Source organism: Melitaea cinxia, chromosome 29, assembly GCF_905220565.1.
Source record: "Melitaea cinxia chromosome 29, ilMelCinx1.1, whole genome shotgun sequence".
Taxonomy (NCBI): Eukaryota; Metazoa; Arthropoda; class Insecta; order Lepidoptera; family Nymphalidae; genus Melitaea; species Melitaea cinxia.
In genome coordinates, this window is record NC_059422.1 from 4,297,113 (window position 1) to 4,355,449 (window position 58,337).

The window sequence follows — 58,337 nt, forward strand, 5'->3', positions numbered from 1 at the left end:
TAATATATAATAACTGGCTATAGCAATCATAGCTACGGCAAGTTGACCAAGTAAGCATGAACCGCTATAAATTATAATACCATATAATTAACAAGGTCGTTGAGTTGTACGATGGGTCACTTTAATATGGAACTTTCGTTTATTTTTTAAAATTTGTGTTAAGGTTTTTCTATCACTTTTAAGATTCTATATGGATAGGGTATGACGAGGTTTCTAATAAGATTGATTTTTTTGATAATAAAGTATCAATTTTTTTTTAATATATAAAATATGCATTGGGCGTAGCACACTAACATCGGGGTTGCCAGCCTGGGTTGCTTACCTCAACTTTACAGAAAATTACAGTTAAATAATACTGGTTTCAAGTAGTAGGTATTGTATTCTTGTAAGATGGATAGAAATATACCTACACACATGCACACACACACGAGCACACACACACACACACACACACACACACGCAGGTGATACCAATTATGTATGTAGGTATCAGCAGGGATATTGAGAGCTCGTCGATAGGGTTGTGATCGTTTTGCGCATCGTGCAAGGTCGCAAACAGAAAATAGTTTTGTTCCTTACAAAAATAAAAACACAAAATGCAAAAAAAATCTATATATATAATAAAATGGTAGGAAAGTCAAAAACTGTACATTGAATATTTTTTTAAAAGAATATTTGGGGTGTGATCTACAATCGACACCGAAGCCAAAAATATAGTTTTTAGAATTTTTGTTTGTTTGTCTGTTTGTTTGTATGTATGTCCGGGATAAACTCAAAAAGTACTGCATGGATTTACTTCAAATTTGGCACGAATATTATTAAGAAGTCGGGTCAATATAGGCTACATATTATCATGCTATCACCTACCGGGAACGAGCAGTGAACCTTTATTTCCTCAACGCATTCTGTAACAACGTGTAATCTAACGACGCATATTTGAATGTTGTTGTTATTATGTTAACAACCATGCAATATAGGCTGGCTTCACACTGTAAAAATCACGCAATATAAGTAACTAAGCCGATTAACATAATTAAATGAATATAAGTAGAAAAGACAATTTTAAAGCAGCGCCATCTATGAGATTTTTCTGTAGATATGAAATGTAAAGAAGAAACGGGTAAATAAATGTTATTTTAAAAGGTATAATCTTAGGTTTTTTTTGGTGCTGTATAGTGTTCACGCAGACGACGTCGCGGGCAGCAGCTAGTGGTATTATAAAATGTTAAAGTTAATTTAAAGTCAGCGATCAATATCCGTGCCGATAACCATATACGGCTTCACGGTTTTCTATTTTGAATCATTTTTACACTGATTATATTCATAACTAGTTGACAAGAAAGACGTTGCCTGTGCTAAAATTTTACAATTTTCTGCGAGATTTTCTTAATTTTTTATTCCGAAAGAATCATCCACAAAATGTCAGAAGTATTTTGGAGAAAGAATTAGTCAAATAGGTCCAGTTCTTAAGTATTGCGGTTAGTAACATATACTACAACTATTCATTTTTATATAAAGACTAGTTGTACCCCGCGGTTCCACCCGCGTCAATTTGACGAAAACTGTATTAAAACTTTTTAAACCATTACTGTGTAACTCGAGCGACTTATACAGGCACGCGGCGCGACGCGGCGGAGTTGCATTTGATCTTCCATATTTCCTAAATTATGCGATTTAATTAATTTCTAAAAACGACAAAGTTTATTCTCATAAAATTGTCTTGTTGTTGAAGTATTTTTCATTTGTAAGGATTGATACGACGATGACGACGCGTTGACGCAAAGGTCACAGAACATGACAAACATTTGTAATTGCCATACAGATGTTTGCCGTGGTCTGGGTGTTTGTGCAGTCCTTGTGGGTCTCCCCACCGTGCCTTGGAGAGCACGTCTAGCCGTCGCTCCCGGCTGTTATCATGTACACCTGATAGCGATCGTTACTCATAGTAGGTAATATATCCGCCAACCCGCATTGGAGCACCGTGGTGGATTAAGCTACGATCCTTCTCCATGGGGAAAGAGGCCTATTGCCCAGCTGTGGGATAATACTGACTGAAGCGATATTTAATTATTAGGTATAACATCTTTATTTCTAATTACAAGTGCAATTGAAATGCAATGAGGTACAAACAATATTAAAAATATAATTATTTTATTACAGTACCATCAAAAACATAACCGAATTTGATTAATTTATAATAACATATTTATTTATATAAAAATAAAAATATTTTTTTTAATTAACTAAATTAGCTATCATCTTATTTTTATACTCTTCTGTCTTCTGCCCCACATCAACTCCGTCAACAGCCACTGTACATAGTAAGATGTGATCGCAACTACCCCTATCAATAAAATCGATACGGGAAAGTAAATGGTCCCATAAAGTATTTTGAATATAGGGTAGAGCCATACTCCCCGCTCTATATAGGTGTACATTAATCTGTAAAAAAATATACATATTGTATATATAGGTTATATTGTATTATTTTATTATATTATTAATATTATGTTATGATATGTAATGTTATATTATATTATTTTTATTACTTTTTATAGTACACCTACACACTATACTTTCTTGCACATACTAATGTTGGTTGGTAGAAAATGCATTAGCCTTTGTACACACTTGTATTAGTGTATTTATTGTATAATAAAGAATTTAAAATAAATAAAAGGAAAAAAAGTATATAGCGGTAAATGAACAAACACAATGTCACATGTTTCTAAGGTAGAATCCCCTCGTTAAAATAAAAAGTGTGATAGACCACACGACTGAAGTAAAACTTCTGCACAATAGGCCTGCACTGTATCTTAGATATACGAAACGTAACTGGCTATGAGAGGAATAGAGAAAGAATATGTGTGCTTGCACATCTCTCTCTTGCTCCGTTCGACTCGTCCACACTTTTCGTAACGCTCTCGTCACGTATTTACCAGCTTACTCTCTAAGGCAAGTGAGCGTTAAGAAATTTCACTTCACAAACTATCTATCTAATTAATTATATTCAAGTGATACTTACATACAAAAATAAAGAAGCAAGTGAAAAATAATGTGTAATATGTTCCGTTTGTGTGATGATGGCACTTCCCTAGGCTGGAAGCAGACTTCCCACACAATAGAACCTATGATGGCCGTGTGCATGATATGGTTTGACAGTGGAGTGATGATCTTGTCTGCAAACTTGGGAAAAATCAGCTGCCTATCATATAGATATAACGGCCAAAACACAGCGACAACAACCTGAAAGCAAATACACATAATATTAATTTATACATACTCAGTAGAGGAATGCACACAAACATGCACAAAATCGCACACACATAGATGTAACTGCTGTCAGATTAATACTCTTACAAAAAAAGGACTAAAATGAATAAAAATTGTTTATTTTCGGAAACTTGGATCCATGAAAAAAATTACATCATGTGTAACATAGATATGTGGTATTTTTATACAATAATTGTTGGCGCAACGGTCACAGCACTGGTTTGTGGCTGTTGCGCTGGCGTTTGCGGGTCCGATCCCCGCACATGACAAACATTTGTAGTGGTCATACCGATGTTCACCGTGGTCTGGGTGTTTGTGCAGTCCTTGTGGGTCTCCCCACCGTGCCTCGGAGAGTACGTTAAGCCATCGGTCCTGGTTGTTATCATGTATACCCGATAGCGATCGTTACTCATAGTAGGGAATATTTCTGCCAACCCACATAAGAGCAGAATGGTGGATTAAAAAATCTGATCCTTCTCCGACGTGGTGAAAGAGGCTTATGAGCAGTGGGATATTACAGGCTGAAGCGTAGAGCTAAAAAGTTTGTTTTTTTAAACACGCTAATCTCAGGAATTACTAACATGAATTAAAAAATATATTTTTGTGTTGGATAGCCTACATATCGAGGAAGGATATAGGCTATTTTGTCTCAAATTAACGAATGCGGGACACAGCTAGAGAATAAATAAAATGAAATGGATGTTGGATGTACTCACCCACGTCGACGGCCATATTATCGTACTGAATAGAGTTTTCTTGAACCATTCGAAATGCTTCGAAGGTATATACGATGGGTTATCAGAATTAAGTAGTAACTTGCTATCACTTATCAGTCCAACAACTGAAAACAATACGTGAAGAAACTGTAACAAAATATACATATATCTATAAAAATAAATAAAATGTCTGTTTGTAATATTGAAATAATCGCTTTTTACTAAATGTCTGCCTGTCTGTTTGTTTCGTTTAATCTCTGAAACGGTTCGACCGATTTTGACGGGACTTCCACTGGCAGATAACTGATGTAATAATGAGTAACTTAGGCTACTTTTATTTTAGAAGTTTATTTATTTTATAACTCTGCGAACTGAACAATAACTTTTTAGTTATATTCCACGCGGACGAAGTCGCTTTACTTACTATTAGAATTAAAAACTATTATTGTTATTATTATTTATAATAATATTCTTAAATTATGAATCTGAAGAGTTTGTTTGTTCGTTTGTTTAAGCGCGCTAATGTCAGGATCTACTGGTTTGTGTCGAAAGAATTTTGTGTTGGAATGTTCAATTAACAAAGAAAACTATGTACTCGTAATATTCTAGTTAGGACTCCTTAAATTAACGCAGGTGAAAACGCGTGCACAGCTAGTATATTATATATTCCTTATTGTACTCCAGAAAAATATTTAAAAATAATAGAAATACAAAAGTCGGCCTTATCGCAAAGAACGATTTCTTTTAGGCAACCTTGGATGGAAAGTTTGAGATACCATGTAGTATATGTACTGAATTAAAACTATGCTTATAACCCAGAAAAAATGAAAGCATTGCTCTTAAATTATAAGGTCTAAAATACCAATTAATTTTATTTCAAAAATTAATAAATTAAAATGATTTTCTTAAAAATAAGATATAATGAATTATATATAAAGATAATTTACTCTAAATTTATTAATTTTACAGATTTTTATAAATTGCTTAAAAAAAGAACAAGAACAAATTTATAGGCTATAAAAAGACAAACCTGACAAAGAACCATTTAGTCATTTATTTATTTATTTATTTTATTTATTTATTATTATTTATTTATTATTATTTATTCATTATTGTATCAATAATAGCTTTCAATAGAGAAAAAAATATCATCTGTATTATAAATAATTCTCGTGTCAAGGTGTATGTGGCCACAGTCATCTGATACAGCTCGACCGGTTTCTACGATGAAATTTAGAAGGGTCAGGTAGGTCAGGTCAGGTAGTTGACTGTGATAGGCTGAAGTGATGATGGCGATGATGGTATTTAATAGATGGAACTTTATGATATATTGTTTTTTAATATCAAATTGAAATACATCTATTCACAGATGTAAATCTAAAATCAGTATGTAAATCAAAATTACAGCCTATACAGTCTACTGCTGGACAAAGGCCTCCGCAAGTTCAAGCTCCTCATGTGTGTTTGCCATAGTCACCACGGTGGGCAGGCGGATTGGTGACCGCAGGGCTGGCTTTGTCGCACCGAAGACGCTGCTGCCCGTCTTCGGCCAGTGTGTTTCAAAGCCAGCAGTTGGATGGTTATCCCGCCTCCGGTCGGCTTTTTAAGTTCCAAGGTTGTAGCGGAACTGTGTCATCCCTTTATCGCCTCTTACGGGAAGAGAGGGGGTGGCTATATTCTTTAGTACCGTAGCCACACAGTACAATCTAAAATCTGTTGTTCATTAATTTAGGAGAAACAGACCCTTATAGACTATTCTTAGCTCTGCTTTTAAAGTCTATTCCTAGCTTATGTGTAAGATAAACTTCCGCTACCTGTGGCCTAAAGTTTTCCCTCATCAGCTAGTTATTTAAGACCGTGTGAGCTATCTAGTCCTAACCTTCGTCACTTGTAGTATAAAATTACGAGTCACCATAAAACCTGCAATTATGTTGCATTCAATCGATAATTGCTTAAGTAGTTAACATGAGGGAACTTGAAGTCGAGCTATTAAATATTTTACTACTTCCTATTATAATATTTTTATTTTTATTTTTTATAGAAGAGGGGGCAAACGGACAGTTGGCTCACCTGGTGGTAAGTGAAAACAACATCCACAGACACCCGCTACATCAGAGGATTAGCAGGCGCGTTGCCGGCCTTTCAAATAGGAATATGCTCTTCTTATATTTATAAATAAATTCTTATATTTATAAATTAATTCTTCTAATTATAAATAAATCATTTTAAAACATTTGAAAAAAAAACTTATACTTGATATTGAAACTATAAAAAGATGATGGCAGACCGACGTTCTCCTACCTTGCGAACAAATAATTGCGTAACGTTAAAATAATTGTTAGATTTTCTTACATTTTTCAATTTTCTGCACAATTTTCTTAATTTTTATTTGCGTAAGAACTTTTCTCAAAGTATTATAAAAAACAGTCGAATTACTCCGCATACAAAAACCGCATCAAAATCCGTTGCGTAGTTTTTAAGATTTAAGCATACATAGGGACAGAGAAAGCGATTTTGTTTTATACAATGTAGTGAAGTGTGCAAAATTTTATACCCTTCTGTTCGCGCAATTTTCGTAAAAAAGGGTAAAAGTACAAATGTCGGCAACGCGCTCACGATGCTTATCATGTTGCAGGCGTCTATAGGCTACGGTAATCGCTTACCATCAGGTGAGCCGTCCCGTGTTAGTAAAATTTATTGATAGTGACCGTGAAAGCTAAAAAACAACATGTACATATGCATGCGTGTACTCACAAAGTTCCAACATGTGAAATACCGGGGCTGTAGTTCGCTGAAAACTTTCAAGTCCACATCATTAGGCACTTTCATATCCATACAAGACAGCAGGAACAAAATGTTGCCAACGTGCATCAATATTGTCATCGTGTAGCCGAACATGCGCAGATATATTGCTGTCGTTATGTGCATCTGTAAAATAAATTATAATAATATTTATGTTGGTTATCAGAACACGAGATACATGAATGGCCAATACAAATGTTTGTTATGGTTGGTGGAAACCGTGATCGTATGCGCAACGGTCTTCGCCAACGAGTCGTCAGAATACACAGAATTATTTCTGTAATGTCACGTAGAATGGAGAAGATACGATGGAATTTATTAGTGAGTAATTTGCATAAATTATATTTCATTTGAAATTAAATTATACTTTATAAAAAAGTATAATTACATATTATAACTACTAGCTGTGCCCTGCGGTTTCACTCGCGTTAATCTGAGAAAAAAATACATACTAAAATTTTATATAGCTAGCCTTCCTGGATAAGCGGAATATCGAGCACAAAAAATTATTTTTACTTTGAACCATCAGTTCCTGAGATTAGCGCATTCAAACAAACACACTTTTCAGCTTTATAATATTAGTATAAATAAATTAGAATACTTTTAGTACACATAAACGTGATAATTATTAATTTTTTGTAATTTCAATTCTTGTATGTATAACGCGTATCCCAAGAGATTGTCGCCATGATCTTTCCATTCGCACTTTATACTCCATAAGAGGTCGTGTGCTTTTTTATGCCACTACATCGACTCTCATATTGACTGAGGTTCATAATGATGAACCCAAGTTTCATCGCCAGTTACGATTCAGGCTATAACGGTCCAAAAACTCGCGACAACTTTCGACGCGCTCGCGTTTTTGATGCGCAGAAACCTCCTCGGAACCCTAGTTGCTTTAGTCATGCCAAGGTATTATGATGTAGGATGTTTAAGATGGTTGCTTTTGATACTCCAACAAATACAACGTGATCAATATACATACAACTTAAATCACGTATAATATGTGATCTACGTGATATCCATACAATGCAATTTTAAGCATTTTTCAAATGCTTTAAAAATGTAACCGACTAATGAAAATATCAATATGCACTTATCTGCAAGGCTTATAGTTATTCTACCTCAATCTTACAGACAAACACAATCAAATATTTCTACTCAAGTAATGTAGTGTTCCTGTGGTGAAAAAATGAGGTACTGGGGACAGTCGGGGATAGAAAGAAAGGAGGATACAACTCAGAAAACTTATCAGAAACTCGGTGCTGCGTGCGTCACATGCAGGCGTCTATAAGCTACTGCAATAACTTACCACCACGTAGGCTTTAAGCTTGTTTGCCACCCTAGAAGTTTTGAGAAAGTGGGAGGGTATAGGTAGGGTATAGGTAGGGTATAGGTAGGGTATAGGTAAGGTATAGGTAGGGTATAGGTGGGGTATAGGTGGGGTATAGATAGGGTATAGGTACGGTATAGGTAGGGTATAGGTAGGGTATAAGTATAGGGTAGACAACGAGTTTGCGTGTAACGTGTGCAGGTGTTGCTGGGGTCTAAATGCTACGGTAACTATGTACTTATCATCTAGTATGCTGCACCTTTGTTTGCCACCCTAGTCATATGTATGACGTTAAATTGTAAAACCGCGAAGGGAATTGACTGACGTGACAATGAAGTGTCTCTAGATGGTGGTCATAAGTGTCAACCATTTAAAAATTTATAATTAAACTAGCTGACCCCACAAACGTTGTTTTGCCATATATGTTATTAACCCCCTTAATCTCCCCCTTATAACTTAGGGGCATGAAAAATAGATGTTGGCCGATTCTCAGATCTACCCGATATGTACACAAAATTTCATAAAAATTGGTCCAGTCGTTTCGGAGGAGTATTTAGTTAGTCATTGTGACACGAGAATTTTATATATAAGAACTCTTTTCAAGTGATTTTTCACATAAGAAGGTAAATAAAATAATCAACTCTTATATACGACCACAAAAAATATTTTCCCTCATAAAGTAACCGTGTGAATTATAATAATAAAAAAATACTATAAAAAGAATAAGAATTGTTAAACATATATGAATAATCACTATCCCATCGTTTATTGTTTGTATGTAATTTTAATTATTGTTTCAATTAAATATGTATTATTTACAAACAATATTTTTCTTACGATTGACGTATTACTACAACAATGTTTTTTTTTTTTTTGAGATTCTAATTATGAAGGTACCTAGAGAAAAAATAACTAACATTGGAATACGAAATATGTCAGTACTCGCACAACATCGTGTGACCACACGAAGATTTAGTAATAAGTTATGGCGATAAAATACACATAAAAATACAGTTTAATTGAGTACCTCCCCCTTTCTGAGGTTGGTTAAGAAATAATTGGAAGTAAGGAACAGTAAACACAAAAACAGGAAGGTATTAAAAATTGAATAACTAGACTTTCTTGTATTCATTAGACAGGTGTAATTCATTTGCATTAAAAACACATACAAACAGAATTGGCCCGCTTTCTTTAGATTTTTTATGCTTACGATTTTTTTAAATAGTAACGGTGGATTTTGATTGCATTTTGCAGATTCTTCTCTGCATAATGCTTCAATTAGATAGACAAGTAATACAATGCAGGTACACGACAAAATAGTCAATTAAGTACGCGTTATCAAAGATTACTCAAAAAATAGTCAACATATCTCGATTGGATTTATATAAAACCACATGATAAGCATCAGCTTTCGACTAAAAGAAGAATCATCAAAATCGGTACACCCAGGGAAAAGTTATGCGGTATAACACAACTAAGGTTGAACAATAGTCAAGTAAATACGCATTATTAGATATAACTCGAAAAGTACAGGTTAGATTTCAATTAAATTTAAATGGAACCACATGACACGCACTCCCTTTCGAATTAAAAAAAATATCGAAATCGGTCCACCCAGTCAAAAGTTTTGAGGTCACATACATAAAAAAAGTAATCGAATTGAGAACTTCTCCCCCTTTTTGGAAGTCGGTTAGTAACGATTTAGGACTCATGAAGCATACTTGAATAAATATTATTTTTATATTGTTTACTTTGGCATTACTTTCGTTTTACATTTTGATTGATTGATATTTACCACTAGTATAATATACGCGGGCGATTCTTAATCAAATACAAAAATTGTTGATATTATTTATCATTTTATTAAAAAAATCATCTAGTTGTCTTTTTATATTCGAAATCACAGTCTTTTTTGAATAAAAGCTTTTAAATGAATATAGTACAATTATCTACGACACATTTGATTCTTTAGACGAACGGCTTCAACCTTTGAACTGCTTATTAAGATATTACGAATTACAGACCCGGATAATAGCGATAAAAGAACTACAACAATTTAAATAAACTATTTCAAAATATTACACACATACCTTTACATCCAATCTTACTATTATCACTATTTAAAACCTGTCTCACTGACTGCCGCATATCACAACTAGCGGTACACGACTGTTCAGTGTTGAGTACAAAAACACAGTAATCCAAATTATAGCGGCTAGTTAAATCCAACATAACAATTAAATTTCAACCTTAGCTCCTGAAAAATATGGTTCATTATTGACACAGTTCATTGAATTCAATTGAATTCAATTTGTCTAACATAGTTTACCAGTCATACTACATGTTGATTTTCAAAAATCAAACTTATTCTTTAAGTGATAGGGCTTAAACATACGTTTATAAGAAATGTTCAATTAACAAGGATGACCACAACACAATAATTCATGAAATATGCAAAAGCAAACTTATCTCTTATGGAATATGGTTGGAATTTGAAGTCTAATATTGATAACGTTTTGTCATTCGAATTTATATCGTCAGTACAGGAGATAAGATTCATAATGTATTTGATTAAGTTTAACAATACAGTAGCCATTGCTCTGATTCAATTACTTGATAGTATGATAGTATAATGATTATAAGTTATCAATTTATTCGTGAGCTTATGAATAAAAAATTATGTACATTAAAAATCGATGACGCATCTTCCATATTAATTTTATCGGTAAACAAATGTATCGAAATAAACCGCAATGTATATTCTTGATTTAATCTGCAAAAAATCTTAGAAAATTTTGCTGACTGGAAACAGTTTGTACGACTTTTTATTCTTCGAATATTCGTGATATTTCCGCAAACTGTTTTTTTTAAGACTAGATCAGCATAAAGAGTAACAGCCCACGTGATACTCGAAGTTGACGATCCAAGCATCGAGGTACATAGGCACGTTTCTGCTAATGCCTTGCAGACGTAGTCTTCTTTTTCTTCTTTTTTTTTCTTTTTTTTCCCGAATGTAGTGTGTAGGTACTATACTGAATCGACTTATTATTTTTTTATATATAACTAGGTCGGCAAACAAGCGTACGGCTCACCTGATGGTAAGCGATTATCTTAGCTTATATTAAACGTCTGCAACACCAGAAGCATCGCAAGCGCGATGCTGACCCTATATCCAATTCCGCCCAGGAGGTCACCTTACTCACCAACAGGAACACAAAATTGCTTGAAAACAGCATTATTTAGCTGTGATCTTCTGTAAGATCGAGGTACTACCCCAGTCGGGTTGCTCCATAATTTGAGCAGGAAATTTTTTGCTGTGCCCTACCTCAGTTATATATTATTTATTTAATTAGAACCACTAACAGAATTACAAGTTTAGAAAAATTCCATTGAGTTGCTTAGGTATTCAATATACATATAATTAATAAATCTCTTGAAGGTAGTTACAGCACGCGTTTTAGACACTCAAGCTGTCTGCCTATTTTAAAAATTTTGACGATTTTGATTTGATTGTATGTTCGGGGATAACTCCTTCGGTTATGAACCGATTTTGATAATTTTTTTGTTGGAAAGGAGATATCCCTAGTTTGGTACCAAAATAAGGAAATCAGGATCTGATAGGATCCCAGAGAAATCGAGGGAAACTCTTGAAAATCCGCATAACGTTTTGTACCGATTCTGATGATTTTTACTTTAATCGAAAGCCGATGTTTATCATGTGGTCACATTTAAATTTCATCGAGATCTGATTACAACTTTTGGAGTATGATAGTAGATAATGCCTATTTACTTGACTATTTTTTCGTCTACCTACGTTGTATTACTTGTCGATATAATTGAAGTCGGTTTTTCTTCGTTTGCCTGTAAACACAATTATTAAAAAATCAATACAGTATTGACCTAATCTCCATTGCTTCTATGGTTAAGTTTTACCCTTATTTCAATCAGTGGAATATTACTAGACTAAGGGCCCGTCTCACCAGTTGTAGATAACGCTATTTGACCGATGACGGTACAAATAGGCTTTGACAGCGAGAGGTAGAATAGGCCGGGTAGATAGCATAATAAACTGCAACTTTAAGATGAATACATGCGAATGGACAATCGATGATAAAAAAGAATAATGAATCAAAAACTTTTTACTTTTTTACTTTAAACTTTTTTACTGTCAGATACTGTCATCTGTCACAATTTTTTTTTACATACACACGGTCGTCAGTTCCTATGGTAAGAAAAGGTCAGGCAGGTTGATAACAATCTAAGGTAGCACAAGATATTTATTAGTTAACGGGGTGGAGATTAACTTTTTAGCATTCAAATTTTAATGGATTTACAGTGGGGGTCCATTGTGTGGCAGAGGGAGAAACTCAGCGCAATTCCTAGGACTTGCGACCTAGGTGTAGGTTTAAGGAGGCCCTCTTTGAGATGTACATCAACGCTCACCTTCACTGCTCGAGTTGTCCACTCTGTCTATCCAAATTATAGATCGTAATATAATATGTAACAAATTACATACAGGAATCACTTAACAGAAGGGTAACGCAGCACGGAACGCGGGATAGTTATTAGTTAACAGGGGGAAGTCGAACTTCTCAGCATTCGATGGTTTCATCATGCGTGTGCCGAGTCCATCTTGTCGCAGAGGAAGTAACTCAGAGCAGTGCCTAGGACTGGCGACCTACGTGTAGGTTTAAGGAGGACCCTTTGAGATGCGCATCAACGCTAACCTTCACTGCTCGAGTTGACCGCCCTGCCAATAAATTCGTCTGCACAAATTAGTTATTGAAAGAGTCTAGGTTAAGCTACTAGCAGGATACAACAAGTGTACCTTGCTAAGCCAGAGCCAAGACTGCCCCCCAACTTCAAATCAATCACTACTGACGTCTGCCACGATCTGTATCAATCTGTATCGAACATACCTAAGCACACTGCTTGACGTTTCCGACAATCAACGTTAGATGGCGTTATTGAATGTAAACAATCTAGTTTTTAATAACTATCTGCATTGATTCTGCGACATATAAATGAATAAATCGACGCACACTGCACCGTATCAAGATTAAAAGTCTTAATATCTGTAACATTCTTTTGTTTATAGTCAAATTGCTAGTTTTAGACTTAGCAGTAGTTTGACAAGACATATTCTACTTAAATATGTACAATATTTTATTGCCTTTCCTTAATAAGTTCCAATTCAATTCTTATTAATAATCCTGCGAAACCAGACGCAGACTGCCTTATTTGTTACAAAATAAAACAATTTTAACCTCCTTAAATATTTATTAAATGCATAACAGTCATTTATTTTATTATAATTAACTACATTGAGCATTTGACGTATTTTTATTAATATATAAGTTTGTAAATAAATTTTTATATACCTAAAATATTATTTCAAAATTACAGTATTATTATTTAGAACATACTACAAAAAATATTTATTTATAACTGGCATTTAAAATATAAAAAGAAATTAAGAAAATTTCCGTTATTAAAATTAATTCTGTACAATTTATTCAGACCTTACAAAAAAATAAATAAATAAATAAAAAATAACAATAATTTAACTTATTTTAAAATGAAATACTTATTACTATATCCAAATAAAATAAATGCATTATAATACACGTTATTTATAAATTATTAAAAATATTTTACAATATTCATAAATTATTGAGATTTATGAATTTTTCGAGCTTAGAGAGCTAGAATGAATATTGCCATTTAAATTAAAATTAATTTTATTTTTAATAAATATATTAATTCAGCAATTATTTTATAAAAAAAATTACAATTTAATTTTCAAAATGTTCTAGCATGACAGTGCAATATCATGACATTTTTTGTCGAAGTGTAACTTTAATGTCAAATGATGATGAATTTATTGATTATTCAATCAAAAACAATTTTTATGCAAATAAAAATAAATGCGGAAAACACATAATATACGGGGTGGGATGTCGTATATAAATTAATTTATTTATAAAACTGGATTAAATCATTCCTTAAAAAAATAAAATCAAAATTGTGCAAAGTAATTTTCTTTGGAATGATTCCGATAAATATTTTATTAATTGAACATAGTCTAAATAAATATTGAAAATAAATAATTAATTAAACTAATTTCATCTAATTTAAATAACATTTCAAATGTCCATCTACAACATTACAATGTATGAGTAATATTAATTTTTCTATATATACAACAGCAATTTGAAACAATAATAACAATACCTAATCTATGTTGATAAAAATGAGTTTCTATTTCTCTTGGTCACGCCATAACTTAAGAATAACTTTACATATAGTTTTCTAATGTTTACGTAAACCTCACTCGTTACCATGAAACAAGTTTTTCGGATTCAGGAGGACTTTTTTGACCATAGTTGCTGTAAATGAGGTAGGGCACAACAGGAATTTCCTGCTCAAAAAATGGAGCAGCCCGACTGGGGTAGTACCTCGACCTTACAGAAGATCACAGCAAAATAATACTGTTTTCAAGCAGTATTGTGTTCCTGTTGGTGAGTAAGGTGACCAGGGCTCCTGGGGGGGGGGGGATTGGGTCGGCAACGCGCTTGCGATGCTTCTGGTGTTGCAGGCGTCTATAAGCTACGGTAATCGCTAACCATCAGGTGAGCCGTGCGCTTGTTTGCCGACCTCCGAAACGTCGGGCATCTAAAAAAATTAATAAACCGCGATAAAATCCGAAAAAATTGTTTCATAGTAATAACTTTACAGATTGGATTAATGCAGTTTTTAGGTTTTTTATGCATTGCAGAAAGATCGTAATTAATGGAAAATTTGGAAAATTGAACAGTTAATATGTAAACTTCACGCGTTTAATAGTTCATAAAGTAGGACAAGGTAAGTTGAGTCAGATAATTTAATTATAGAGGAGAGACTGATGTTTTGATAGTATCTGTCTATATGTCTGTTGACTAAGTTAATGTTGCACATGACACTGCGTATATTACCTAAGTCTGTAATGTACCCAGTGTTAAGATATATACATTTTTATTTTATTGTCTTATTTTTTTGCTGCTTTAAATTTCTTATATTACTGTCGAGTTTTTTTTTTAAATTTATTTGTATTATTATGTGCATAACTTCCGAACGACACCAATTGGGTAAATTTTTTTGAAGTAAAACTTCTTCACGCACGCTTGAATTGGGGAGTAAGCTGGTGAATGCATGACGAGAGCGTTACGAAAAGTGTGATCGGGCGAGACGAACGGAAGTTGAGAGGGAGATATAAGTTAGATTGAGCTAAAAAAGTTTCACTTCAGTCGTGTGGTCTAAAGCACGCTCGTTTTTTTGTGGTCGTCATCGTCAGGACAAGGTTTTCATAAAAATATTATGCACATCGATATATTCACAAAAATGGAGGTACGAAGTTCGCCGGGTCGGGTAGTTTTTTTTTAAATAAAATTATAGAACAGTTCAAGAGTCAAAAGCGAAACCGTACGAAATTCAACGGAAAGTATGAAAATTTAATTTTAAACACTTTCATAATAAAAGTAAGCGGAACTGATTAAAAATATTACGGAATGTTATTGCATTGATTCATTTGACTAAATGAAAGTCGAGTGAAAGGGCAATTTGCATTTAGTACGAAGGGATAAAAATGTAACAACACTTTTTTTAATTATATAATTGATTTTTTCTATTAAATTGAAAGTTTACGAGTCGAATTTTAATGATTGTTTTACAGATATAAATATTTTTGTGGACGGGCATTTTAGTTTTTTTATTTCAGTTTGTGAGCATTATGCAGTTATTATTTTATGTTAGAAATTCAGTTTTAGGTCTTATTAAAGACGAATTCCTTATAATCTTCTAACTAATAACATTCGTGTTTATATATTACGAGTTTCCATACGAGTAGATTGATACAAAGATTTTGAAATATTTTTTTGTGATTACAAAAGGGAAGATCAGCATCGTCCGCGTTCTTTTTAGGCATTTTTAACGGAGATACATTTTCTTGCCCATAAAATTACACTTAAATTGTATTGTATTAATTTGAAGATTCCATCAAGATCTTGACAATCAGCTTATAATGTAAGGAAGAATGCTTCTACGATTTTTGTTCCAATCAATTCCAAATTTCTTATTAAATTTTAAAAATTTTCCTAAACGTATTTTCTAAACTGATTTTTAAAATAAACAACAATTCTGACCATTCATTCCAATATACACGTTTATCTATCAGGAATATGTTGACATATTCCATAAATTAGAATAATTTTGGATCACAAATAAAAATTTAAGTCTTTTGATGATCTTATCGTACTCCGGTTATAGATCTTAACCAGGGTTTGTAGTAGGTGGTCCTCATGTAGACCCCAGGTAGGTAGGGAGCCGCACACTTAATACCATGGGATACAGTCCCCACTAACTGCCACCTACCATCATCACGCTGCAACACCAATGGACCACCGCTGTCACCCTGGAAGATTTAGATCTTGTTTTAGAGTTTAGAAGTAAAAATATTTAACACACATGGTTGTCTGTTCAAACGGAACTTATTCGTCCTCTTGCGTCTGCTCGTCCGTTCATTTACTTACTAAATTTTTAATATTAATGGTATATAAAAATTCGTGCAAGACACGTACTCTCATATGTACTCCTTTTATTAAGAATCGAAAACCTAGAATAGATATTCTAGAAATTAGGAAAAGTAAGGAAAACAATCGCTTCAGCCTGTAATATCACACTGTTGGGCATTGGCCTCTTTCCCCATGTAGGAAAAGGGTCAGAGCTTAATCCACCACGCTGCTCCAATGCGGGTTGGCGAATATATTCCCTACTATGAGTAACGATCGCTATCAGGTGTACATGATAACAACCGGGACCGACGGCTTAACGTGCTCTCCGAGGCACGGTGGGGAGACCCACAAGGACTGCACAAACACCCAGACCACGGAAAACATCTGTATGGCCAATACAAATGTTCGTCATGTGCGGGGATCGAACCCGCAACCGCCAGCGCAACCGGTACAATCCATAGCTGTGACCGTTGCGCCAACGCGGCGTCGAAAACAAATCTAATAAGAAATATTTTTGGGCTTCTTCTGGAAATTTCTTTCTTTTTTTTACTGATCGATCAAAAATAGTATTGTGGTTAATTTTTCTAAGAAACATTATAAAGGTATCGAGTATAAAAAAGTTATTCCTAATCTGAAATACGTGAAACATTCTTGTTATAGCTTTTTTAGCTTTAGAAGCTAAATGGCTAAGTTAGCTTGTTAGCTATAGCGAGGTGTTCCTCGAATGGTAAATATATATAATGGTTTAGTAGTTAGAATACTCACTTCACAAGAATCCCTCTGACCATTAGCGTAGCCAGCGCAAATGAAAGAGTTAAGAATCTTCTTGGCGTGACCAGCTGTGTGGAACATCTCCTGGCAAGCGCTATTGTCAATCACTGGAACCTGGTAAAGAATACAATGTACATCATCTGTATTCTGTTAGTTTTTAGTTGTTCGAACTTATTAATCTTTATTATTATTGGTTAAAACAAATATATTCTCGCTCTGATAAAGCTATGTAAACTTTTATGTATGGATGGATGGGATAATATATAACTAACAATAAATTACAAATTACTACTTGACGAATTGACTATGGGCAAAACACATGAGTTCACGCCATTTTTGACGCGAGCGGAGGCCTATATCCAGTAGTGGATTGCAATAGGCTGAAGTGATGATGAAGTGAAATTACAAATAATATTTCGTATGAATTAAAATTAACTGAAGCTATCTAAAAGTGTCCTCCAACAGTAGGCAAAGGTTTTTCCTCTTTGGAAGAGAGAGAGGGAGAAAGATAGAGAGGGATTTTAAGCTTATTAAACCATAGTAAATGACAGTACAAGATCAGGTATCAGTAAACATTAAATTAAGCATATCTTAATATATTATAAGAAGCATAATAGCTATGTCAAGCATACCTGAACTTCCTGAAGAATGGAAGGCACCACTCCGTTGTACGTGAGTCGACCCCAACCAGTGACAGTCGCCACTCGACCGGTGAAGTCGGTTTCGTCTTGTGGCATGCAGATTGGCACTGGAATTATATAAAAGAAATTAAGTTTACTTAAAAATAATACTTGTATATTCTATTTTATTATAGCAGAGCAAGATATTTCCTGATGTAGCCTACCTCGACGAAGATTTAAAAAATTATTACCTATGTGAGCATCAAACTGCACAGGCGAGTCTAACTCCAGAAGAGCGAGGTCATTTTCAAAGGTAGCGGCGTCGTATTGCCGATGTACGATAACCCGGCGAACATTCTTGGTTATTGGTCTGCGAGGTTCCACGTCTTTTGATATGTCATTTTCACCGAAAACTGCTATGAGAGACGCTAGGAAACTGCAATGAAATTCGGAAATAAATTGTTAATTGCTAAAATGATTTTTTTAATTAGTTTTGTAATAAGTTACTAAGTAATAGAATATATGTTAGCTGTAAAGATTATAAACAGTTGAAGTCTATCTCTGTTAACATTTTCTGCGCTTATTATACTATACGATCAATTTTTAAACAAGTATCAAAGATTACATTTTTTTTTGTGTGTTACGAATTTGTGCATTTTAATATAACTCTATTCTTTATAATGTATTTAAATATATCATAATTTTTTCTAAGGCTTACGTTCTACGATAACGGCTTATTTGTATATAGCTGACAAGGTGCGATTACCGTGGCTGTACGGCAATCCTAACTTCGCTGTGAACACAGTACAACCCTAGAAAATCTGGCTACCTTACTCACCACATGATCACAACACTACTTGAAGCATTAGTCGATTGTAATCTTCTGTAAAATGTCAATATTTCCCAGTCAGCCTTCTCCAGCTTAAGTAAGATTTTTTACCACTGACCCCTAATTTAATAAATTAATATAATATATGTATACGAACCCAGGCTGACAATGAGCGGCGGTTGTCACAAATCTATTGGTGATCAGGACTCCGCCACATTTGTTTTTTGTGATGAGACCTAGCCAGGTCGATTCTCTAACTAGAACTTGCCAAGGCCACTCTCCAAACTTGGCGTCTTTTCCTCCGACGATACGTCCCGATTTCATTAGAGGACGAACACCACATACTGGAATATAACGTACCAAAAAAATTGAGTAAAACATAAATATAAAATAACCTGTAAAATATACCAAATTTCAATATTTTTGAATCAGACACTTTTGATCTCGTAGAGCGATGTCAAGAAATTTTTTACATGGCATTATTAACATTAACATAATTATAGTTGAGACATAGCTATCAAATTTTTTTTCTTCCTTTCCTTAACCGTTGTATATATCATATAACTGTTACATTTTATAGGCTTTTTGCAATAGATGCTAAATATCGTTTATGTTGGGACGTTTTGCAGCTAACTTTATGAATATAATGATCATTATACTGTCAAAATGATGTCTTAGTGTAAACGCTATAAGAAACTGAATGAAGTTTTTGTAACAAGTAACTTAAAATATCGAGTTTAAAAATAAAAATCTCGGTAATTCCCGTAAAAAATAAACTATATTTATGAAATCAAAAATGACTAAATTAAAAGCAACCACAATAAAAAAATTATATCAAATAAAAAATATATCTCTTTATAAACTTACAATTCTTGTCGTTATAATCAATAGGTTCAAGAGTTTGTTCTGTTGTTACGTAATCTTGTTCAGTGACTGTAGATGAAACGGTTGTTGTTGTCACTTTCTTTGTCGGCTTCGTTTTTTTTGTAGTTGTCACCTGAAAACAAAATAATCACAGGCAAAGGACCAAGTCGTTGTCATACAATGACATCAAAGTAATCCTTATTAATTCTTACTCTTCTGAGACATTTTTTTTGAGCATTTTCACCTTTATAACCAGGGGCTTTTCACTATTCTAGCAATAATAAGTCAGGTTGCAGATTTATAGATAAAGTATTGTCAGAATTAGTAAATAGGTTTATACCAGTAACTTCAGAACTAGAATAATTTTCCTATATACTAGCCCGTTGGCGCAGTTTGTAGTGACCCTGCTTTCTGCTCCGAGGGTTGTGGGTTCGATTCCCACCCCGAGTCTGGGTGTAATATAAATATTTATTTATATATTTATATATGTATTATTTATAAGTATGTTTATCGAAAAAAAAATATGTAGCTATATACCAGTCGGCTGTTACCTATAACACAAGCATTAAGTTGCTTACTTTAGGAACAGACGACCGTGTGTGTATTGTGTAGATATTTATTTATTTATTATTATTATTATTATATATACGCGTCTTTGAGATCATTATGCTCTGCGTTCGATGCCTTTGCATTTTCGATGTTCTATATGACATAGTGGCTGTACCCCCAAAGACTAGGTGTGTTAAGTAAATAACAAATATTTTTGTTGATAGAAACATTCGACACGGAAATTAGACCACTCTATCTAATCGTTGATGAAATTGCAAAATCATTATAATTGTTGTTTTTTACTTACAGGTTTTTTTGTTGTTGTAATAGTAGTAGGTAGGGGTGTCGTGGTAGTTGGTCTCCTGGCAGCTGTGGTAAGTTTAGTTGGTTTTTTAGTCGTCTTTACGGGGGGTTTCTTAGTTGTTGTGATTGTAGTAGCTCTTACAGGTTTTCTAGTAGTCGTCACTGGTTTCCGAGGCGGAAGGGTTTTCTTTGGAGGCTTGGCAGTTGTCGTTTTGTCTCGTACAATAGTCGCATTTGGCTTCTTATCAAGAATAACAATATCGTGTAATTCTTGAAAAGTGCCTTGAAGGCTGCCTACAATTTTATTGACGAATAGATTCATTTTATCATTTAATTTATCATCGTCTTGCCAGGTTGGTGTTGAAAAATCTAGATCATCTATGATGTCTAATTCATTGTCTGCAACCGATATGCTTGTATTAAAGATGTTTGGATTAGTTCCGTTACCGCTTAGCATCGGATTCCTAACTGGTGGGAAGTTAATGACGTCATCTGGAGATGTTTGCATTTCAGTTTTAATAGTTGTCGAAGTATGATATTCTGTGTATGAATCATAGTTTGTTGTGGTTGATATTGACACTGAAGGTCGACTTGAAACTTTAATAGGATATGGTGTAGTTGACGGCGATGGCTTAGGGGTTATAACGACTGTGGGTGACGAAGGTCTTTCATAGGATGGTGGTTTTGTTTTATCAATAGGTTTTCCTACGTAAATATTATTCGTGGATTCAATGTGGTTGTTAACTGTTATTTGGCTTACAGGTTTTTTGAAAGGTTCTTGTGATATTTCAACGAATTGTGTCTCTTCGGAAGATGTTTCTGGTTTAGTATCAAAACTATTTAATACGATAACAGTTGGCGTTACACTCGAGAAGGTATCAACAGCATCATAACTTGATTCAAAGCTTGGAGAGGGAGTGGCAGGTCTTTTCAGTGGCTTCTGAGAGGCGGGTCTTTTCAGGGGCTTTGAAGCAGTTACATAACTTGTTGATGGTGGTCTTTTAGTGGTCGTTGAAGGTTTAGATGTTGTAGTTGAGCTCACATAGCTGAACGTTGTAACTGAATTATCAAAAGCTTCTGGGTTAGTAGGATAACGATTAAATGCTTCAATGTCTTGACTAGTTGATTGACTAGGTTTAGGTGATGAAAAGTATGGTTTAATAGGTCTTTCATCTTGAGATATGCTGTTTGGTGTGGTATAAACATATGGTGGTTTTTTCGTTGTTACAGATTTTTTAGTTGAGTACGTATAGTAAGGTGTACTACTTGGGTATGAAGATGGTTTTAATGTAACATAATGTCCTGTAGATATGTAATAGTTGGGGAAACTACTACTGTAAGATACAGGAGAAATAGTTGATGGAGGACTGGGGGAAGATTTGGTTTCCATAACTTCTAAAGAGGAAGGAGAACTTAATTCATCTTTCATACTTGGAGTACTTTCATTAAGCATTTGTATAATACTGTTTATAGATGATAGTTCTGGCATTTTCTGTGTATCTTTTGTAATTGTTGAAACCATCACATAACTTTCCGTTGTTGGTTGTTTTGTTGATGTTTTAGTGGGTTTCGGCTTAAATATAGGTTTGTAAACCGGTCTGTGTGTTGATACAATTATCGAAGGAGAATGTACTGACGTGGATGTTGGCGAGCTCGTTGGTTTTGTTTGCATTGACGATATTTGTATATTAAAATCAGAAGGTCTTACTATATCGATTACCTCTGAACCGTTTTTATGTATAAGTATTGTTTCAGCTACAACATGATTAATTGAACTATGGGTGTATACATCTTCTGGTTTAGTATAAACGTAACTATCATCTTTAGGAGGAGTACTTAATAGTGTATTAGTGATCTGACTCATCCCTTCAGATATGATTTCTTGCTGACTTTCAGTGCTAAGATCCTGTTCAGTCCTCATTGTAGATGTTGAAACTTGATTTACATTAGGTCTGTAACCTGGAGTGACGACTGGCTTGAAACTGTTATGCCAAGCGCTTAATTGCTCACCATCATAGTCCTCAGTCTCTGATTCAGTGTCAGGATAATCTAAATAGCTTGTCATGACAACGCCAGGACCTTTAGGTAAATGAGACTGGCTGTCAGAGGGAAGCTGGCAGCATGCTCCAAATAGAAATCCATCCATGCATGCACCGACAACTTCTCCACCTCTTTGCACGCATTCGTGATTGAACATGCATATTTTATTGCCTCTGTTGTATTTTGCCGCTCTGATTGCTTTACAATATGATGGCGTTATTTTATATCCTCCAAATAGTTTTCGACCATCTGTAACCAAAGGAAAAGTAATGTTAAGTAATATGTTCTTTGGTAAAACATGCAATGAAATATGAATTCAGTTATTAGTCACTTTATTGTTATTGTAATTTTTCATATTTCTATATCCTTGTAACGTTAGCTTATAGTATTTGTTTATATGAGAGGAGCGTGCTCTTCATTCAACTACCTAGAACTTTCCTAAATATATACTGGTACACAAGAAAGAAAAAAAAAACAACAAAAACCTCAGAAATTATATATTATATTATTTATAATATTTCTGAATGTCATAATTTTGTAATGGTCAAATTTACACCAATTTGAAGTCATTTATACATAAGATTTATACATGAGATTTGAAAGTTAACATTTTAGAAAATCGTTAGAACAGATTACTCAAACGGTTTATATGCATTTAACCATATTATATAGTAATTGGTGAAACTATATTGACGGCATTAGAAAGTATCGTACGTGATAAAAATAAAAGAAATTCAAAAATGAATGTCTTATAGACTATTTTCTAATTGTGAACTTACTGTAATGTTTAAACAGGATTATATTCTATTTTTTTTTATCTATAAAGTTATGTCCACAGGCTTATAGTGGCCGTGCTTTTGTTATTCCGATTTTTAGTTTTATTACTGATCGTTTACTTGTTACACTACTGCAGCTTACATTAAGAAACCTAATTATTCTATCTTAGTATCCCTAATGCAGACGTGAGTCCACCGACCAAAATTATGCTAAACTTAATTGATATCTTACATGGATTATATTATATTAAAAGTGTATATTATATGCAACAAATAAGCTGATCTAGTGATGAACGCAACTTTGGTCACGTAGATTTATGGAAGAATTTTATCAAAAATCTAAAAAGATATTTTTTTATGAAATTTTGTTGAGAGTTATAAAATGACACTGCCTCGTTGTACTCATTTACAAGAGAATAAGCTAAAACTCAATCATCTATGAACCTATTGAAATGTACACACAAAATCAATCAGTCCATCCGTTTTGGAAAAGTTAGGTGACACACACGTACAGAAGAATTATATATAAAATAAAACTGTAAAATGTTACACTTACAGATAACGCTAAAAAATTGCGTCACAAACATCGTACACTAGTGCTAAATGTTAATAATTTAACTAGCTGACTCGGCAAACATTGTCTTGCCGCTATACGCTATTTAAAAATAGGGATTGATCGTAGAGGGTTGAAAATTTAGAGTTGTATGTATTTTTTAATGTTGTATCATAAAAAAAAAATTAAAAAAAAATTATCTAAAAATTAAAAAAATATTAGGTGTAGACTACCCTTAATATTTGGGGGGATGAAAAATAGACGTTGTTCGATTCTCAGATCTACCCAATATGCATACAAAATTTCATGAGAATCGGTCAAGCTGTTTCGGAGGAGTTTAACTATAAACACCGCGACACGAGAATTTTATATATTAGACTAGCTATACCCGCGGCTTCGCCCGCGTTGAAATCAGTGTGTTACAAAGTTTTCCCGGCAAACTTCCAGTGAAACTCTCATCAAAATCGGCTTAACCGTTCCGTAAACTTTCCTCTTGAAGCCATCTCTCCATTTGTGAAACCGCATGAAAATCCGTTCAGTAGATTTTGAGGGAATCGATCACATACACTTTTGGGAACTTTGTTTTATAATAACTACTTTTAACACTAACTTTTAAACGCAAATTATTTTTTTATTTCAGTCACTTGAAATGCTTATCACACTGAGTAACTTTTTAAAAGACACAATTTAGTATAATTTAATAGTTGTTTTTATAAAACCTCTCTATACACCACATGTTTAGTTTTATTTTAGGCTGCACTATAAATAACCTATCAGGCGAAATTATAGCTGCTGTATATGTTTAATACAAACTATCAACCCCAATTAAACCCCCTTAGAGGTAGAATATCGCAAAATTCGTTCTTAGCGGACGTCTAAAAACTATAATCTACCTCCCTGCCAAATTTCATCTTTGTCCATCCTGGATTGATGGACCATCTAGCGGTTTTTGAGTTCTCGTGATGAGTGAGTCAGTGACCTTTCTCTTTTATATATATATTACGATGCATTATTTGGACATCTTCTCATCATCTATAGAGCCATACATTTTAAATTTCAAAACTCTCTTACTTCAAAAACATAGGACTTTCATACAAACTTCCAACCCCCGTTTTACCCACTTAGAGGTCGAGTTTCATAAAATCCGTTCTCAGCGGATGTCTATGCCCTATAAGGAACCTACCTGCCAAATTTCAAGTTTGTAGCTGTTATAGTTTCGGAGATTTCGTGATGAGTGAGTGAAATTTCGCTTTTACTTACTTCACCGACCATCGATTCTACGACAGAGGTAACCAGCCCACTGTCACTTCAGTTTGCTACAGCTAGGAATTAATTATATAAATTTAAACGAAACAAGGCTAGGCTTTTCGGTTACAGAAGCGAAAAATGTAGTCACCGAACTTGTGGAGGCCTATGTCCAGCAGTGGACTGCAATAGGCTGATGTGTGTGTGATGTGTGAAACGAAACCAAATGCCTAAAGCGATGGCTATAGTTTTATCAATAACAGATACAAAATTAATGAAACAAACTAATTATACGTGACCATTACAATTTAATTGGAAAGTGTTCCAAATAACTCGGAATCCATTACAGTACCATTGATATTCCAACAATGTATCCTACCGGAACTATAAGAGATACGTAATAGTTTTGTACTATAATATGACACGCCATTTTTATCTGGTTCGACTTTTGAGGATGATACTTACTCCTATAATTTTTTTGCAACACACACATAAGCAAACAAACACATAAGCACAATTCAAATGTAAAATATTATAGCCTATCTATTCTTTTGAAGATTATCTTTCTAACACAAATCTTAAATTATTTTGTGTCTTCCTCCTTTCCTGCATTAAGTGACTTCCAAAAAAGGAGTCAATTCACAATTCGATTGTATTTTTTGTGTATGTTACCTCAGAACTTTTGACAGGGTGGACCGATTTCGATGATTTTTTAATCGAAAGGCGGACCGTGCTATTTGGTCCCATTTAAATTTAATTGAAATCTGATGACTACTTTTAGGTAATCTTTGGTAACGCGTTTTTACTTGATTATATTTTGTCCTCTTACCTCGTATTACTTGTAGATGTAATCGAAGTCAGTTTTTTGTATGCGAGAAAACATAATTGTGTTTTTACGTATACTTTAAAGATATATTTTTGTGTCAGTATTCCAATATTTTATTTTAACCTAAACACTACTAATAAAACTGACCGGTTCGAATTAAAAAAAAATATTTTTGCGATGGATAGCCCATTTACCGAGGACTCTAATTAACGCGTGTGAAATTGCGAGGCACAGCTAGTATCCATTAAATTAAATTTATATATATATATATATATATATATATATATATATATATATATATATATACCAATACAATATAATTGAAAATTCTATTACCATTTCCATGATACCTTAGTCTATGCAACCTCGAAACTCTGTTCGACCGTGACCTAGAATCGAACACAAAAAGTGTCACCGCACTCAATGTAGGACGCGCACAGGTTACAAACGCTCGTATTATGCAAAAACACGCCATTCCTATCCGTATTGAAGATTAATTTAAAATGATCTGCATTTGAAAGTAGATTAAATTGTGTATTGAATTTATATTAAAACCTGGTAATTCCATCTTACTACAATTTAATTGGTCACTCTTGCGGTTTTTTAACCCACTTCCAAAAAAGGAGGACGTTCTTAATTCAATTGTGTTTTTATGTGTATTATTTCATAATTTTTGCTGTGTGTATTGTTTTCAATGATTGTAGTTGAAAGCTGGTGCTGGTGATCGTGCGTGTGGTTCCATTCAAATTTGAGCGAGATCTATAGTAATAATAAATGCTTTACATTCAACTGCACCCAGTAGGATTTTCTCCTGTGTCGGAGGTCCGGAAATACCATCTATATGGCAAATACAAATGTCTGTCGTGAGCGGCGATCAAACTTGCGATCGCCAGCGCAACAGCCAGTACTGTGACTGCTGCACCAACGCGTCGTCGGATCAATCTATAACTATTAAACAAATAGTTTTTGAGTTATGCCTTATAATGCGTATGTATTTGTAGACGTTTTATTACGAATTATGATTGTATAGTGCCTCTATCGGAAAGTATTTGTATTAATAATAAACGACCTGCAAAGTTAACGGTCACAGCTACTTTCAGACGTACACGTACTTATATGTTATGGGCTAAATTATAATTTGATAAGCAGTCTAATAAATAAGAATATTTTAATTAATTGAGTTTGTAGATCCATAGATTAATGATTTTAATAAATATACAAACTGTTTAGATTTATTTTTGTCTTATAAAACTAATATTTACGAAAGGCACAAATCTAATTGAATTATGAATTCGCATAATGATATATTGACAAATTTTAAAAAGGTAAACTGTTAGGTTTCTCGCTGTCTGTTCGTAGTAATATCTTTATCAGTATGAGATTCATTCTTTATTAACTATAGTATATAAAATATAGTATATAAATTGACTAAACAATGTTTTTCAACGTATGATATATTAGCAAAATTATTCGTGCTATTTTGGCAATAAATAAATAAATATCTACACAATACACACACGGTCGTCTGTTCCTAAATTAAGCAACTTAATGCTTGTGTTATAGGTAACAGCCGACTCGCAGCGGGTCATCGCGACGAGGGCGATACGCGGTTACCGGACGGTGTCCTGGACGGCGGCGTGCGTGCTGGCCGGCGATCCCCCCTGGGAACTGCAGGCGGAGATCCTCGCCGAAACATATTATTTTGTGGCGGCGAGGAGATCCCGGGGGGAGTCTCCTACGTGGGAGGAGCTCGCACGCATGCAGAGGCTGGCGCAGGACACCCTGTTGCGGCGGTGGACGGAGGACTTGGCTTCGCCAGTCCCCGGGCAGTGGACGGTGGACGCAGTGAAGCCGGTCCTCCGGAAGTGGGTGAGGCGGCGGTTCGGGCCGCTGACCTTCCGTCTGGTGTAGGTGCTTTCCGGACATGGGTGCTTCGGTAAGTACCTGCACCAAATCGCGAGACGGGAGGCGACTCCAGCCTGCCACGAGTGTAGAGCGCCAGAAGATACGGCGCTCCACACGCTGGAGGCGTGCGCCACTTGGGAACCGCAGTGGCGCACGCTTTCAGCGGTTCTCGGACGGGATCTCTCGCTGCCGAGTGTCGTAAAGGCCATGCTTGACAGCGAGAGATCGTGGCAGGCGGTGGTCTCCTTCTGCGAAGAGGTAATGACGCAGAAGGAGACCGCGGAGCGGGTCAGAGAGGAAGACGCCTCTGCTGGCCCACTCCGGCGCAGACGTACGGGGGCAAGGAGAAGGCGGTTTGCCCACCTCCTCCCCCCCTCGTAATAGTGGGGTCGTCGGCCGATAGTCGGGGGACTTCGGCCGGCCGGACGACACGACCCCATACGTGTGAGGGGTGGCCTTGTTGTGAGCGAGGCCACCCCCCATCATGCCGAGGCCCGGAAGCTTTGTCCAGGCCTACCGCTGAGGCGAGGTGGCGAATGCTAGCGCGACCCCTTTCGCCCCACTCAGGCGGATGACTGCTAACACGTGATGGTTTTTAGTCAGTAGGAGTCTGACATAACCCTCTGGCGCCCCCGCGCTGGAGGGTATCCATGATGGATTTTCCCCACGTAAAAAAAAAAAAAAAATAGGTAACAGCCGACTGGTATAGCAACATTTTTTTTCTTTAAACACATTTAATTAATACATATACAACCAGACGCGGTGTTGGAATCGAACCCACAACCCCCGAAGCAGAAAACAGGGTCACTGAAAACTGTGCCAACGGGCTAGCAACGGGCAATGTTGCAAGAACTAATGTATGTGATTGTTTATTTATTTATAGATACATACGAGTTTACACAGCCTTGCTTTAAATGTGTAAACAAAAGTAAGTCATACAAAGAAAATAATAATAATCATTTTTAAAACAATCATTAGAAAAAAATATACAATAAGTGTTATTAATAATCTTAGATGTTATAAAAATAATAATGTTTTTAATATTATGAATGAATGAATATTATGAATGAATGAATAACTTCAAAAAAAAGTTAAAATACAAACTAAATATTCTGATATTAGTTCATTCAAACAAAAAAAACTGTATCAGATTATTACAAATAAACTTTTAAAACAAACATCGCTGTTGAATCAGCAAAATGACCAAACTTCCACTTTCTCGGTCAGTTTTAAATCGCTTTTGCGGTAAAACGTTAAAAGCACCACATCACGGATGTGACGTCATCCGGAGAAAGTGCTTTTGGCTTTTGGTTCCGCGTCGAGAGCTTAAGTTTCGGTAATATATTACGTGTCTTATTCACCGTGAAAATATCTTTTTTTTTATCTGCAAGTCGATTTGAATAATCTGACCGCTAATGCGTTGATGATTTTATCTTTTGAAAGAAAGTTACTTCAACTTTTTTTATGTTACGTTATACCTGTCAACATTGATTTAAACGATTTTCACTAGCTTGTTTGCGCGATTTACAATGATTCTGCTTTCTGCTCCGGGAGTTGTTCTAAACAAACAATAATATTAAAGCAAAAATGACATGCAAAGTTATCCTGTTAATGTAACAGTATAAGAAAATTTGATCAAAGAGTAAATACTCAGAAGAAAATAAAGCGTAAAATTGAGAAATAATTTTTAAAAATATTTTATTTTTGAATTGTAGTAATAATAGATATCAATTTATTGGACATCACTCAAAAATTTCTTATTCCTAGACAAGATCTAGTCTCCTGTTGAGAAGCATTAGACCTCGATTTACTAAGTCAACAGTCACAAGATCACATCTAAGTCTTCCTACCACATACAAGTTCCCTCACAATAATTTCTTACACCGTCAAGCATGAGATCATCTTCACAGTAAACATTGCTTGATATGCTCCCACTGACGATAACCTACTGACATTTATAAAACAAGTGACTATTAATGACAGTTAGTACTTAATAAAAACTTATAGTGTTCTCTTTGTATGCTTACGGTATTTTCTACCTATATTGGCTTGTTCTCACTTCATTGTTTAGAAATATAATGGGGATAACACAATATAGACAGTAGAAAACCACTAATTAATTGCGTCTACAACAATGTATATGCAATGGTTTCAAGTATGAATGCAAATTCTGTCCGTCATAATCCTACGTAAGTACAACGTTAACATTGATTATCGCTAACACTCTATTATCGCTAGATTAAATGCAAAATGTATTGTTATCGTACAATATTCGCAAATTGCTAAATTTTGGCTAATCATTTGTAAGTATTTTTATTAGTTTTTTTTTTACTGTAACATTAATCCATGCCGTTTGATCTTTGATTAAATTAATTGAGTCAGATTTATAGGCTATATTTATAGACTTTTGATAATCTTATAACTTTAATGCATTTTTCAGAAATATATAATAATTTCACAAGTTACAAGAAATGGTCAAACATTATTTCCTTATCGCATTCAGCCTCTATCATTCCACTGCTGGGCATAGGCCTATTTCTCCATTACGGAGAAGGATTGGAGCTTAATTCACCACACTGCTCCACTACGGGTTGGTAGATAGATTCCCTATTATGAGTAACGATCGCTATCAGATATTTATGAGAACAACCGGCACCGACAGCTTAACGTGCTCTCCGAGGCACGGTGAGGGGACCCACAACGACATCCAAACCGGAAAGAAATATTTGTACAAATATCTATCCCGAGCGAGAATCGAACCTGAAAACCGTCGGTGTTTTAGGAAACTATTCACACCATTACACCAGAGCGGTTGTCGCTGTGCTTTTGTTCCTTATCGGGAATCACAAAAAATTTCCCACCTAATTCTTAACAAATAGAAATGGGAAATAATAAAATAAAATCCATTGTACCATATCTAAAGTAGCGTTAATTGTAAATTCGAAAGTAGGAGGCGTTAAAAGGTATAATAATAGTCTAATTAGTACTTTCGACGGATTTATAATAGTTGTAAAAAGTCTAAAAGTGGGCCAAGATTGGGAAAAAATAATGCAGTCTTTGTGATGAAGCATACATGATTACGTCTTGTATACTTTCTTCTGATTTTTAGATAGATATATGTATATATGTTAGAACCAAATATATAGATATATAGATAGATTAGAACCAAAGTCAAAGAACAGGAGAATAATAGGTTTAGACTACGTATTTTATATCCTCTGTTTTATAGTACAGTCACCAAAGTCGTAAAGAAGCTGAATTCTGAGATAAAATCCAAGAAAGATTTGGTTCAGCAGTGAAGGGCGGTATTTTTAAGGAGTTACATCATCGTTTCTTGCTGATTCTTCCTTGCAGAATTTACATCCCGTATCAGTGGTAGGAAGTTTAGTTTGTAAAATGACGATGAAGTTGCTTTTGAAGATTACTGGAATATAATAATTTTTACGAGAACTTGAACTGAGAAGGATCGGGAGTAAGGTCGGCAAAACACGATAATTCTGGTGTTGCAGGCGTCTATAGGTTAGTATTAAGTTATTCATCAGATGAGCCGTACACTTGTTTGCAGACCTAGTATTATAAATAAACTACTCTTAGTATGATAGTAATATTACTGTAGCACGGGTAAGCAGCTTATTAAGCCACTTTTGTATTGTTAATGAGGTATCTAGAAGATAAATGCACAATTTTGTTTATAGTTAATTATTTAAGCAAAAACTTAAAACAATACAATAATTATAGTAGATCAGTAGTTGGTACTTGTTCAAATTTTTCCTATTTCTCACGAACGATATTCTATTTTGTTCTATTTTACACTATTAATTATACTATTTAAGTTGACTTAGTTTCAAACGCGTGTGATGTAGGTATTGAATGGGAAAATTCTTTTTTTTAACCGACTTCCAAAAAAGGAGGAGGTTCTCAATTCGACTGTATTTTTTTTTGTATGTTACATCAGAACTTTTGACCAGGTGGACCGATTTCGACAAATTTTGTTTTAATCGAAAGGTGGTGTGTGTCAATTGGTCCCATTTAAATTTATTTGAGATCTAACAACTAGTTTTCGAGTTATATCTAATAATGCGTTTTTACTTGACGCTTTTTTCGTCGACCTACGTTGTATTATACCGCATAACTTTCTACTAGATGTACCGATTTTGATAATTCTTTTTTTGTTGGAAAGAGAATATTCCTAGTTTGGTATTATGATAAGGAAACCAGGATCTGATGATGAGATCCCAGAGAAATCGAGGGAAACTCTCGAAAATCCGCAATAACTTTTTACTGGGTATACCGATTTTGATAATTTTTAATTTAATCGAAAGCTGATGTTTATCATATGGCCACATATAAATTTTATCGATATCTGATAACTACTTTTTGAGTAATCTTTGATAACGCGTAGTTACTTGACTATTTTTTCGTCGATCTACGTTGTGTTACTCGTCGATGTAATTGAAGTCGGTTTTTTTTTCGTTTGCGAGCAAACACAATTATTAATCTGATTACTATTCAAAGGTGCTTTTGAAACAGTGCTTTTAAAAAAATAGTTTTAAAACCTACTCAAATAAAAAAATCGTTCGATTTGATATTATACCTACAGTAGTACAAAAGAGCGTATATCAAAAACTTTTCCCTCTCAGTCAACCCATAGCTTGCCATCGTTAAACTTCAATACTTCCACTGAAAGAAATAGAATTCTGTTTTATTCTAAAAATGCGATGGATGACGACTGCTTTGCCTGTAACAACATTATATCAATTCCTGATTAAGTTTAGAATTCTTATGCTTTTATAAATACTAAACATTTTTTAATATCATATCAAAAATCGACCGTCCCAGCGGGGATCGAACCTGCATCTCCGACTAACTGTGTCGGTGCTCTAGCTAATTAAGCTATGGAACGATGTACTCGCTAGATCGAAATTTTTGATATGATGATTTTATATTCGGTCTAAGCGACCGTGGCAAAAAATCTGCATAACTTTTTACTGGGTGCACCGATTTTGATGATTTTTAATGTAATCAAAAGCCGATGTTTTATAAATACATTATTTTTTCGAAATACCTTCTTTATATTAATAAATTTCCATCACTAATTGACTTCTTATCACAATATCTATCTACGACAGTAGATACTGCGTATTCAGCCTGTACCATCCCACTGTTGGACATAGGCCTCTTTATCCATGTACTAGAAGGATTGGAGGTCAATCCACCACGTTGCTCCACTGCGGGTTGGCGGATATATACCCTACTATAAGTAACGATCGTTATCAGGTATTTTAGATAACAACCGGGACCGATAGCTTAACGTGCTCTTCGAGGCACGGTGGGGAGAGCCACAAGGACAGACATCCAAACTGGAAAGGAATATTTGTACAAATACAAATATCCATTCCGAGCGGGAATTGAATGCGCAAACCGCCGGTGTTTTAGACGACTACTAAGCACCACTACATCAGAGCGGGTTTGTATTTATTAGTAAGTAGATATTGCAAACGTCAGGCATGAAAAAAGCCAATAAACCGCGTTAAAATCCGAAGAAGTTATTTCATTATAATGAGCGTAAACATTAGAAAACAATTAATAATATTATATAATAATAATAACTTTTTTATCGAACCCAATACTTTATAACTTCTTTACCCGCCAAAGATGAAGTTAGCTGCGAACTTTTGAACTTTTGAAGTTGTCAGTTCTACTCATTACGCGTTTTTCTCAGTTTAAGAACTAACTGTGGCTGTTTTTCTCGATTATGTATTCCTATTCACCCTGTCATCTGTGTCGCAGGACCGATGGTTGTTGGAGCAGACGGGTCCTGCAGTGGAGACCGCGTCTTGGCAAACGCAGTGTGGGACGTCCTCCGGCCCGTTGGACCGACGATCTACGTAAGATTACCGGTGTGGGCTGGATGAGGATTGCGGAAAACAGGGATGTCTGGCGCGAACTTGGGAAGGCCTATGTCCAGCAGTGAACTGCAATAGGCCAAACTGACTGATTGACTGACTGTCGAATGGTATAAAAATTGTCATAATGCCTAATATGGATTCAGCAGATTTACACTCTAATCCGACGATATGTATCATACGCAAACAGTAACAATTAAAAACAATTAAAAAAGTACAAGCAGTAAATATTTATTCTTATCGAGAGAAACCCTCGAAAATCCGCATAACTTTTTACTGGGTGTACCGATTTTGATGATTTTTAATTTAATCGAAAGCCGATGTTTATCATGTGGTTACAAATTTCATCGAGATCTGATAACAACTTTTGGAGTATTCTTTGATAATACGTATTACTTGACTATTTTTTAGTTTACCTACGTTGTATTACTTGTTGATGTAATCGAAGTCGGTTTTTTTTCCTTTGTCAGCAAACACAATTATATTGTATAATAAAAAAAAATATGGAGAAAATAAAACAGAAGATTGGTCGTAATGGCTGTCACTTCCTACATTAGAACAGCACATACATAGTAAAATAGTAGTTACTTAAATAAAATTATATATTTTCAAACGAATCTTATAAATCTTTTAAAACATGGACACATGAAGACAAAATTCTCATAGATCTCATATCTTCTCATAACTCGGTATGAGAATTAGTCTGCATGTTTTATGAGATTTACGAGTGTTTTCGTAGGGATTAGGTATTATGTAAGAATTTTCGCCATCCGCCACCCGCTCTCTTCCTGTGGGTGTCGTAAGAGGTGACTTAGGGATAACACAGTTCTACAGCTACCACCTTGGAACTTAAAAAGCCGACCGGTGGCGGGATAACCATCCAACTGCTGGCTTTGAAATATACAGGCCGAAGACGGGCAGCAGCGTCTTCGGTGCGACAAAGCCAACCCTGCGGTCACCAACCCGCCTGCCTAGCGTAGTGACTATGGGCAAAACACATGAGTTCACGTTATTTTTAGCGTAAACTTGTGGAGGCCTATGTCCAGCAGTGGACTGTATAGGCTGTAATGATGAAGAATTTTCGCATTGGTCGCAGCGCCTCAGCGATCAACAAACACGTGTTCGCAGCACATATAATGTCATGCTCTAGTTTGTTTGTTGTGTTACCAGACACAAAATCTCATTTTACTTCTCACCGTTGATTGGATATACCTACATACATAAACCATCGTCATTATGTACACATAACACACGGAATACACTTGACACTTGAGTATTTCCGTTTCATATTTTGGTAGAATTTCTTTTGACGTTTACTATAGATGTGCTGTGTGGCTACGGCACTAAAGAATTTAGCCACCCCCCTCTCTTCCCGTGGGTGTCGTAAGAGGCGAATAAGGGATAACAAGGTTCCACAACCACCTTGGATCTTAAGAAGCCGACCGATGGCGGGATAACTATCCAACTGCTGGCTTTGAAATACACAGGCCGAAGACGGGCAGCAGCGTCTTCGGTGCGACAAAGCCAGTACTGCGGTCACCAACCCGCCTGCCCAGCGTGGTGACTATGGGCAAAACACGAGTTCACGTTATTTTTTGCGTAAACTTGTGGAGGCCTATGTCCAGCAGTGGACTGTATAGGCTGTAATGATGAGGATGATGATGATAGATGATAAGTTTGGCCACAAGTCATGATGACTTTTCGACATGTCTCAATTAATCTGAATAATATGTATCTGATGATTTTGTTCTTTTGAAATAATATCGAGGCCGTTGTGATAAAAACAAAATAGCGTCAATAAACTCTGAATTTAGTTTTAGGCCATGATATGACACCTAGCAACTAAACAAGACGTTTATAATAATTTTTTTTTGGATTTCAAAACATTAATACAGATAAAAAAGTTATTTTAATAAATCGGTAGTACATTTTTTAACTGACTTCAAAAAAGGAGGAGGGTACCGTTCTACCGTATATATTTATTTTTTTATGTATGTTCGGGGATAACTTCGTCGTTTATGAAACGATTTTATAATAATGAATGATAATTATTTTTTTGTTGGAAAGGAGATATCTTAAGTGTGGTGCGAAAAATAAAGAAACCAGGATCTGATGATGGAATCCCAGAGAAATCGAGGTAAACCCTCGAAAATCGTAGTGACGACTAGTGCGTGTGTTAATTTTTTTCGTCTACTTACGTTGTATTACTTGTCGATGTAATTGAAGTCGGTTTTTTCGTTTGCAAGCAAACACAATTATTTTATTATTTTTATCTACCTTATCACTTATTACACAATTGTAATAATTATATAATTTAATAAACACTGTCACAAAGGATGAAGAGATTGTTTTTTATTGATAAAAATATATTGTATGATTTTTGTTTCAATCTTTTTTGATGTTTTATGAGTATGGATTAAATAATTTAACTAATAGGTAAGTACATTGATTTGAATATTTAATATTAAATGATAAAATAGAGTATTCAAAGATTATTTTTTTAATTAAAACAAACGGTCACCCATCCAACGAACAGGTCAGAATCAATGTTGCTTGACTAGTCACCTAGTACCGCTATCGCATCGCTTAACTCGATTTCATTACAAAACACAACGTGGCAGGAGCCGGAATCGATCCCAGTACACTATGATACTCACTCAACTGTGTAACGTACCGTTATGGTTATATGTGTTAACTGCGAAGCGTGGATTGGCTATATTTTGCTGATAAACAAATATTGGGTTCAATGTAATCTTCTTACGAGTGTTTTGCTTACATGAAATGGAGAATACTTCAAAATTATCTACTTCACATGTCTGTAACTACGCTAATTTTATAACTAGCTGTGCTCACGACTTCGTTTGCGTGGAATAGTGACTTTGGACAGCATTTATTAGATTATTCTTTTGGTGTATTTTGGGTTATAAGCACCGTCGTTTAGGTGTTTACATGTTCAACGTGACTTTTTTTATTTATTAACCGATTGACATGAAACAAACACTAAATATGAAAAGAGCTTACCACAATATAGTGAAAACTGCAACATATTACATTTACATTTTTATTATATGTATTGATGATTTATTGTCTTAGTATGTTAGTTCATAAGTGAATTTATATTCCTTTGAGTAAATAATGTATCTCAAAAGTTAATCTTATTAATATGTTCTCACATTAATTCTTGCTTATATATTTATATGTATGAGTGAAATTTTTATAAGTATAAAAGATTTCCTTGATTTATTTATTTGTACTTTATTGTACACCACAACTGCATTTTAAACATTAAAGACATTTAAAGACAGTTACAGAGTGTGAAGTACTATGGGCGGACTTATGGCTATTTAGCCATTTCTTCCAGCCAATCAGAATAAAAAAAATCAATAGTTTTGGATGTAGCGTTCACTATGGTCAAGATACAATTTTATGAATTATTATTATAGTCTAATTTATCTAAAAAAATTCTTGCATGTAGAATCCTTGTAGATTTTTACTTGTAATTGAACATCTTCTGCCAGTTACGTTCATTACAGGCAGGATAAATTTTATGATGCAAAAAATTGAAAACTTTTTGCAAGATTTGACAGATTTTGTTTTTATTTTTTAAATCTCAGCAATAACTTTTTTATGTATTTATTCTCTTTATATTACTTAAATTACATTTTTATATGTTTATAAAAAATTCTAGAAATTTATGGATGCGAATAATTCGCGGATGACAGCACAATATTGAATGGGAATGGCACCAAATTATTTTTTTTTGTTTCCAGTAATATTAGGATTGTTTTTGTAAAAAAAAAAATTTGAAAAAAAGTCGACACATAGACGACAAAAGTATGACTGCATGAATTTCGCCGATTCTGTTTGTTTTTTTTTTTTTTACGAAAACTAGAGGATGTGGTTTTTTAATGTCACATGTTTAATGTACAAGACACGAAGGAGATCGTATATGTAGTTGAGATCGTAATCAAAATATAAAAACCAGACATATAGTTTCGTTATTATGCTGTAATATGTATTTATTATTTTTTGTTATATGTTTAGATACCTGAGCTAGTTGACTGATGCTATATTTTAATACACAATATCCTTCGTATTTTCTCCATTCTACGTGACATCAGCGAAATCATCTGTGCTACTTTGAAAATATTGGAAGCCATTTACCCTAAGTAGTTGAAGAAGTTTTGGATTGCTGTGCAATCGACTTTTCTAATCAAAATTAAAAAATATATATGCCTCTTAGTATAGAAAATATCAGTGGTTTTAGTAACTCTAGTTTCCTAATTGATTTAAATAAAAATTTGACCAACTATTGAACCAACAATTTTGTTTAGCGTCAACAATTCTGTAAGCCCAAATCGACAGATAAGAAAGTCAAATTTGTGACTTAAAACCTTTTTTACAGACACATTACATATTTGTAGCATACATATATAGTCTTTTTTCTTAATCTACAAGTACCAGTGTAATATGCGGCTCATCGGCCGCAGTGGTATGCTTTTCATTCATGCTCTAATAAGCAAGTATCGCTTCCGTATAGCGATTTACTACAAATTGTATAATGTTACTGTAAAAGTGTGAGGAAGGTTAGGGTATACAAGTATTAATTATAAGTGTTGGATTATCTGGGTCTTTTGTTTTTATCGAAAATTTGGTCGAAAATTAGTTGTTAGAAAATAGAAAATTTCTAATATGACAAGGCAAACGTAATAATATTCATCAGCTGGTAAAACGTATGGATTGTTCTTACGTTAGTATCACTCACGTATTAGATTCAAATTCAATAAAGAATCATCTTTGTTGAATCCCAATTTTGCAATTTATTTACCTAACTTGATACAATAAATAAATAGTTTTCTGTTTTGATTAACAAAAAAGTAAATTATGCTCTCCTTTAAAGGGACCCCCTCCGGCCCGCTGGAACTACAATCTACGTAACGTAGTCGAGCAGTGGATTGCGATAGGCTGAAGTAGTAGTATAAGCAACCCTGCACCCCTCGCAATCTATGGCCGAAGGCGGCCCGCACATAGCGGGGCAACCGTCAGGCGTCGCGGTAGCATACGAAAGCGATCCCGTGGCGGCACGCTATGGCTATAAGGGCACCTCTGGGTTTTAGTGGGTAGTTTGGGTTAGGAAGGAGTTCCAAAAGGATGCGCATAAGCATTGCTCCGCGAAAATAAAAAAAGGAGTATAAGCAACAAAAATTAGCAAAGCATAGTGTTTCAGTATAAGAAAATAAAGAGAAAGAGTCTACCATAGTATGAGTCTCGCTTCAGCCTGTAATATCCCACTACTGGGCATAGGCCTCTTTCCCCATGTAGGAGAAGGATCGGAGCTTAATCCACCACGCTGCTCTAACGCGGGTTGGCGGTATGAGTCAAGGTACTTGGAAAGTCCACATTACTATACATATACACATATATACTTACTATATCTCATACTATAACTTTTCAAAATGAAGGACCAATAACTGTCAGAGAATCTGTTAATGACGATATAAACATGAACAAAAAAAAAAGTGCAGTGATCTTGCTTTCTGCTCCGAGAGTTGTGGGCACAAATTACGAAAATATTTTTTTTTTAAGTAAGTTTATCGAAAAAATATCGCTGTATCAGTCAGCTGTTACCTAAAACAGAAATCGCTTACCGTAGGAACAGACAACTAGGTGTTACTAAACATTTCTATTTATTTATATTCAAAAACTACTACTACGTTATAATGGAGTAAAAACTACAAAGTAATCAGATGTAACCGGATAAAACTGATTTGAACCAATTCTTACCGACAATCAAATGAATTATACTTATCTGAAATACCGATGTAAGACACGGTTTCTATTCTAAAGTTTTCACTTTCTATGACCTCTTACTTTCTTTGCCACATTTTAATATTACGGCACAATGTCGCCGTGTATCGTGTACATCGCTGCGTTTATTTGTTATGTGTTTTAATATGTTGAGGTAAAGAAGTAATGTAATATTAATTGTGGGATTGGTAAATATATATGTTTGATTGTGGTACTTATTTAGACAGTTTTATTGTGGGAATTTAGGTTAGAACTGATTGGGTGAAACTTTTGATTTTATGTCGTAAAGACGGAGCAGGTGATGTGTTATTTGTTTTTATAGGTTGCGAGGGACTTATATTTAAAATATTGTTGTCGATTTTGACAAATAAAATAGGAGTATTAATACAAATGTGTGATAGAAACTTAAGCTTTATATATTAGAATTATTACATTACAGACTAAAAAACTGTGCTGTGTGGTTACGGCATTAAGAATATAGCCACCCCCTATCTTCCCGTGGGTGTCATAAGAGGCGACTAAGGGATAACACAGTTCCACTACTACCTTGGAACTTAAAAACCATCCAACTGCTGGCTTTGAAATACACAGGCCGAAGACAGGCAACAGCGTCTTCGGTGCGACAAAACCAGCCCTGCGGTTACCAACCTGCCTGCCCAGCGTGGTGACTATGGGCAAAACACACGGGTTCACGCTATTTTTGCCGAAATATTGGGAACTCAAATTGAACAGCAACAATTTAATTGAGGTAGGGGCACAGTAAGAAATAACTTGCTCAAAATTTGGAGCAGCCCATCACGGAAAAGTATCTCAACCTTACAGAAGATCACAGTTGTTCCTGTGGTAAATAAGATGGCCAGAGCTTTAGGTAAGGTTCGGGCATAGGGTCGGCAATGCTCTTGAAACGCTGGTGATGCAGATGTCTATAGTATAAAAAACAAAAACTATTATAAAAATAAAACGCCTCCCACTTAAAGCCCTACACTAGGATTTACTCGTAAATCGGGGGTCCGAAAACACACACACACACAATACACAAGTACAAACGCCCAAACCTTGGCAAAGATCTGTATTACCAATACAAATGTATGTCATGTGCGGGGATCTAACTTACGATCACTAGCGCAAAATGTCATTGCGCTATAGCGTCATCAAAATTGGAATAAGCATGATCACGAGTGCCTTTAATACAGAAGCAACAGTGCCGAAACATCTAGAGCTCAAAACATCTAACAATGCACGTTACATATATCCCGTTTTACATTACATAAAATAATAAAAATCAAACTAGATTTAATGCTAAAAATGTTTTAAATGAGATAACTCTGCTGCGGCTGGTGCATTTTTTGCCCAGAGTATCGGCATAGCGATTCAACGGGGAAATACTGCCAGCATTATTGGCACAATTCCACGCGGACATGATTTGTACCATATCTGTAAATATTTAATTTTTAAGTTGTGAATTGTAAATATGTTTGAAGTTAATATAATAACTTAATAAAATAAGTTAATAGTCTTAGAAAGCCCCTTTTTAAAAGCGAAGCTACCACCGATTAGAAATGTAGATTCTGCAGAAATGAACCGACAAGAAATGCCAGTTACTCTTCTAAGAAAATAAACTATGTAATATATTTGTATTATAATATTTGTAGGTAATAGTACAAAAATCCATCTTTTACAATTAGTTATTACTTAAAAAGGACATCATGTAAATTATAGACTTCTAGTCTTTCAAAATATTTTTTTAAAACCAAAATGAAATTTTGATTTTATATTTTTGCATCATTAACAGCACTCAAACTCTAGGTGGTCTCGCGTTTCACCATTTCCGTTTTGTCATTAACAACAAACATCTTATAATTCGCATTACCGTTCTTTATAGTATAAGAAATTTCATCAATAATACTTTCTCTTGTAAAAGAATTCCCAGTGCTTGTTTCTTAATTAACGTGTACTTTTTTTGTGTCGCACGTGTCAATAAGTAAATATTTCTACCGTGGAATAATAAAGAGTGTAAGACAACTTATTTAATTTAAAATAAAAAGGATTTGATAACTTATATATAGTATTTTTTTATAAGATTATATCAATGAAAGCTCCTGGGGAGAATCAGGGTTGGGTCGGCAACGCGATTGCGATGCTTCTGGTGTAACAGACGTCTTTAAGCTACGGTAATCGCTTGACATCAGGTGAGTTGTACGCTAGTTTGCCAATTTCGTTGTATAAAAAATCGGCCAAGTGCAAGTCGGACTCGCGCACCAGGGGTTCCGTACAAAAATTATTAAAAATATTTTAATATATAATGTAAATAAAAATTTATGCTAAAAACGTTGCTTTGTACAACATTTCAAGATTATGAGTTCACGGGAAGTACCCTTGGAAATTATTTAATTTTTGCAAGACGTGACTATATTTATAATAATTGACGGTTATTTTTAAACAGTAACAGCAGAATTTCTTGCTGATTCTTCTCTTGCCGATTCTTTCCTTCTCTACAGAATCTACATTCATTTGTGGTAGATTATAATCAATTATAATTTAATTATCAATAACAGATGTATTTGTACAACGACGATTCAAAAATGCTTTTTAACTTTTTTTTTTATTTGAGTGAAGAAGTTTTGATTAAAACAACTTTTGCAACTTTAAAATCATTGTTAAAAGTTTAGCTCATATATTAAAGAGGCGACCTTATCTTTAAGAGAGATCTCTTCCAGTCAAACCGTAATTGTTACCCTTGTAAGTAAAATTAATGAGTACGATTTATTCGTGTTTTTAAACGACATAAAAGGAGGAGGTTCTCTCTCACTCAATTCGATATTTTATTTATTTATATATGTTAATTGTTTTTTAAATCGAAAGTTGATGCTTGGTTTTTAAATTTCTTCGATTTATATCTAACTAGCTGTGCCCGCGGCTTCGCCCGCGTTGAAATTAGTTTGTCAAAAAGATTTTCCGGTAAACTTCCAGTGAAACTCTCTTCAAAATCGGCTTAGCCGTTCCGTAAACCTTCCTCTTGCCAATGGTGGAGCCCTCTCTCCAATGGTGAAACCGCATGAAAATCCGTTCTGTAGATTTTGAGCGAATCGATCACATACACTTTTGGGGACTTTGTTTTATAATACACTAACTGTTGCCCGCGACTACATCCGCGTGGTTATGAAGATATGCATTACTATTAAGATGTTTAACGCAAATTATTTTTTTATTTCAGTCACTTGAAATGCTTATAACTTTTTAAAGGCACAATTTAGTATAATTTAATAGTTATTTTTATAAAACCTCTCTATACACCACATTTTTAGTTTTGTTTTCAGGCTGTATATGTTTCATACAAACTATCAACCCCAATTAAACCCCCTTAGCGGTGGAATATCGTAAAATTCGTTCTTAGCGGACATCTGCTAACTATAATCTACCTCCCTGCCAAATTTTATCTTTGTCCAACCTGGATGGATAGACCATCCAGCGGTTTTTGATTTCTCGTGAATCGTGAGCTATTTACCTTTCTCTTTTATATATATATAGATAACTATGCATTATTTGGACACCTTCTCACCATCTAAAGAGCGTACATTTTATATTTCAAGTCTCTTACTTCAAAAACATAGGACTTTCATACAAATTTCCAACCCCCGTTTTATCCCCTTAGGGGTCGAGTTTCGTAAAATTATCTCTTAGCGGATGTTTACGCCCTATAAGGAACCTACCTGCCAAATTTCAAGTTTGTAGCTGTTATAGTTTCGGAGATTTCCTGATGAGGGAGTCAACCTAACATCCCCCGTTCTAACCCCAAAAGGGAGTTGATTTCTAAAGATACATTATTTGGACACCTTCTTATCATCTATGAGGCATACATTTTAAATTTCAAGTCTCTTACTTCAAAAACATGGGACTTTACACAAACTTCCAACCCCCGTTTTACCCCTTTAGGGGTCGAATTTCGTAAAAATCCGTTCTTAGCGGATGTCTACGCCCTATAAGGAGCCTTCCTGCCAAATTTCAAGTTTGTAAGTGTTATAGTTTCGGAGATTTTGTGATCAGTGAGTCAACCTACCATCCCCCGTTTTAACCCCAAAACGGAGTTGATTTCTAGAGATACATTATTTGGACGCCTTCTCATCATCTATAGAGCATACATTTTAAATTTCAAGTCTTTTACTTCAAAAACATAGGACTTTCATACAAACTTGCAACCCCCGTTTTACCCCCTTAGGGGTCGAGTTTCGTAAAATCCGTTCTTAGCGGATGTTTACGTCCTATAAGGAGCCTACCTGCCAAATTTCAAGTTTGTAGGTGTAATAGTTTCGGAGATTTCGTGATGAGTGAGTGACCTTTCGCTTTTATATATATTAGAGATTAGAGATAATGCGTTAAGCGTATTACTTGACTATTTTTTGACAACCTACGTTGTATTATCGTATTTATCAATGTATTGTACCTATTATTTTTTACTGGGTGTACCGATTTTGATGATTTTTGTTTTAATCGAAAGCCGATACTTGTTTTGAGATCACCGTTTAAATTGATCGAGGTTTGATAACTGCTTTTGAGTAATCTTTGATAACGCGTATTGACTCGACTACTTTTTCATCTACCTAGGTCGTATTACTTGTCGATGTAATTGAAATTGATTTTTTTAACACAAACACAATTATTGTATTTTGTATTTATTTATATTAGTGCACACAGCAAAAAGGCACACAACAAAAAACATACAGACGAATTGATAAGCTCTTATTTTCAACACTGTTAAACCTGTCAGAGAGTCCTGACAGTTAGCATAAAGAAAAAAAACAAAATTTAACCCAATTATTACCGGTTTGCGGAAGCGAAACAGATCAATATAGCCGTCTCGTTCAAATTTATGAGACAGGTCAATACATGCTATGCCTCGCGATTACGCTTGTACGCAAATTAATCATTATTATACACTGCAAGGAAATTCTTTCTTACAATTTAATACAATTAACAAAATGAATAAAGTTGATTTCGACTAAGTTAAAGAATCCTTATTTTTTTTTTGTTTTTTTTTTTGGTTTAAATCAAGAGTGAATAAGCATCTTCTAGGCAAGCGCGCACCACCTTAGGCTGCATCTTCACTTGCCATCAGGTAAGATCGCAGTCAAGCGCTAGTCTATATATTTAAAAAAAAAAGGTAGCTGAATTATTGTTGACGCCGTACTGCTGGTCAAAGTCCTCTTATCGTAATAGTTTTTTAATTTTCGAAACGTTTTGTAGATGTCTCATTAGATAAAAATATCTTATCGGGGGAATGGGTTATTGGAAGAATTGACGGTCAGACAGAAATATTCAAAATAGTTACATAGACACATGACTAATACTAACGCTGCCGTGTAGGTATAAAGCAGTACACTTCATTTTACGATTATAATAAAAAAATATAATATAAACCCTACTAGCGCCTACCTACCTAGCCTACTACCTGCGCCCGTTGCACCGTTTTTTTTTTGTCATACCAAACCAAAAACCCTTGTGGGCTCATTCACAACACTTTGCTGAAAGATCATGACATGATTAAATGCATAGTTTACGATTCTATAAAGGACATACAGACAAACAATCATTTATATATATATATATATATATATTTCATTCAAACTTTACTGCCTTTTACTTAAGCACTACTAACCTTACTAACATTGGTGATTAATTATGAACATAAAATGCATGTATGTGTGGTTCGGTATGTAAAAGGGGTCCATCACTAATCCGGTGGTAGAACATCGCTGTACATTTGCCTTTGCGCAGAAGCGAGGAAACCAAACCCCAAATAACACTATCAGGAACAGAAAGCTTAAGTATTTTATAAAACTATTCACTTCAGCCTGTAATATCCCACTGCTGGGCATAGACCTGTTTCCCTATGTAGAAGAAAAATCAGAGCTAAATCCACCACGCTACTCCAATGTGGGTTGGAAGGTATATTATAAAACTATTAAAGGTATTATTAAAATTTCATTCATTAGAGTACTCTTAACTTAAATCTCTTCACAAATGCTTCACCAGCTTCGACAATTAAGGTGCCATAGCCTTACTATTATTACGAAAAAGTAATCTTGTAACTAATCTACATATTTCCTTTTTTACTATCATCGAGAAGGCTTAAAAGGATGTCATTTTAAAATTATTCATTATTATTTCAAAATCGAAGGTATTCATAAAATGGGGTCAAACTAATCAAACTTGGTTCATAATATACCATCCTATAAAAATATATCAGTTAAAAAAGTCGTAATAAACATTTATACCTCAACGAGTATTTTGTTGAAGTTTTGATGTGTCTGTTTAATTAAATATTCTTAACTGTAACTGCCTCCCGTTTCTACCTGCTTTGAGTTTTGAAAAATGCTTATATATTTCATTTTTAGTAGTAGTTGCCTCTCCTCTATTATAAGTCATAGAGTGATGATTTATGGCCTTTAGTATAAAATAAAATAAAAATAATAATATAAACATCTTTTACACACACACATAATCGTCTGCTCCTATGATAAGCAACTTAATGCTTGTGTTATAGGTAACAATCGACTGTTATAGCAATTTTGTATTTGATAAATGTACATAGTAATAATACATAAAGAAATAAATATAAATAATACACTTAGACTCATGCGGGAATCGAATCTACAACAATAACGAGAATTTTATATGTCAGATTTTAAATTCACGGTATTTTTGCTTAGCGGGTAAACTCTTGTCTCGCGTCGAAGCAGACACACACACACACACACACACACACACACACACACACATTTTATTTATGATTATTGTGTCAGAATGTTTCAGATGAAAAATGAGGAACTGTACCAATGACATGCGTCACACGCAACGGCTCCGTAGAACTGTCTCATGTTGGAAGCCTGGAGACATACACAATATACAGAAACGCCCGGACTACAACAACTATAGATATGGCATTTACAAACGTATTTTATGAGCGAGGATCGAATGTGATACCACAAGCACTACAGCCAATTCCGTGGCCGATGCGCCAACAAGTCTAAAAAAAAAATAGCCAAATTCGCCAACCATGAATAATTACGAATAATCAGGTTCTAAATTAACAAATCGATAAAGTGATTTTTAACAGCCACTTAAAATCAATTAATGAAACAATTTTAATCATTTAATGAACAAAAATTTTTCACACTATATAAATAAAGAAATGCTCGTACACTTCCGCATAGGTATATAATATTTGTCAAAGTAATTGACTTAATTTTATATTAAAAATTATCTAATATATAAAGTTCTCGTGTCGCGGTAACTCCTCCGAAACGGGTTGACCGAATCTCATGAAATTTTGTGTGCATATTGGGTAGGTCTGAGGATCGAACAACATTTTTTTTCATCCCCCTAAATGTTAAGGGTAGTCCACCCCTAAATATTTTTTTTAATTTTTAAATAAGTTATTTAATCTTTATTTTATTATTATTTGGCGTTGAAACATACAACTCTAAATTGTCACCCTTCTACCACCAACCCCTATTTTTAAATAGCGTTTAGCGGCAAGACAACGTTAATATAGATATAATAATAGATATAATCTCATATATATAATAATAATAGATCTAATATATATAATAATAGATCTAATCTCACCAGATTTATATCTATAACAGATTATAATCATCAAAATTTTATTATTTATTATCTATTTATATCATATTACAAGAAAGCAAAAAAAGCCTGATTGTATCCCATGACCAGTCAGAAATTCCTTACAGATTGATTGAATCAATTTTGAATAAACGCCTCTCTTGACCCAGTTGTGATCGATATTATTAAATTAATGGATATTAAATCTACATTATTATTTGTCCTAATTTTTTTAAAACTTAAAATTTTTGTTTAAGCTTTTGTGAAATATTGAATTTTTTTTATTGTTGTTATTTTTATCATTATAATAAAGTTGGTAAAGTTATTATTTATATTAACTGGGATTAATGATTCTCACTTGTGCTAAGTATTTTTTTTTATTTCTTTTTAAAAAAAAATTTCATTGTTTTTAAGATTCCAAATATTTGTTTCAATTCTTATTTTGTTTGCTTTTATAATTGGATATAATTCACATTTCTAATAGAAATATAGTAACACCTAATAAAATTAATAGTTACCGCCAGAAAAAAAAAATTATAAAACGCCTTTATTAAGTTCACATTGTATAAAATTACGAGATTTTTAAAATAGATAACTAGCCAGTAACATAATTAAAAAAAAAAAGTATTTTTACCTCTGTCATATTCTTCGCCCTTACACATAGAGGGCGAACTGTCCAAAAACACCAGCAACACAATTAAAAAACCCCACCGTCTCACATCACTAACGTTCCTTTGACACTTAACTGTCATTTTGACGTTTAAATTCGCGCGTGATTTGAATTTCGAACGAAGTCCTTAATTTTTTTTAATAACACATTTTTTTTACAAGGTATCTATCATAGGCGGTACTTGAACGGTCTCCTCGGCATTTTAATTTTAATAATATTTTTTTAAAGACGTCCGCACGATGTCACAGTAAGGAACCCACTACCCGACTGACCAACTTTGCCACTATAAAATAAGAAACACACATATTACTATACAAATTGCTTTGAAAAGGTCCCACCTGGTCAAATAATACTAAACAAATATCAAACTTGTTCGGTATGATATAAGGTTCAATTTAGTTCTATGTTTCTGTAAGAAAGAACTCGGTCATAGTTAATATCGACGCGCTAACAAGTGAACGGTGAAATGAGAAATTGTGTGAGGGAGACAGAATGACATTTCTTTTTTTAAACCGCCACCAAAACTATAGATAGCGGTTGATGAATAAAAAATAAATTCAACGAAGTTTATATTAAAACAGATAAGAAACATTTTTGAAATTATTTCTGAGATACTTAAAAAAATACAAATATAAAAAAATAAAATATTTTAAATAACGCATTAATAATAAAAAATATATATGCGATTTATTAATACATAAATACCAATGCTATTTTCTGTCAAAAAAATTGTCCAACTTAATTATTTAATACTCTCCATAAACATGAAATCACCGGAATCCAAACTTTTCCTTATTTTTTTAAATGCCATATTTATCATTAACCCTCATTTGCTGTCCCGTTCTAACTTATAATTATTAAATACGTGTGAAAGAGATGTACATTGTTTAAATATTGTCACCTCAAACTAGGTTGATTTAAACCGGGAACGCTGTCAATGTTACAATATGGCAACGGTAAATTAATTAAAAGGTTTACTACGCGTCTCTCGTGGTTTTACTTATCATATTTATTAAAAAAAAAAAAAAAAGTTGTATTTTTACGGAAAAAGGTTAAAGAATTTTTAGAAATATTTTTTTAGTTTTTATTATATATTATGATAAATTTTGTGTGACCTTAATTTATTTCTACAAAAAATCATGTATTAAAGAATTCATATAATATTTAAATTTCCGTTTTTCTTATGTATTTATACGTTTTAACCATCAAGAATTATTTACAACAAAAGTTGTAACAAACGAATAAAGAAATACACAAATATATAAAAGCTCAATAAAATTGAGTCGTACTTCTCAGATGTGGGACTTACAATTTTAATTCTCCCTAGGAGCTCTGGTCATAGGAACACAACACTCCTTGAAAGCAGTGTTATTTAGTTGTGATCTGCAAGATTGAGGTATAGTACATCAACGGGTTGGTCCAGATTTTGAGTACTACTTTACTTTCGGTTTCCGTTATCAAACTTTTAGCTACTGAACCCTAAACAGTCGAATGTGTTACTTTTTTTAGTGAAAACTGTATTTTCTCACGGTTTTCTTTTAAGATTATTAAGATATAATTATAATAAAAGAATGAAGCGTTTGTTCGGATTTAAACAAAGAATTTGTTACAAAGATATTTATCAATTCTGTGATATAGGTTATTTGTTTAAGTGATATTAAATATATATATATATATATATATATATATATACATACATACGCGACGCGTTGGCGCAACGGTCACAGCACTGGTTTGTGGCTGTTGCTCTGGCGGTTGTGGGCTCGATACCCGCACATGACAAACATTTCTATTGGCCATATAGATGTTTACCGAGGTCTGGGTATTTGTGCAGTCCTTGTGGGTCTTCGCACCGTGCACCGGAGAGCACGTTAAGCCGTCGGTCCCGTTTGTTATCATGTACACCTGATAGCGGTCGTTACTCATAGTAGGGAATATATCCGCCACCCGCATTGGAGCAGCGTGGTGGATTAAGTTCTGATCCTTTTCCTACATTAGGAAAGAGGCCTATAGCTGTGGAATATTACAGGCTGAAGCGTAAGCGCAAAGATATACATATATTTTTGAACCCGCAGTAAAGCGGCAGTGGATTAGGCTGTGTACCTTTTCGAATATAGGAAGCTTGTTTTAAAAAATGGTATGCTTAAGGTTGTTATATTAATCGTCTTCAAATGACTGACGAATAATTTATGAGTTACTTCTAACAAGACGTATCTAATTAACGAATTTTTCCACTACTTATGTTGTGTTACTTGTCATGCACGTTAAGCTGTCAGCCCCGACTGTTATCATATACACCTGATAGCGATCCTTACTCATATTAGGGAATATATACGCTAACCTGTGGAGCAGCGTCGTGCCTTTATCCTTTATCCTATATAGAGAAGATCCTTTGCACAGTTGTAGAAACTTACAGGCTAATTTCAATCGAGACTTGGGTTCCAAAAAATATAATAAATCATGAAATGGCAATTTAATAGTGCTTTTGAAGCCAATTCGAATGAAATTTCTTTAATTTTTTAAATATTTTTTTATGTACTTATGCAAACAATTACATAATATAAATGCATAAATTTAAATCCTTCATAACGCATCGTGATCATATTATTATTCATTGTGAAGCTCCTCGTAGACTTTCGCTTGAAGGTTACGGTGTGCTTTAGTGATGTGAGTTGTATCGATAGAATTTATCGATAATTTTTTTTGTTATTTTTAGAACAGAAGTAAATACACTTTTAAGAAACAATGTTTTTTTTTCAGAATTGTATGAAATTCTTCTTTTTAGATTTAATTTCTTTTTAATTATTTTATATAAATAATAACTTCCGACTCCACCAAATTGAATAATTATTTTTTATTTTCGTAATTGTCAAGACAAGTTTTCCAAAAAATTAAAATTAAAATATTTTCACGGTAAAATTAAATGGCAGTATGAATTAAGCTAGATCAGCTACTTCAAAGTAAAACTAAGCCTACTTTATATTTTAATCTTTTTTGTCATTTCATTCTATTTTCATTTTGATTACACTAATAAAAAATTACAAATCAATACATAAAGCGCATGATAAAATTACAAAAATACAAAATAAAATGATGGAAGTAAAGTAGGCTTTTAAGCAATTGAGCCAAATATGTGTTTTATTCTTGGAACGAGTTTTTTATTTAAAAAGAAAGTACTGGAATCTGTCGCCCGCAGCTTTAGTGTCACAGCGCTTGTTATGACTGCTTTAGTTTACATGTTTGTAGTACCTAGACGGTTTTAAATGTTCGTGTCACTGGTATTTTAGGTGAAGTTATTTATTAGTGACACACGACAGAACAGTCAAAAATGTATCAAACACAATACATAAATAATTAATTAGTGTAAGATTGTAGTATAAGATTAGAATCTTATATATATAATATTCTCCTGTTACAATGTTAGTTACCATACTCCTCCGAAACGGCTGGATCGATTTTTATGAAATTTTGTGTGCATATCGAGTAGGTCTGAGAATCAGCCAACATCTGTTTTTCCTACGTTAGGGGGGGGGGGGGGGGTTAAGGGGGTTCACAACATATATGGCAACACATGGGAAACATGGTTCGTGGGGTCAGCTAGTCTATATATATAACAACTATATATGCAACAACTGCTCTGGTGTAGTGGAGCGAGTAGTCGCCTAAAATACCGAAGGTTTGCGAGTTTGATTCCCAATCGGGACGGATATTTGAATATATAGATATTTTAATGTATCCCATCCCACACTTCTTATTTAGTCCTCTGCCCAAAGGTTGCCTGGAAGGGAGCGCTGTATTAGCGATAAGGACGCCTGTTGCAACTGATGCAAATTCTATTTTTATATATCATTTGTAATGCTGTTTAAAACCTTGTTTTGGTGTACGAAAGTGTAAATAAATAAATAAATAAAATAAATATGTACAAATATATATTTTTTTCGTTTGGATATCTGTCCTTGTGGGTCTTCCCACCGTGTCTCGGAGACCACGTTAAGCCGTCGGTCTCGGTTGTTATCGTAAATATCTGATAGCGATCGTTACTCATAGTAGGGGACATATCCACCAAACCGCATTAAGCTCCAACTCTTCTCCTAAATTGAGAAAGAGGTCTATGCCCAGCAGTGGGGTGTTACAGGTTGAATGCTAAGCTATACTCCACAGCAATATGTGTATATATTCATATGTCCACTAGAGAACTAACAAGTGATTAAAATGAAGTTTTTTTTTTCTAGAAATCTTTCAATGGCTGTTAAGTTGTGTTATAATGAAAGCATTTTTTCAAGCATAAGGAGTTAGCAAATAAGCGTACGATCTGCTTAATTACTGTAGCCTACAGACGTCTGCAGCAGTATTGCAAGGACGTTGCCGACCCTATTCTTAAATGAAATAAGGAGTCATTAACCTACTTCACTAGCTATCTACGCACCAAGTTTTATAACAACCGGTTGAGTGAATTTTACGTGAAAGAGTAATAAACATCTATCCATCCTCATAAAAAATACGCATTATTGTTTTTTTTTTTTTTAATATAACTAAGTCGGCAAAAAAGCGCAAGGCTCACCTGATGATAAGCGATTACAGTAGCTTATAGACGTCTGCAACACCAGAAGCTTCGCAAGCGCGATGCTGACCCTATCCCCAGTTCCCCCAGCAGCTATGGTCACCTTACCCATTAGTAAGAACACAACACTGCTTGAAAGTAATATTATTTAGCTGTGATCTTCTGTAAGGTTGAGGTACTTCCCCAGTCGGGCTGCTCCATATTTTGAACAGGAAATTTCTTGCTTTGCCCTAACTCAATTAAAAGATCTGTTAAAAACGACTGTTAAGCTGTTATCAGAAAACCTCTAGCCTAAGCAGAATATGAACAATGATGCTATCTTTCAAGAGTAAAAGAGAAAAAATAACGTTAATTTTACCACACAATCATCTTTGAACTGTCAACATTGCCGTTCTAACAACAACTACTTATACATATTATTTCCTAATTTATAACTTAGATGGAACATATATGATTCTATATAGGAATATGTAATAAAATATTAAATATATAGTATTTTTTGTAAAGACATCGTTTTTATTAGTTTTTACTAGAAAAACTAATTTCATACCTATGTTAATATCTAGGAATGTTTAAATTGTAATAAAAAAGTAAGCGTTACAGTAAATTTTTTTATTATAAAATTCCAAGATTGAAATTAATTTGGGAAAGTTTTAATATTCCGCGTGTTAATTTTTTATGTTTGCAGTTTCAAAATATTTAAGTAGGATCCCCGGAAATATAACTCGTACATCATAACAAATTCAATCACAGTCACATACACATCCACACCACGCATAGGTAGAAACACACACACTCACAGAGAGACACAGTCACACACGAGTACGCGTAAATATCACTCCTCTATAGCCAGTTTAAATATTTGTTATATACAAGGTACATAATATGGCCGCGACATATTAGCCGTTTTTTGTGACCACTGTGCCATCGCATCCTCTAAGAAGTCAATAAATTTCATGAAAAGTTACTAAATTGAAGCAAGTAAATACAGCTTTCACAATATACTAAAGACTTGTAGGTAGAAAGTGAGCTTAAATAATGAATACTTAAATTATGAACAGTAATAAACAAACAACTTTACATCTCTCTTAACAAAAGCGTAATAAATATGAGTGAAATTACATCGACATAAAACATTTACAAAAGCCCATCACTAATCCGTTATCGATAAATTTCGACATGCCTCGACACAATAGAAAGTTTATTTGTGGCCAGTGTTGACTCAACGACAGCAAAAAAAATTAGAATTTTTCACTTCAATAAATTTAAACTTTATTTAGTGGTGTAAAAGGTTATATTTTATTTGTATAACAATGTTTATATTTCGATAAAATATTTTTGGAGCGTTAATGAAAATTTAAGAAAAATAAGTTTTAAAATTTTTCACAATAGAGCATATGTCATTTTGATGTTTAAGAGAAGGCGTACGAAAGCTCATAAACAGATTGAAAATAAAATTTTATTTGTGCAGTAATGATGATAAATGTTACATTCAACTCACAATTTACTGTTGTTATTTTTGAATTAAAACATTATGCTATATTAAGGACAATTCAAAAACGCTCGACATGACAAATGAGGGCTTTAGATTAAAAAAAGAATTATCAAAATCGGTACATCCAGTATAAAGTTATAAGGTTAGGTTAGGTATAATATTTTTTTTTGTATGTTATAATAACACAAAAAACAGCCGAATTTTTGAAGTCAGTGAAAAAGTTACATAAAAAGAATAATTGCTTGATTATTAAAAAAATAGTAAAGAAATGTGACTATGTGTGCGTGGCGTGTACTGTACATTTAATACGTACTTGGATATTTCATTGACTAACGCAGTGTGGGACGTCCTCCGGCCCACTAGACTATCTACGTGAGATTGCCGGTGTAGGCCGGATGGTGATTGCGGAAAACCGGGGTGTCTGACGCGAACTTGGGCCTGTTTCCAGCAGTATATTTTTTAATTATTAATTACTTTTAAAATTAAATTACACTCGAAGTATTTTTGTGTTACGCTGACTATACCAAAGGCCTGTGGGTTTTTACTATTACTTAAGATCACACAGAATTTGAAGACAGGTGTGTTAGAACTCTAAGTTCGTTTATTATAAATTTGTCTTTATGTGTGCTTACATACGTATTAAAAGAATTAAAATATATTTGTACTCACTTAAATGTGAAATTTATATATTTATTTAATTAATTATCTATACTAATATTATAAAGAGGTAAAGTTTATAACTTTGTTTGTATGTAGGGGGTAATCTTCGCAAATACTGATCTGATCATGAAAATTCTTTCACTAACAGGAAGCTACACTATTCAGGAGTGACATAGGCTATATATTTATTGTAATTGAACAAAAAATTCAGTAAATAAGAAAAAGATTAAAAAATAATATCAAAATGATTTAATAAACTAGCGCCATCTATCACTATTAGAAAACAATTTATTAGTCTTTCGACGTTATTAATTTAGTCTTATTTTAGTCTATCGACGACGTTTTCTCGATTTTTGATAGATGGCGTTGGAGCAACATATTATTTATTTAAGTTCTATAAAATTTTTGTTCTTTAAGGTATGTTATTTGGTTCTGTAATCTAAAATAATAAATACACGGGAGCAACATATTATTTATTTTAGTGCTATAAAATTTGTTCTTTAAAGTATGTTATTTGGTTAATATAATAATAATTAACGCCCAACGAAGTGGGCACGGGTCGGCTAGTTCATTATAATACACAGGAAATAAAAGCACATAAAACCATCAAAGATTACAGCGACTGCTGCACTAGAATTTCGTTTTGTGAAATTCACTTCTTTCCTAATATAAATACAGAAAAACATTTTTTTTTAAATCGTAATAACCACTGTCGCAAATAAAATCAATAGCACACTAAAATAAATTTAACTTATTTGTAATTTTAAGTTTCATGCAATAACTTTACCACTTCACTCAATAATTTCTTATATGTGAAAAAATAATAGGTATGTATATATCTATATAAATGAATGTTGCTATAAACGCATAACTCGAGAATGGCTCGATCAATTCGGCTAATTTATTTTTTTGTTGGTTCAGGCCCGAACACGGAAGGTTTTAATGCTAAAAAAATAAAATTTAAAATAAAAAAATGTTTACTATTAATTTTTGACAGAACGAAGTATCTCCGGGCAGCTAGTATATTACTAAAAATGTACAAAAAAAATATTTATAAGTTATTACTATGTTGACGCTACTAGATGACTGCGGCCTTCCATTATCACTTAAGATGGAACACGAAGACAGGTGTATAGGAAGCTATTGTTCTTACGAGATAGGTTAGTGAATGCGTACCTGACGTATAACTCATGTTCCTACTAATATTATGAACTATTTTAATAACGATCACGTTTTTTCGTTTATGTGAAATTTACGTTTTAGAACTATTTTTATATAGCGTTATTAAGTGCTTAGGTTAGAAGTGATCAAATAATTTTCGTAAAAAAATTCTGCTGACTTGCCTATAAATTAAAAAAAAATGAACTGAAATGAACTGAAATAAAAAAATAATTTTTAATCGGTTAAGTCCATATTATTCTGCTATTACAATTGTATTCCATTGATCGATAAAATCGAAATCAAAATCAAAATAGCTCTAATCAAATAGGCTTCAAAAGCACCTTCGCATCGTCATTTTACAAATTAAAAATTTAATTATTTTTAAAAGTGGAGCTTCCATCGGCTCAAGAAACTCCGCAGTTTATTTTCAATCTATTTCAACATTGTTTGAGGGATTTTATTATACATGCGAATACCATAACCCAGAAAAGTGACGTTTACTTTGCGCAATCAGAAACTTGGAGTTACAATTTTGCTATTCCTTCTCGTGTTTACACTGCGATCAATACTATTTATATTATCATTACAGCCTATACAGTCCACTGCTGGACATAGGCCTCCACAAGTTTACGTCAAAAATAACGTGAACTTATGTGTTTTGCCCATAGTCACCACGCTGGGCAGGCGGGTTGGTGACCGCAGGGCTGACTTTCTCGCACCGAAGACGCTGCTGCCCGTCTTCGGCCTGTGTATTTTAAAGCCAGCAGTTGGATGGTTATCCCGCCACCGGTCGGCTTTTTAAGTTCCAAGGTGGTAGTGGAACCTTGTTATCCCTTAGTCGCCTCTTACGACACCCACGAGAAGAGAGGGGGTGGCTATATTCTTTAGTACCGTAGCCACACAGTACAATACTATTTATATTAAATCATATTATAATTGATTTAATATAATACTATTTATATTAAATCAATCGATATTTTTGTGATTATGCATAATATTGTTACCTCACGAAAAACATCTCACAGGGACACTCGAGCTCCAAGATTGTAAATGATGTTTAAAGCCCAATAAGTGACGTATATTTTGCAATTTTCGGTCACATTAAAGAACGTTTTCAGATTTTAACGCGATTTATTAAGTTTTTTAGATGTTCGACGTTTCGGTAACTTTACAGAAACCATGGTCACGGGACATTAGAAAATAAAACATTTTTGTAATTAATTAGTACGAATATATCATTGAACAGTAACGCATTAACATTATGACGTTGTTAAATATTACAATAGAAATATTAGACTTACGGATCTGTCAAAAATAACTGTTAAGATATTATCGGTAAACCTCTAGCCAAAGTAAAATATGAAACATATGAATAAACATACGAATGAACAATATTGTTCTTTCGAGAGTAGAAGAGAAAAAGTAACATATACTCGTAATTTATTTTTTCTAAACACGTAAATTCGACCACACAGTCATCTTTATACTATCAACATTGACTTGTCTTAAACTGACGTTCAATGCTTGTTTACTCGGACAATGTAGTCTCAAATAACTTATGCGAGTCATACGCTAAGAGCTATGTGAAACTCGGAGAAAACCACCAAGATTGAACCCGTGACCCGCCCTCAAATTGTTTGCGAACTGGTATTGATGGGATTTAGTACTTTCGAAATGAAAATTAAATTGTCCGAGGTGTGTTGTGGACTTCAGAAAATGGTTATTGGTGGGAAAATATGGTCTTTAGACTGATATAAGTATAATAAAATACGAAAATTATGATTATTTTCTTCTTTCTTTCTTCTCTTTTTCTATGCAGGAGAAGGATCGGAGGGTAATCCACCACGCTGCCCCACTTCGGGTTTTCGGATGTATTCCCTACAATGAATGATGATCGCGATATATATATATATATATAACTATATCGGCGTACGGCTCGCCTGATGTTCAGCGATGACCGTAGCCTATAGACGTCTGCAACACCAAAAGCATCGCAAGCGCGTTGCCGACCCTAGCCCAAATTTCGCCCAGGAGCACTGCTTGAAAACAGTTTTCGGGACATTGTTGTAACCTTAAACCGTTATGATTTAATTATTTGTTAGTAAATAAATACATTACGATTAATGTGAAGCTACCACAGATTCAAAAATAACAATTAACAATAAAACTAACAATTTTTAAACGTTTAGTTGATTTTGCTACCATGCCTCTTGTATTTTGTGTAATTTTTTTTTCTTTGAGTGTGTATGATTAAAACTTATGGCATAATAAATGTTTTTATTTTATTTAATTTCATTAGGATTGGCAAGAAGCTCAGCTTAAAATTGCAACTAAGTCGCACCTTACGAGAGAAATTACTAATGTCCTCGAATTAATGTTTTCGTATTCGACCCACGTGCACGAGCTAGATTGTTACGGAAACGCATTTTTGGGTCGAATGGGAACGACACTAATTGAATTTTTTACACATTATAAATGTTCTAACGTTTCTGAAGCATT

The 58,337-nt window shown here is 34.0% G+C and overlaps 2 protein-coding genes across 2 annotated transcripts; both read right to left on the reverse strand.

Annotated features, from left to right (window-relative positions):
* Positions 1-2,067: 2,067 nt before the first annotated feature.
* LOC123667893 (androgen-dependent TFPI-regulating protein-like) lies at positions 2,068-10,311 on the reverse strand. Its single transcript, XM_045601725.1, has 5 exons — positions 10,215-10,311; positions 6,744-6,917; positions 3,990-4,136; positions 3,026-3,246; positions 2,068-2,442 (listed from the first exon to the last, which is right to left on the reverse strand). The coding sequence occupies exons 2-5, from the start codon at positions 6,915-6,917 to the stop codon at positions 2,256-2,258; spliced, it is 729 nt and encodes a 242-aa protein (XP_045457681.1). The 5' UTR covers positions 10,215-10,311; the 3' UTR covers positions 2,068-2,255.
* A 6,097-nt stretch (positions 10,312-16,408) lies between these two features.
* On the reverse strand, positions 16,409-48,043 carry LOC123667748 (serine protease filzig). Its single transcript, XM_045601587.1, has 8 exons — positions 47,926-48,043; positions 20,614-22,898; positions 19,761-19,890; positions 19,051-19,237; positions 18,316-18,500; positions 18,077-18,192; positions 17,439-17,558; positions 16,409-16,573 (listed from the first exon to the last, which is right to left on the reverse strand). The coding sequence occupies exons 1-8, from the start codon at positions 48,041-48,043 to the stop codon at positions 16,409-16,411; spliced, it is 3,306 nt and encodes a 1,101-aa protein (XP_045457543.1).
* Positions 48,044-58,337: the final 10,294 nt, after the last annotated feature.

Coding starts and splice junctions, on each gene's coding strand:
- LOC123667893 (XM_045601725.1), bottom strand. CDS start 6,917: ATGCACATAACGACAGCAATATATCTGCGCATGTTCGGCTACACGATG. Junction 4,137..6,743: donor ATTTCACATGTTGGAACTTT/GTGAGTACACGC, acceptor ATTTTGTTACAG/TTTCTTCACGTATTGTTTTC. Junction 2,443..3,025: donor TTGCTTCTTTATTTTTGTAT/GTAAGTATCACT, acceptor ATTTTTTTACAG/ATTAATGTACACCTATATAG.
- LOC123667748 (XM_045601587.1), bottom strand. CDS start 48,043: ATGACAGTTAAGTGTCAAAGGAACGTTAGTGATGTGAGACGGTGGGGT. Junction 22,899..47,925: donor GGGCGAAGAATATGACAGAG/GTAAAAATACTT, acceptor CTTTGGTTACAG/ATGGTCGAAAACTATTTGGA. Junction 19,238..19,760: donor TGATTATAACGACAAGAATT/GTAAGTTTATAA, acceptor GTTATATTCCAG/TATGTGGTGTTCGTCCTCTA.